General features: G+C 46.0%; 1 protein-coding gene across 1 annotated transcript; it reads right to left on the reverse strand.

The window, feature by feature from the left end:
* Window positions 1-17,135: 17,135 nt before the first annotated feature.
* On the reverse strand, window positions 17,136-60,087 carry LOC135887697 (butyrophilin subfamily 1 member A1-like). The gene is made up of 11 exons (XM_065415426.1): window positions 59,363-60,087; window positions 49,997-50,106; window positions 46,839-47,186; window positions 25,466-25,747; window positions 24,048-24,152; window positions 23,588-23,608; window positions 22,932-22,952; window positions 22,788-22,814; window positions 21,600-21,781; window positions 17,676-18,789; window positions 17,136-17,532 (listed from the first exon to the last, which is right to left on the reverse strand). Exons 2-10 carry the CDS (start codon window positions 50,094-50,096, stop codon window positions 18,691-18,693), a joined length of 1,185 nt encoding a protein of 394 aa, XP_065271498.1. The 5' UTR covers window positions 50,097-50,106; window positions 59,363-60,087; the 3' UTR covers window positions 17,136-17,532; window positions 17,676-18,690.
* Window positions 60,088-71,923: the final 11,836 nt, after the last annotated feature.

Below are 71,923 nucleotides of genomic sequence, written 5' to 3' on the forward strand. Positions count from 1 at the left end.
GATGGTTCGGCAGCGGCAGTTGAGGTGGAGGCCTGAGGGGTCGATGCGGGGACAGGTGGAGTGAGGGCAGCGGGGTCTGTCTGAGGGGTCTCCCCTGCCGTGTCCCCCGCCATAATCAGAGCAGGGGGGAACAAACACCGGAGGGAGGAGGGGAAAGGGGGCAACCACTCCTTCCCACTAGGCTGCAGGCAGGGGAGGAGGGTGCTGGAAGGGGAGGGCTAGACGTGGGGGGGCTATCAAGGACTTGGGGGGGGGCATCAGTCACCGACTCGGAGGGGTTCCGGCTCCTCTAGCTGCACTAGGGGATCGGAGGATATAACAGCATGGGGGGGTGCAGTGAAACAGGGTCAGACTCAAATAGGGGGGGCACAAGCGCATGGAGTGGGCATGGGCGCACGAGGGGAGGGGCTAATCAGGGCAAGGGCGGGCGCAGGGGGAGGGGAACAACCAGGCTAGGAGTGGGGCAGAGGAACCAAAGGGCTAGCTTCAGGGCTGGGGCGGGGCAAATAAACAAAGGCTGCAGAGGGAAACGGGCAGGGCAGACAAACTGAAGTTAGCAAGGGGATTGGGGTAAAGAGGAGGGACAAAAGGCTGCAAGGGGCAAATGGGGCAGGTATCAAGGGGCAAAGCTGGGGACTTGCTGCAGGGGGGAGGGGGGTCAGTCCAAGGGGGGGATATGTGTGCCCACGGGCGCTTGCAAAAAGGCAGTTTGGGGCTGGCTGCTGCTTCAGGCCCAAAGGTGGAAGTAGGGCATGGCAAGCCAGGTGAGGCGTTGAGTCTCAGAGGCAGGAGCTCGAGGCAGATGGTGAGTAGCCAGTGGGGTTACTTATTGGTCAAGGACCAGTGTTCTGGGCCTTAGAAGTCTGACATACTCTGTATTGAAGATAAAGATTCTAAAGAATAGTTAATATATAAAAATGAATCAAATATAGAGTACAGTTACAATACTGGAAAGGTTTTCAAAATCCTTTAATGAAGCAAGGATGGGAGAAGAGAAGTGTCATAGACACAATACTGTGAGGCTCAACCCTTGGCATGTCTGTATGGAATACAGCAGATTTTGAGAACCTTAATCTGAAGATAAATAGCAACATGAATGGGGTAGGGAAAGCAGTAAAAACTGGGAGATGTATTAGTAGACTCTTGCTGAATCAACATGCAGTAGCCATTGATAACATACATTTGATTGCTCAAGGGTTTGAACATCTCAATGCTATTATCCTTTCAATTATCAATAGTTTGGAAATAATGATGGTTCATTGGCAGTGGCCTGTGTAGCCTATGGAAACAGAGTAATTGAAATATTCAAACAAAGTTTATTACAAATGAGGCTTATTAAATTGTACAGCGATTCTAAGACAGGTAGAGGAACAAGGAATAAAAAAATATTACCCTGGATTTTTTACAATTTGCTAGATTTGATACGGTTTCATTCCTGACCAGTGATGAGAGTGAGAGCATTCACATTATGATGGTCATCTCAAGATGGGCCCAAGCTCCAGTAAAGGTATATTACACTAACAGCGTGGGAACCTTGGTAAACAACACTTATGTGCAACATTATCCTAGTGTAAAAACAACGAGGAGTCCTTGTGGCACCTTAGAGACTAACAAATTTATTTGGGCATAAGCTTTCATGGGCTAAAATCCACTTCATCAGATGCATGGAGTGGAAAATATGGTAGGCAGGTATAAATACACAGCACATGCAAAGATGGGAGTTGCCTTACTGAGTGGGGGGTCAGTGCTAACGAGGCCAATTAATTGAATAAACCGGGCCAAGTGCCTTTGTCACAGAACCGTGCCAGTGGCCGTTCTTTATGAATATCATAGATTCATAGATTCTAGGACTGGAAGGGACCTCGAGAGGTCATCAAGTCCAGTCCCTTGCCCTCATGGCAGGACCAAATACTGTCTAGACCATCCCTGATAGACATTTATCTAACCTACTCTTAAATATCTCCAGAGATGGAGATTCCACAACCTCCCTAGGCAATTTATTCCAGTGTTTAACCACCTTGACAGTTAGGAACTTTTTCCTAATGTCCAACCTAAACCTCCCTTGCTGCAATTTAAGCCCATTGCTTCTTGTTCTATCCTTAGAGGCTAAGGTGAACAAGTTTTCTCCCTTCTCCTTATGACACTCTTTTAGATACCTGAAAACTGCTGTCATGTCCCCTCTCAGTCTTCTCTTTTCCAAACTAAACAAACCCAATTCTTTCAGCCTTCCTTCATAGGTCATGTTCTCAAGACCTTTAATCATTCTTGTTGCTCTTCTCTGGACCCTCTCAGTAGTATAAGGGCCCTACCATCAATCAAACCCTAACCCCGCCCCTTGACCCCTTAAACCCCGCCCATTGACCCCTTGGTCCCTCCCACCTGTCACCGGAAGTCCCACCCCATGGGGGTATTACTTCCGGGGTCAAGGTGCCACCTGACCGGAAGCAAGGTGTGTCATGTGACCCCTCTAAGAACTCCCCCCCACCACCCTCTACCAATCAGGAGGGGTTTCGTCCCGATAGGACCGCCCCAAGAGGAGATTTTGACCAATCAGGGTGACTTCCGGGGCGGGGTGACCCATCCGGAAGTGGGTCGTGTGACCCCTCTAAGAACTCCCCCCGCCACCCTCTACCAATCAGGAGGGGTTTTGTGCCGAAAGGACCGCCCCGAGAGGAGATTTTGACCGATCAGGGTGACTTCTGGGGCGGGGGTGACCCGTCCGGAAGTGGGTCGTGTGACCCCTCTAAGAACTCCCCCCACCACCCTCTACCAATCAGGAGGGGTTTCGTCCCGACAGGACCTCCCCGAGAGGAGATTTTGACCAACCAGGGTGACTTCTGGGTTGGGGTGACCCCTCCGGAAGGGAGTCGTGTGACCCCACTAAGAACGCCTCCCAAGGCCCTCCGCCAATCAGAGTGCAGCACCATTACCCCATAAATCCCAGCGCCAGACAGAGGAGGCGGCCATCTCTTACCAAGGACACGTGTTTTCGAAAGCGCGGAAAGGCTGCTGAGAGGAAACATGGACTCCTTCACCACCCCCGTGAGAACTTCGGACTTTGTTTTAGCCCCGAGGGTCTTTGACCGTCCGCGGAGAAAGCGCTACATCAGCGACAGTTCCGAGGAGGAGGAGGGAGCGACCGAGGGGAGCCCTTTGGCCCAGCCGTTGCTGGATACGCCGGAACCTGACCCCGAAACCCTCGTGAGACAGCCCGATGAACGTGACGGCCTCTCTTTGTCCACCCCCTCAGAGGTGGAAGGCGATCGCGGCTCGGGGGAGTCACCGGCGGACAAGGCGAACGGAAAAGACGGCTCTCAGGTAAATGAATGCTTAAGAAGCGGTGGTCGAGGAGGGGTTGGTAACTCTGAGGATGATGGCTATGAGGAGTTTAAGAGGCTTTGCATAGAAAGCGTGGAAAGGCTGCTGAGAGGAAACAGGACAAGGCGAACGGAAAAGACGGCGCTCAGGTAAATGAATGCTTAAGAAGCGGCGGTCGAGGAGGGGTGGGTAATGGGTTAGGAACCGGGGGTTGCGTAAATTAAAAAACAAGCAGTGAGGGGTGCTGACACGTTTTCTTTTCTGAAAATTTTCTCAACAGCTCGACGATGCCTTTCTAGAGGACCCGGACAGCGATGCATCAAGCAGCGAAGATGAACTGGGCCCACCATGTTTTTGCTCAACGCCAATACGAGTTGTTGAAGAGGACTCTGAGGATGATGGCTATGAGGAGTTTAGGAGGCGGCTTGGCATAGAACTAACTGAGCCAGTGCCACATCGTGAGCGTAAAAAAGTTATGCGGACTATTGTACGCGTTGCTGTTTATGCTATCCTTAAACACTGCCTTAGGGAAAAGCTTTTTGAAGATTGTGAGGGCTGTGTCATAGATGCGCCAGGCCAAAGGCACCATGATTGTGTGACTTGGACTTCAGTGGATATAAACTGCAAGCTCCGGGGCCTGTGTGCTGAGCTGTGTTTGGAAAGCTTATTAAACACTGTTGTTGCCATAGGCTATGGTATGCAATGTCTGTGCCTAACCCAAGAACATTTAGCGCAAGGGGTGACCTTGATAAATGCTGTGCAATTCAATGCAGACCCTGACCGTGTTCTAAGGAAAATGACCAAACCGGAAGATGCCTGCTTAGAGCATTATATTGACCGTCTAGTCCGCACAAAGAGTTACAGAACCCTGCTTAAGAAAAAAACTATTTGTAAGAAATCTAAAAGGATTAAGTTAGAGAATGGTGAGGGGACAAACATGCGATATAAAACTTGGTAGCTGTAAATTTTTAAAAGGGGGGAGGGGGTTTGTGACTATTGTGTTTTGTTAGAAGGCCTTTGGCCTTTAAGTGAGCTAAAAAAGTTTTAATGAAGCATCTTGGTTTTGTTTTCAAGAAGCTGTATGTTTTTTAAATAAAATAAATTGTTTGTGAGAATTAGCTCTTGTGTTTTTGTGTGTGTGTGTGTGTGTGTGTGTATAGCAAAAAGCTGAAATGTATGTTGTGGTGGGGAAGGGGAAAAAAAATCCTAAAAATGTGCTTACAATAAAAGAACCAAGGCTAGTTCAGACATGTGTCTGAGTACAATAGAGCTGCCTTTACTAGCAGGGCCAAATATTGATTTTGCCCCAGAGCCCTAAGTGGCCCTCTCAAGGCTTGAACTCACAACCCTGGGCTTAGCAAGCCAATGCTTAAACCACTGAGCTAGCCTTAGTCTGTTGAACTGAATGGGGTTTTAACCACACACACCCAGACAAAATGGTTTCACTATCCCAGCTCACAAAAAGGAATGCTATGGGTGGGGTGATTAAATTAACCTGTTAGCAACTATGTTGAAGTTTTGTTTGAAACAATGGGCTAAGAGGGTATAAAAACCTCAGGTATGCAGCAGTTTGTCCTTTTTCAACAGAAAACTTTCTTGGATAGCTGCTGGACTGCAAAAAGAGGTAAGACTTGCTGTCTTTAACTCTGAAACTATATATTATATAAGGCCACTCTTTGCCCATGCTGTTTTAGTAAATAATGGTGCCTATGTTTATTGCAGTGTGATCTGTTAGCATGGAACCAGTAACTTTAAACTGCATTTCACCACCAGGCCAAGGTAAAAAAAAAAAACCATTTTAACTATAGTTGTGCTTAATACTGTTGAATTAAAAAAAAGTATTACACAGGCTGCATAGGGATTTGGTGGTAATACTAACTAACATTTTTGCTTGTTCTTGAACCTGAAGGCTCAAGCACACATGAGGGGGAACAGAACAACCATGTGCCTGCAACACTTTATCCCATAGTGAAAGGTAACTTTATTTTTATTTTTTTCCCACTGTGTATAATGTGATGGGTTTGAGGCACTGGTGGGGGGGGGGGGGTGGATGCTACTAACTAAACCAAAACCAAAGGCACATGGCTGGAGTCAGAACAAACCATGTGGCTTTTAAATGCATGTGGGGCTTTTGAAAAGTGTATGGCTGCAAACTTGGTTTGGTGTGTTTTATAAAGCTGCTGGTGTGTGTGTGTGTGTGTGTGTGTGTGTGTGAGGGCCTGTGCAAGGCATAGGTTTTTTGTTTGTTTGTTTTTTAAAAGTACTTGGCACAGGGTTTTTTTTTTTTTTTTTTTCTGTGTATAATGTGATGGGTTTGAGGCACTGGTGGGGGTGGATGCTACTAACTAAACCGAAACCAAAGGCACATGGCTGGAGTCAGAACATGCATGTGGGTTTTAAACTAACAAGGGTTTCTCTGCAAAATGGATTTTAAAAGCAGTTTTGGTTTTTTATTCTGCAAAATGAGATGTATTTTAAAAACTTGTTTGTTGTACAGCCTGAAATGGATTATTTTGTTGTAAAGCTGACTTTTTTAAATAGAAAAACACCCTAATGAAGTAAGTGTGATGTATGTTTACAAGACGGTTTCATGAGTTTTATAATAATGTTGTTGTTTGCTCCACAGTACAGTCAAAACATGAGAGATCCTTAGACCAAAGGGAAAACAAGCTGAAAAGAAAAAGGAAAGAGACCGCTGAAAAGGAAAATTCACCAGCATCAGTGACTGATGGATGGATGAAGCCCTGTAAATATATTTTGCTTATTGGTTTGGCTGTTCTATGAGGTTTTGTATTTTAAGTAAATACATAGGTGTGGGTGAGAGAGGTGGTAAAGTTCAGTTTTTGTAAAATGTTGTTTTTCCCCCGTCATAGGCCTGGGCAACTTTTCTGACAATGCTGTAGTCAGAGATACAAGGACATCTCCTCCAGAACTGCCAACGAACCAGGAATCTGCTTTGAGACCTTTAACAACGCAAAACAGCGCAAGAGTGCAGCTGAAACATCCGGGCGGTCCAAACCTCATATACGTCAAACCCAAGGACAAAACAAAAGACTCTGGTAAAAAACAACCATGCCACCACAACTCCAGTTCCTCAGTGGCCACCACCACACCAAGCCCTGAGGAAACTGTGAGCGAAAACACCCACATTCACAAACCCAGAGCACGCACTCTAGGGGTTCTGAATGTGCGCAAACCCGGAGCATGTGCTCTAGGGGTTGCGTTTAAAAAACCAAGGACTAAAAGCTTCTGCGATGCTGAGGTATTGCAATCACACAACCAGCACTCCAGTTCCTCAGCGGCCACCACACCAAGCCCTGAGGAAACTGTGAGCGAAAACACCCACATTCACAAACCCGGAGCATGCGCTCTAGGGGTTGTGAATAAAAAACCAAGAACTGACAAACCATTCTCCCAAAACCATAAGCTTGTCCCAGCTCCCCCATATTCTAGTAGTTGGGAAGGGCTTGAGGCTTCCCTCAGAAAAGTGGTGGAGGATATAGCCTCGGGTAGGCTAAAAGAACGGGATTCTAGAAAGAAATGGGAAAAATATGATGCTTGGTTCAGAGCCATGCTGAAAAACATAAGGGATGGAAAGGGTGGCTCTGAGCAGGCATGACTAGTCGTGAAAAGGGGCCTGGGTAAAAGGGGCACACTCCAGGGTACACATCAGTTCATGTGTAAACAAAAGGGGGGACAGCGCTTGGGGGATAAACAGATGGCTGCCAAAAAGTTCCAGGCCCGGGTTGTTGTAAAAATTTTAAAAAGGGCTAAAGAGGTAATGAGGAAAAAAAACAAAAACAAAAAGAGATGCCCCCTACTGGAGGCTCTCAAACTGGCTTGTCTGAAAGTGGGGAGGCGGAATCAGACTCTGGTTTAGCAAATTCCCCAGAGGGCTCTCTAGACGGGTCCCGTTCTACTCCCAATGACCCTCATGGAGGCGCCTCAGAGTCTGACTCTCAATTAGCATCTGATGTAGAAGATGCCGCTAATGATCCCGTAGAGGAACTCCCAAGTAACCCCGAAAATGCCGAGGTGTATATGGAGAGAGTGAGAAGTTGGCAACGTGAAGTATCCAGATTTGGGGGGTCAGTGTATTGTGAGGAATTTCGTTTTGTTAATCTTGAGCAAATAAATTCAGCTCAGCAGGTTGTTGAAGCCATACACCGGGGAATACAGTCAGTGCTCGATGACATTAGTGGTAGGGTAGGCCCTGATGATTATGTTCAGTTACGTTTAGAGAGCCGTAATTTAACTAACTCTTTGTTTTCGGTCAAAAGAACTAGGGGTGAGCTGTCTGCTGAGGATTTCTTAAATCAGACCTCAAAACTGCTACAGAGCAATAGAGAGTTGCATCTCGATGGGACGTTGCGCCTTGTGGTGACAGTTGTAAAAAACAGGGGTGGGGGCGCTCGTAGAGTTTTAAATACTATCCTTAATAGTCAAATTATTCATAAAAAGAGACAGTGTTTAGTAGACCTGACTTACACCAGTACCAATTTGTGTTTTGCGGGTGGGCTCTTGGCCGTTATGTCCGATCGTAAACCTACGGACGCGGAATTGTTAGCGGAGGCGAGAAAGTTACATGAGAAACTGGGGTGGTCAGATCAAAAAAAGGTTATGCTTAGCGACGTAGCAATGTTTGAACAGCATTTAGGAGTTAACATACAGGTGGTGCTGTATACGGCGAAAGGCGGCTGGGGCTTTTTTAAAACGGGGGGCACAGTGTACCCCAAGACTTATTTTATCCTGTTGCACGATGAGCATTACTATGGGGTTCTGGATGTAAAAAAGTTGTTCGGAGCGAAAAATTATTGTGAGTTTTGCCACATGGTGTACAGCCACGACCACTCTTGCAGGTATCATTGCCGCCTCTGCTTGAGCGTAACGTGCTCAGACAGCGTGGGTGAGCAGCAGCGGTGTCCTAGCTGTAGACTGTATTGTCGGTCCAAAGAGTGTTTAGACAGACATATCGACTGTGCATCAAAAAACCAAGTTGAATGCCTGTCTAAAACTTTGTGTGAGAAGTGTCAGTCTTACGTGGACAAGCGGCATAGGTGTAAAGGGAGACGGTGTAAGCAGTGTCAGGGTTTGATCGTTGGTGATGTAGACGGTCACTTCTGTTTTATGGACAGTCTTAAAAAGCCCGAATCTTCAGAAAAGTATATTTTTTATGATTTTGAATGCACGCAGGAGACCGGGGTGCACACTCCCAATTACATTTTTGCTATGTCCCTAAAGCCAGAAAAATCCTGGGAATTTAAGGGCGATGAGTGTCTTTATGTGTTTGTGAAGACCTTTATTGGCAAAGCGTTTCGGGACTACACGTTCCTAGCACACAATTCTAAAGGTTATGATGCATACTTTATCGTTAGACAGTTACTCAAGGAAAAGATGGGCCTAGAACTGATCACTCAAGGTAGTAAACTAATGTGCGTGGAAGTTAAGGCCCTGGGCATTCGTTTTATAGACTCTTTAAACTTCTTGCCCATGAAGCTTAGCAAGCTACCGCAGGCGATGGGGTTTGAAGGGTGCAAAGGGTATTTTCCACACTTTTTTAACACGTTAGAAAATCAAAATTACGTGGGGCCTATGCCCGGTATGGAGCACTATGGTGTAGAAAGCATGATGCCCAGAGAAAAAGCAGAGTTTCTCGACTGGTATCGGGCCCACAGCTCTGAGGCGTTTGACTTGCAGAAAGAGCTCGCGTATTACTGTCAGCAGGATGTAAAAATTTTGAGACAGGCCTGTATCCTATACAGAAAAGAGATTATGAAAATGACGGAGAAGGGAGATGTAGTAGAGAAAGAACCTGGTAAATTCACCGAGATAAAACTGTGTATAGATCCATTCCGGTACATAACACTGGCATCTGTCTGCATGGCTATGTACAGGTTTATGTTTTTGGAGCCTAACACGGTAGCTCTTCTCCCTCCAGACAACTATCACAGGCAGAAAAAGAGATATTCGACCCCATCTATTCAGTGGCTGTTGTATATCTCTCACAAAGAAAATATACAAATACGGCACGCTTTACAGGGTGGGGAACTACAGGTAGGCCCCTACTTTTTAGACGGTTATGCCAATGTTGATGGGGTACGCACAGCCTTTGAGTTTAACGGGTGTTTTTTCCATGGCTGTGTCACCTGTTATTGTGAGAGAGCACAAAATCCTATGACGGGGACATCTTTTGGGTTTCTTTATTACAAGACGCAGCTCAAGACCGACTATCTGAAACACCTTGGTTTTGTAGTGAGGACTCTTTGGGAGCACGAGTGGGAGGTGATGAAAGAAACAGACAGGGAGCTTGCAGACTTTTTAAACCGAGCCCAGTTACCCCAGCCTCTCGTGCCTAGGGATGCTCTTTTTGGGGGGAGGACAAACGCTATCCGCCTATATTACAAGCCTAACCCCGGGGAAGAAATCCACTATTATGATTTTACCAGCCTGTACCCTTTCGTAAACAAAACCAAAGAATACCCTATCGGACACCCCGATATAGTCTATGACAAATTTGGGCCCCTTGCAAATTATTTTGGAATTGCAAAAGTTAAAGTGTACCCCCCACGAGGCCTCTTTTTTCCATTGTTACCTGTCAGAGTGGGTGGCAAGCTTATGTTCCCGCTATGCCGAACCTGTGCGGAAACCGAGCAGCGGGAGACATGCACCCATACTGACGAGGAGCGGGCCATCCTGGGGACTTGGTGCACGGTGGAATTGAATGCGGCCATAGCGAAGGGGTACGCGGTGGCTAAGATCTACGAAATCTGGCATTTTAATGAAAAATCTGATAAACTCTTTTCAGAGTACATAAAATTACACCTCCGTCAGAAACAAGAGGCTTCAGGGTATCCCAGTTGGTGCACAGACGAGGAAAAACAAAATAAGTACATTAGCGATTTCTACCAGAAAGAAGGCGTGCATTTACGCCAACACGAGATCAGATCAAACCCTGCTAAACGCCAAATCGCTAAACTGTTTTTAAATTCTCTGTGGGGTAAATTTGGCCAAAGATCCAACCTACCCAACACCAGCATCGTGAGAGACCCTGACGAACTCTTGCAGTACCTGTTCTCCCCCAATTATGAGGTTTCATCCTGCGAGTTTATCGATGATGAAACAGCGTGCGTGTCGTGGAAGCACGCAAAAGAGCGGTACTCTGTCTCTGGCAATACCAATGTTTTCATAGCCTGTTTCACCACCGCTTATGCCCGCTTAGAATTATACAGCCTCCTAGACGGTTTGCAAGAGCGGTGCCTGTACCACAACACTGACTCGGTGATCTTTGTGAAAAGGGAGGGTGACTGGAATCCCCCTCTGGGGGATTATTTAGGGGACCTCACGAGCGAGATCCCGCCAGATCAACACATCACCGAGTTTGTGTCGGCAGGCCCGAAAACCTATGGGTATAAGCTGTCGGGTGGAAAGGCCTGTATGAAAGTCAAAGGTATTACCCTAAACGTAGCAAACTGCGAAAAGATCAACTTCGACAGTTTGAAAGATCTAGTCTTGGACTATTGCACGGGTCTGCAAGAAAACACCTCAAAAAAGATAGAGGTGCAGCAGCCCTCTATCGTAAGAAACAAAAACCAGTGGCAAATAGAGACAAAAACCCTTAAAAAGACACAAAAAGTGGTTTACAACAAGAGGGTCCTAGGAGAAGGTTTTAAAACCCTGCCCTACGGCTTTTGAAAAAAAAAAATGGATACGAGGTGGAAACACCCCTTTTCTGCAATTCTCGCGGGGCCTAGCAACTGCGGGAAAAGTTACTTTATAAAAAACGTGTTGGATAATGCCAAACACATACTGTCTGTTATGCCTGAGAATATCGTGTGGTGTTACAGTTGTTGGCAACCTCTGTATAAAGAACTGCTTTGTAAATATCCCTTTATCAATTTTGTGGAGGGTCTGCCTGAGGCTTTTGACGATGACCGTTTGTTTCCTACTAATAAAGTAAATATGCTTATCATAGACGATCTGATGAACTCGGCTTGTGAAAGCGATGAAATCGAGAAAGCCTTTACCAAGTACGTGCATCACAGAAACCTGAGCATTATGTATATAGTTCAAAACGTATTTTGTCAGGGAAAAAAGAGTCGCACGATTAACCTAAACACAAAGTACATGGTTCTGTTCAAAAACCCCAGGGATAAATTACAAATTGCTACGCTCGCTCGGCAAATGTACCCCGGCAAAGCTCAATTCTTTCTAGAAGCTTTTGAGGATGCTACCAAAAGACCTTATGGCTACCTGGTGGTGGATTTAAATGCTTCCACACCAGAAGCTTATAGACTAAGAACTGGTCTTTTCCCTCCAGACTGGCCGGCGGTTTATACTTTGAAAAGAACAGCCGGGTATAAAAAGAGATGACTTATCGTCAGGCCCCTTTTTAACAGCCGGGGCTGCTGACTGAAAACATGTCTAGCTGCGTGAAGAGAAACCTGGGCCTTTTAAAATTACTTAGCAAATCGTCCCCACAGCAAAGGAGGGCTATACTGTGTTCGGCCTCTGACGATCTAGTAGCGGCCATCTCAGAAATAGTGCTCAATACCTTAAAAGGAAACGTCCCTTTAACACAGAATCAAGTGCGTGTGCTGAAAAAGAAACGCACGCTTATAAAAACTTTGTGTAATAAAAGGGTTTCACTTAAAAGAAAAAAGCATCTGGTAAAGCAGTCTGGGGGGTTTATCGGACCTCTGTTAAGTTTTGCTATCCCTCTGATAACGGGGCTTTTAACTAATCGATAATGGAGTATGCAGAAAAAATGTTCCTGGTGCCCAGCCACCAGTTGGAGCAATTAAGGGCTCCCCCTCCGGCAGAGGAAAATATCAGAACAACTGCAACTCGCTTACTGGATGCTGAAATGAAGTCTGTTCTTCAAAGAACTGACTTGGCTGAATATGAAAAGGCTAAACTTTACAGCGCCGTGCTTCAAAGGTACCTAATGTACGTGAAGCAGAGCGATGCGGATAAAGGGAAAATAAGTCTGTTTCTACCGGAACAGGAACAAAGTGTGACTGCCAAACCCCCAGAAACACCAAAGAACTCAGACTCTGTTGCTCAGGAGGTGTTGGATAACGTAAATAAGCGTTATAAGAAAAATGCAATAGTCTTGCTAAATAAGCTGGGCCAGGATAAAAATCTCTCTTCATGGAACGATAAAGGGTCTTTTGTGTACAAAGGCTCTGTGGTTAATGGTTCTAACATGCTCGACTTAGTCAGGGCTGTCACCCAGACTCGCTCTGTTCCTAGCAGACATGTACCTAAAGGTTGGGATGTGTTTATGAATGCCATGGCGGAACTGAACGTACCATCTTCCGTCATGGGCAATGCGGCCAACAGAGATCTTTTGGAACGCCTCAAGGCCTCGGCTGCTGACACCGGGGTGGATCGAGAAACCGTGACCCCTTTTTTGCCATCTAAAAAACGAAAATTGGCTAAAAGAGCCGAATGGCTCAGTGTGTAACATTTTTCACATTCTAAATTTAAAAAACTGGTAATGTTTTGCTTTAAATAAAACATTTCTATAATTTAAAAAAAAAAAATCTGTGTACTTTTTCCTCAATTGGTTTTTTTAAAAAAAAACAAAACAAAACACACACCAAACATCATTTGTCTTTAAACCCCTCACCTGGGGTGCTTTATTGGGTAACATGGCTATGAAAATCATTGCAAGATACACATGTCTGGGCTTGTTGAAACATGTTTTGAGCAAGGCTAGGCATGCCCAAGAATTTAAATTTACTTTTTACAAAATTCATCACCATCCGGTCGTTTTGCACTAAGTCGTTAGAATACAAATTTAAAATCCGATCAAAAGATAAACCCTTGCTACGATGATGTAAGAAAAACACGCAGTGATAGCCGCAGGCGACGGAGCGGGGGTCTTGTAATTGTCTATTGTGAAACACCATGTCTGTGGCATTTTTGTTTAAAAATTTCATAATGCTTTTAGGACACAACACACTGTTCGGGGGGTGCCCATATGAGTCAAAAAACTCTCCACGGTTACGCTCCGCCAGATACAAGGCAAGCCAGTGTTCACCCGGTTGGTTGTGTGGATGCGTGTTCACCACCAAGCCTAGGGGTCTCTGAGACAGCTTGCCTCCTGGGAGCCAATCGCAAGGGAACACATCTAAGAAATTCTTTTTCGTGTAAGGGTCCGTTGATAAGACACGTGAGAGCTGCACGGTGTCCATGTTCACATGTAGTCAAACAGAACGTTTCTCCTCTGATTTATTTCTATGACATTGTCAAAAACCCCATAAACAATCATATTGACGGTAACTGTTAAAGCCTTCCCAAAACGTATTTCTGCTCTCAGGTTCCCGGTTTTAATCAGGGAATAGTGATGAGCGCATTCCTGGTCGGGAGACAGGTCAAAGGCAAACAAGGTGTAACCCTGTGCAAACTCCTCACGGTCGATTAACAGAGAACGATCTTTCATGTGTTTACCAGCTGTCTGTACCAAATTCATGTATTCTCTCACGCAGCGTCCTGCCTCAAAGTCCGGTTGCAGAGGCTTGGTCGGTATCTGTTCACCATCCACATACAAGGCCACAAAATTAATATCGTAATGTTTAAAATGAAAGGGATTTTTAGCGTAACTTCCGCTAAAGGCATCGTTATCCACAAACCCTAGGACAAGCATTTTGGGTAACTGTCCCAAGAACAGGTTCTCCTGGTTACTGACCCTGCTGCCCGCGGGGATGCTAAACACTTTCATTCCCACACGGTCCACGGGGTATTTAGCATTAGCGGTAAGCAGGGCCTCCGCGTGCCCCAGACGGACTCCCGGGGCCACCCGTACTTTCTTCACAAAAAGGGACGCTGATACAATGCGCAGTTTAAAGCCTTCAGCTGCACTGCCCATTAAACAGAAAGCGTCTTTACTGCGCGTCAGTTTAATTTTCACATCCACTCCGTTTAACAAAAGTTTTTCTTGAAAAAACAGGTCGCTATGTAAATGGCCCAGCAGCTCTACCGTTCTGCTCCCGGCCGTCAGCTTTGCACGCCTCGCAAACCCTAGATTCTCTCCATCCAACTCTGTTTCTTCATGTTGTCCAGCAGTGTCTTTGTAAAACAGGCCGGCGGAAAATTGCGTGGCGAGGGTGTCGTCGCTGTAATTGAGCACCGATTCTATAAAGGCCCTGTAAGGGTAGCAGTTGTTGCTTTGGCTTATGAGGCGGTCTCCCAGCGTGACATCCAACTGACTGAAAATAGAGGCCACGGGGTAATTCACCAGACCCACTTCAGCATCCGCGGCGAGTTCAGTTCCGTCTCCTTTTACAATCTTGCAACACAGGTACAGCAGCGTGTTGTTTAAATCCATATAATCTATGCCATTCCCTGCTATAAAAAAGTCAATGGGGGCAGACTCCGTAATGGCCGATAGAGGCGGCACCTCGATGTAGATGCTTTTCTCGATGCTGGTCTGCGTAGGGGCTATTTGAAACAAGTCTAGTTCGGATTTGGTGCACTCTTCAGACCCGCAGTGAACAAAAGCCATGTTGATTAAAATATGTCTCTTTTACCAGGCAGAGCGCGTCTCCTCTTTCGCCCAGGCTTCCTCTTGGACTTTCGCTTATGGCCGGCCCTGCGTGTCAAAGCCCTTCTTTTAAAGGGTTTCGGGGGACCTGTGCGTCGCGGGTATGACGTATTTCTCTTTCTCTTCCTCCTTTTAATGTACATCAGCCCCGATCCTTCCTGTGAAGCTGTATTCCCCACCTTCTCCAGAACAGCCCGGGAGACATGACCTACCACATCTTTAGCTATGTTTTGAGCGGCGGTTTTTACGTGGGGTTTAATAATCTCTAGCCCCCTCCTCAAAAGCGGTACGGCTTTTCGAAAGAGGCTACGAAATATTCCACCCACACCCGCCCCATACATCACGGGGGCCCCATGATATCCAGGAAGGGCGTATCCAGCCTGGGCTTTGTAATAGTTCCTGTAGATGGTGGGGTCGCCATAATTTTTTGGGATCGCCATAATAGGGTTTTGCTTTTTTTTTTTTTTTTAGAAACCTCGCTCTCTCCGCGGCCGCAGATGCAGCTTGACGATCACCTTGCCGAAGCGAAATGAGACATCTCTGTTCTGATCTGTCTTTATTTCAATGGTGATGGTGTCGATGTGGTGTTTACTGACAGGGACGTAATGAGGTTTGTCGTAGGTGAGGGTAACAAACTCGTTGTTCCTTCCTCGGACAGGGACGCAGCGTAACAGGGGAACAGAGAAGTCCCCCACAAACTGGTGTTCTACGATATCCGTGTATACATACAAGGAGTTAAAACCTCCTGTGATGTCTGCCGAGAAGGGGAATTTTTGGACGTTGCGTTTGTGGCCCAAACCCAAAATGTTAGCTAGCTCCCCACCAGTAGAAAACACGTACATAAAATTGGTAGATTTAAGTCTCACTTTTCTACCCACAGGGTCGTAGTTCATGACCACCTCAGGCGGTCCGGGATGACGAGCCACGTTGCTGTTCATATGCTCCAGTAATTCGGGTATGGTCGAGTAATAACCTCGTCGTAGGATGAAATTCCACGTTGTAGCTCCAAAGGTGATTTCGAAAGGGGTGTCTTCGTTGATAGTATTCCAGCTGTGCGGGTATTGTATTTCCACTAACCCCACCTCCCAGGCACCCGGGAGATCCAAGGGCTTAATTAGCCGTATTGTAAAGTTCGAGATGGTGTTTTGGGGAAAAACTGCAGAGCTGGCATTGCTGGGCAAAGTAATGTAAAACCCGCCGTCGCTCATTTTTCTCTCTCTCTCTGTCCTTGCAGAAGGAATCTTTTTTGTTGTTGTTTATTTGTTTGTTTGTTCGTGTCTAGATGTCACAGAGTTGAGAAGCTTCCACCCAGCTGTTAAACTTATCAGGCCACCCCAACCATTTCACCAGTAGCTGCTTTTTTCTCCCTTTTCCTTTCTCTGCTAGAACTTTTTCAATCCTGTAAATCCTGTCTCGTTTGGGGTTTACTTTTTGTAATTCTTCAGGGTAAAAAGATCCAGTAACTGCCTCACCCTCGTAATCTTTTAAGCGGTATACAGGTCTCTGGCCCCTGGTTAAGGCTTCATCCACTATGAATATCTCATCGGTAAACGTCTGTTCATAACCTTTTTCAAAAGCGCCTTTGGTTTTAGATAGTCTCACGTGGTCACCTTTTCTAAAAGGGGCAACAACCGGTTTTATTTTAAAATCATCTCCGTAAACCGTTTTCCATACCTTCAGAGAATTTGAAGGGTTAACATCAATGGGTCTGGTACGTATAGTTCTGTGAACGCTCTGGTTGTAACTCTTTATAAAGTCAGGTAAGACGTCAATGTAGCGAAAGGTGTTATGGGCTGTAAAATATCTCCACATCCTAGTTTTTAAAGTTCTGTTAAATCGCTCCACAACCCCAGCTTTGACTTCATTATTGGTAACAAAATGGTGAACTCCATGCCGCTTTAACAATCCACTTAAAGGTTTGTTTAAAAATTCTTTCCCCCGATCGGTTTGTAATTTTTGAGGCACGCGACCTTCACTGAAAATAGCTTTAAAGGCCTTGGATACCTCACCACTCGTCTTGTCTTTTAGGCCTAAGGCCCAGGCATATTTGGATAGAATGTCTATCACTGTTAAGATGTACTTAAAACCACTGTTGTGTTTGGAGAACCGGTGCATATCCACCAAATCTGCCTGCCACTGCGCATCCACCTCTGAAACAATGGTCTTGTTTCTTTTAAAACGTATTCGAGCCGGTTTGTGTAAAGTGTAAGCATCCTGGTCTGAAAGCCATGCTGTTACCTGTCTTCTGTTTAAAGTTTTACTATGCTTTCTGGCCGCTTGAAAAAGAGGGTTGACCCCGCCGAAGCTCCCAACTTCCCCGGGGGCGTAATATATTTTCTTTAACAGCGCCGTCTGTGTAGACATGACTGTTACTGGTACCGTCTTTTACTACCACAAGTATGAAAGGGGACACATTCATATTGACACATTTAAATAAGTTTTATTAATCGCCTGGTTTAACACGACCTTTTACAGCCACCTGTAAAATGGATGCCATGACTCCCTACCCTAAGGGAGTCTCAGATGGTTCATTCTTCCATTTTGTCCTTTTCGGCTTGAGATCTGTGTCTCAGACATGAGCAAAAACAGCTGACGCAGGATATGTTTACTCCCACAGGGCTTCCAATGTGTAAGTTCTTAAAGGCCTCTAAAAAGGCATCGTCGACCTGTTGAGAAATTTTCAGAAAAGAAACCGTGTAAGCACCCCCACTGCTTGTTTTTTTTTTTTTTTTTTTAATTTATGCAACCCCCCGGTTCCTAACCCATTACCCACCCCTAATCGACCGCCGCTTCTTAAGCATTCATTTACCTGAGCGCCGTCTTTTCCGTTCGCTTTGTCCGCCGGTGCCTCCCCTGAGCCGCAATCGCCTTCCACCTCTGAGGGGGTGGACAAAGAGAGGCCGTCACGCTCATCGGGCTGCCTCACGAGGGTTTCGGGGTCAGGTTCCGGCGTATCCAGCAACGGCTGGGTCAAAGGGTCCTCCTTGGAACTGTCGCTGATGTAGCGCTTTCTCCGCGGACGGTCAAAGACCCTCGGGGCTAAAACAAAGTCCGAAGTTCTCACGGGGGTGGTGAAGGAGTCCATGTTTCCTCTCAGCAGCCTTTCCGTGCTTTCGAAAACACGTGTCCTTGGTAAGAGATGGCCGCCTCCTCTGTCTGGCGCTGGGATTTATGGGGTAATGGTGCTGCACTCTGATTGGCGGAGGGCCTTGGGAGGCGTTCTTAGTGGGGTCACACGACTCCCTTCCGGAGGGGTCACCCCAACCCAGAAGTCACCCTGGTTGGTCAAAATCTCCTCTCGGGGAGGTCCTGTCGGGACGAAACCCCTCCTGATTGGTAGAGGGTGGTGGGGGGAGTTCTTAGAGGGGTCACACGACCCACTTCCGGACGGGTCACCCCCGCCCCAGAAGTCACCCTGATTGGTCAAAATCTCCTCTCGGGGCGGTCCTTTCGGCACAAAACCCCTCCTGATTGGTAGAGGGTGGCGGGGGGAGTTCTTAGAGGGGTCACACGACCCACTTCCGGATGGGTCACCCCGCCCCGGAAGTCACCCTGATTGGTCAAAATCTCCTCTTGGGGCGGTCCTATCGGGACGAAACCCCTCCTGATTGGTAGAGGGTGGTGGGGGGGAGTTCTTAGAGGGGTCACATGACACACCTTGCTTCCGGTCAGGTGGCACCTTGACCCCGGAAGTAATACCCCCATGGGGTGGGACTTCCGGTGACAGGTGGGAGGGACCAAGGGGTCAAGGGGCGAGGTTTAAGGGGTCAAGGGGCGGGGTTAGGGTTTGATTGATGGTAGGGCCCTTATACTACTAAAGACCTTTAATCATTCTTGTTGCTCTTCTCTGGACCCTCTCCAATTTCTCCACATCTTTCTTGAAATGCGGTGCCCAGAACTGGACACAATACTCCAGTTGAGACCTAAACAGCGCAGAGTAGAGCAGAAGAATGACTTCTCATGTCTTGCTCACAACACACCTGTTAATGCATCCCAGAATCACGTTTGCTTTTTTTGCAACAGCATCACACTGTTGACTCATTTAGCTTGTGGTCCACTATAACCCCTAGATCCCTTTCTGCCGTACTCCTTCCTAGACAGTCTCTTCCCATTCTGTATGTGTGAAACTGATTTTTCCTTCCTAAGTGGAGCACTTTGCATTTGTCTTTGTTAAACTTCATCCTGTTTACCTCAGACCATTTCTCCAATTTGTCCAGATCATTTTGAATTATGACCCTATCCGCCAAAGCAGTTGCAATCCCTCCCAGTTTGGTATCATCTGCAAACTTAATAAGCTTACTTTCTATGCCAATATCTAAGTCGTTAATGAAGATATTGAAAAGAGCCGGTCCCAAAACAGACCCCTGCGGAACCCCACTTGTTATACCTTTCCAGCAGGATTGGGAACCATTAATAACAACTCTCTGAGTACGGTTATCCAGCCAGTTATGCACCCACCTTATAGTAGCCCCATCTAAATTGTATTTGCCTAGTTATCACTGAGGTTTTTGAATTAGCAAGCTGCATTCTGTGCTTGTGTTAATAACTGTGATGGGGCAGCTGCCCCTCACTGGCAAAAAAGGGGTTAAAAGCAGTCCTAGGGAGGCAGCCAATCAGAGGGCTGAAGGGAGCAGCCAATTAGGGCCAAGTAGGCCTATATAAAAAGGGAGCTGCAAGGCAGAGGAAGGCAGTTCTCTGCTGGGAGCCCAGGGAGGAAGGATAGTGTCCCTGAAGGGCCAAGAGAACTACTAGCACCCTGGACAGAGCAGTGCTGCAAACAGGGTCTGAGGAAGTCCCTGGCTGGCTGCTGGGTGGTTGCAGCATGAGGCCCTGATACAAGGGTAAAGAGGGTGCCGGAGCCACGTGGGAAGTGTATAGACCGTGGACTGCAGTTTGCCACTGGTGGGAAGTGGCTGAATTGCAGACTGCAGCTCCCCCGCAAGGGGGGAGCACAGTGTGTGGCATGGCCGGAAGGCTATGTTGCTGAAGAAGACACCACGGTCCTTGGAGAGATGCGGGTCCAAGAGCAGGAGTCATGGCGGCAATGCACCACCCGAAGGGGAAGCACTCAACTGCAGAGCTAATTCCCAAGACAGGCTGAGGAGGCACCGGAGTGGTGAGCAAACCCTGTTACAATAACATTGGCATCCAGAGACAAACACTGAGCAGCTTTGGCTACAACATTGTATTATAGATCTGTGTCAGAGTTCCTGCATTAACTGCATCTCCAACCTCCTTGTGGACTCAAGACACCCCACTTAGATCACAGGCCTCCAGCACTCATCTTTCTGTAGGTGTAATCCCACAATTCTCTTCCTCCAGATTGGGGCCTTAGGCTGCAGACTTCTGCTATTTTCTGTGATCACTTCATTAGGTCTGACTTCAATTTGGCACCTCCAGTTCTTTTCTCTCAGGCCAATGACAGGGTTATCCAATGAACAGCCAGCTTTCATAAAGCAAAGTACTATTTATTCAGAACAAAAGCTTTTCACAGAAAACATATCTTAAAGCAATAAAAAGCTTGTATGAACTCCTGACTTACTAGGTGGTCCTTCATCTTCCACATGGAGACTTAAGGTCCTCCCACAGGGCCTGTTTCTGTTGGTCACAGTCTCATGCCTGTGTCAGTTCTTGGATGGTGTCCCTGTCTTTTCTCAGTCAGGTCAAAGGCTTCCTGATAAGGTCTTTGAACCAGATCAAACCAGTTTGTGCTTTTTCCTTAGGAGGGTGAAACTTGAACTCAAAATTGCCCCTGGACAGCGTTACCATGGCAATGACATTCTGGTCTTCAGCACTTAACAGGGTGCAGGCTAGATCGTGATGTATCACAACAAAGAAAAGAGAGCCACAGATTTTGGCCCCCACTGCAGGAATTGTCGCGTGGAGACCCCAGTGAGATCTAATGACACAGATCCGAAGAAGTGGGTTGTAGCCCACGAAAGCTTATGCTCTAATAAATTTGTTAGTCTCTAAGGTGCCACAAGTACTCCTGTTCTTTTTGCGGATACAGACTAACACGGCTGCTACTCTGAAACAGATTTGTATAAAATCCTCCCATCTGCTGCCGAGCTTCCAGCTTCTCCCCAAGCCCCCAAACCCTAATTAATTCTGTGTCCCTGCCACCCCCACATCTGCCTATCCCCAGCCTGGCTGTTAATTCTACCCCCTGCCCAGCCCCCACATCTGTCCCTCATGGCCTCTCTGCTCCTCCTGCAGCTCTAGGGGTTCTTCACCCCCATCCCATCGCTGATGTTGCAGGGAGGGAGGGAAAGAAGCTTCCAGGGGTCAGAGAGATGAGGAGCTGGGGACTGGCTAAATGGGAGTCCTCTGGGAGTCACAGAGACTAGGGTGTCTGTAGGGAGGCTGATTTCAGGGCCCCCAGTGGGATATTCCCCCCCATGTCTCAGGAACACACTCTGAATGGGGATCCCACCACCTGGAACCAGGGGCGCATTCTCTCCCCAGTGAAAGAGGATGGAGGGAAATTGAAAATTGGGGCCTCATTACCAGCATCAAAAAATTTCACCTGTCCCTGTTCACAGTCCAAATAAACCCTGATCCTGCTGGGGACCTGGCTCAGGGTCAGGGGGGTCTCAGGGGAGGTGAGCGCTTGGTACTGATCCACCCAGCGCTCCAAAGCCCAGATCCCCCCCTCAGGGTTACGGCTGATCCCTCCCTTCCTGCTCACAGACTCTCTGGCCACCCCCACAGCCCAGAATTCCCCATTCCCCACCTCCACCTCCCAGTAATGTCTCCCAGTGGTGAATCCCTCACAGCCCAGAACACAGCGATAAGTGTCAAATCTCTCAGGGTTGTCGGGCAGATCCAGCTTTGTGTCTTCCCATCTCACACTTTTCTGATCCTCAGACAGGATGAGATGGGGATGAGCCGAGTCTGGATCCAGAGTCACTTTCACTGTGGACAGAGAGAATCAGCGTTAGAAGCAGAGCTCAGCCCTGGGGGAGGGTTTGATTGTGTCAGTGACAGAATCTTCCCCAGCTGGAGAGTTAAGCAGGGAATCTCCTTCCTCCAGGATTTACCCGGCTTTGAATGGGTGATCTCAGCAAAGTGCAAGATAGAGTCAATCTCCAGGCAAGAGACCGAGCCAGATTTGCTGAGCCAAGCCTGAGACTCAGAATGTTTCCCATCCAGCTCTCCCCATGAAGGGGACTAGAGACCCTGGAATCACAGGGAAGCCCCAGGAGATTTCCACTCACATCATTCACATGGTCACAACTAACTTTCCTTGAGATGCCCTCCTTCCCTCTCTTAATTTTAAAATCTTGGTGCTTGGATGTCTCTTGTTGATGACAGCATGTTGCCTGCCCCATCTGGCCACATATCTAAGATCTGTAAATAATGACAAGATTCTATATATCCCTAATTAAAATTCTATAGCTAGTCATCAGGGCCAGATAAAGAAAATTACCAGTCCAGATTTCATTTTTAAAATTGGGATTTTGATTTACAAGCAGGAGCTTCTACAAGATAAGGGAGGTAGTGTTGGAGAGAGGAGAAAGGGGGTTTGGTATAAATGAATGAATGGAGGAGAAAGTGGATACAATAGTTAAAAACAGCAGAAAGCTGGGATTTGATGGAGAGAAGAGAAAGGGGAGAAGAGGAAAAAAAGCAGAAGTTGAACTTTGAGTGACTCCTTGGAGGCCTGGTCACCACCTGACACTAGGGCTGGATCCTAAGAAACAAGAACTGCTCAGTCACTCAGAGCAGGGATTGTTTCCAGAATTATGAGATCAATGTGTAAGGAGAATGTATTGCAATAGTCCATTTCTCTCCTTCCTTTGACCCTCAGGATCCTCTTGTCTCTGACCAGGGAAATTATATTATATTATAATTTCTCCTTATTTGTTATACAGTAGAAGGGAGCAGGATCTCTCATTCATTAAATATGAGTTGTAATTACCTGAGTCACTAAGGGATCTTCTCCACTCTGAAAGCAAACATATAGATGAGGATGAGAACTAAACCAGACAAATTCAATATCAATAGGATTCATTATCACAGAAAAGGCTGCATTAGAGAGAAACAAAACAAAAAATACCCTTACCTAGCTCTGTGTGAAGTTTACCTAAATAATAAAAAGAAAGAAAAGGACATTCTGTAAAAGCTTCTTTTGAGTGAAATTAACTGCTGTCCCCCCCATTATTGATCATTTAGATCTGTCTACTGTGCATTGTTTTGCATCAATACAATCCTCGGGATTGAACTCAGGATAAGCGACTTGCACTGGTGTGACACTGCTGCACTACATTATGGGTCTGACCTGGTGCAGCTCTGTAAGGAAAGACAGAAGGCAGCCCAGAAGTCTCTCATTGACCATTATTCCAGCCTTGAGCTGGATGAAAGATCACAATTATAACTCATATGCAGTGCCTACATGCCAAGGCTGTGGGCTCTCAGTGCACATAATCCTAGCCCCAGTGGCCACATCCTCATTTCAATCCTGGGCTGCCACCAGCCCGTCTCAGAAGTTGTTTATATGGAGCTGGCATGGAGCCATTTCTGCCATGGGCATCAAGTGCACAATCTCCATGGGCACCCACTCTATGCTGCCTCACTGAAGACACATGTACATTACCCATTACCGACATAAGAAGTTATGCAATTAGTATTGCTTATGATTTTCAAGTTGACATTGTCACATTCATTCAAAAATCTTTCATACCATAACATTGGTTCTACCAGGAGAAAAATGGAACTTACTGATAGTGTCAAGATGTTTCCCTAAAAAAGAAAACATAAATAAAATTTAAACCATTCATTAATATTGTAATAATCTTTTGAATATACTAGAATTAAATGTGTCAAACTCCATAAGGCAAGGATTTTCATAGGACCCAAGGATACTTAACAGCCCAAAGCACATTGAATTTCAATGAGAGTTGGGAACCTAACTCCCTCAGGCTCCATTGTAAATCTAATTAAACTGGTGCAAACTTAGTGTTAGGCTTATTTTAAGATGAATAGGAACAGGTTTAAGCTAACCTGAAATAAACTCCTCTTATACTGATATGTCCACATGGGTTTGCATTGGTTTAAAAAACTCAATTTAAATTCACACCTTAATCTCGTGTAAATTTCTCATATAGACAGACTTTAACTATCTTTTTTAAGGAGAAAATCTCATTCTGATTACACTGCATTTTTCCCATTAGAGCTTTACCTCTTAATTTGAACAGAAAAAGAGTAAGGCTGATGAATACCAACAAAATCATCAGGATCACACTCAAAGCCACCATCCACAGAGAGACTCTTGGAAAAAAGGAATCTGAAACACAAAGCCCATATTAGTTTGGAAACGTTAAACCAACAGTATACTTTTATTCTACAAATTGCATCACATCAGGATTTGTATGAGATGTGCAGAAAAAATTGCTCCCTGGAATATAAAAACAGGCAGAAACCAATTTTAAAAACAAGTTCTGCTCACACCCTTTTGATAGTATTGGATGGTGTATTAAATACTATCTAAAGTGCTACCAGCCTCTCCCCATCTCCCTCTTCCCCCCCCCCCCACATATATATATATATGTGGGGCTGGTCACATCAGCTGTTATTAAGGTTGTTTGATCCTTCCCATTATAGGGCCTTATTTTCAGTTGCTTATTACTTTGCCAAACTTTAGCTGTATGGGCAGAAAATTTCCATGCTGGGTGTCTGCCTCAGGCTGAACTTTTTTAAACGTTTAAGCCAAAATGGTTCAACTGTTTCTGAGAATGGGGTTAGGGAATAATACATTGTTCTGACATTAAAAAATCAAAAAGTCTGATGACCATTTTTATGAGAAGCTTTACTGCCCCGGGCTTTTGAGCAGAGACTTGATATTTACAGGGGTGACCTCTGTATCAGCAATGTGCCTTTTTCCTGTGAAAACCCACCCAAAAATTGGTTGTTATAAGCCTTTGAAAAAGTCCAGCTTGTAAATAGGATTTTGTTATTATGGCAACCCCTTTCCCTGTGTGAAGTTTGCTAAAGGGTGAGAAATCAAACTTCATATTAAATCTTGGACCTTGTAGTGAGTGACACACTCAAATGACTGTTCACAGGACTCCAGACTTTCTTGGACCTGCCTTGCTTCTGACCCTCCATGAGGAGAGACTCAACAGTCACAAATTTCCTCTATGTTCAAATATCACAGCATATCACATCTCCCTCTCCATATTCAGTGGGGCAAGAAGCCTAGTCCTTGATCCATCAGTCCACTAGGAGGAAGAAAGTCCAACCAATCAGTAGGGCTCTCGATATACCTTAACACTGCCCAGTGGTGACTGTCTGAGAAAAAAAAATCTAATGTGACTTTAAATATAAACGTTAGTGTCACTACAGGGCACTTCCATGCATTAACATGTTTGAATTTCTTTTAAAGTTAACCTTAAGCCTAAATTTCCTGGGTTTAAAATGTTTTTTTTCTGGGGTAACTACAATATCCCCGGAATGTACTTTACCATAAATTGTGCTCTCAACCTTAACTTTATCTTAAATGTAGATTTTTGTGAGGGAATATTTTAACTTTTAAATTATTTAGCAATCTGATTTTTTTCCTGTTGGGTATGAAAGTGTGTGGTTTTGGTGGTAACTGACCTGATATATAAAAAGTTATTAATTCCTTTTCTTCAGTCAGGTTGGTGTTCCTTATAGAACAAGATAAATTCTGGTTTGAAATTTCTGTTATAATGATAGAATTTTTTATTTCAAAGAGCCCACGTTCATCTTTGGATTTTGTTTCAGTTGAAGATAAATGCTGCCCACTGAGATCTCTCCACACCACATCGGGCTCTGGATACCATCCTGCTGACTGACACACCACTCGGATCCCTCCATCTTGGTGACCCTCAACAGAGATGTGAGGTACAGAGCCTGAAGCTTGAGTAAAATGAATCAGTGTTAAATGAGATAAGTATACAGCGTAGAGCATAAAAGTTTATATTTTCAATAAAATGATTGAATACATCTTTATTGCTGATATTCATGGAAACTGGAAACTTGACTCCAATGGGACTTAAGCACTTATTAAGCATTTGCTTAAATGTGTTGCAGTCCTGGGGCCTCAGAGATGGAAGTGAAAGCCTTACAGAATGCTGGAGTGTGTGATCTGGTGATGTGAAAGGGGCAAAAAATGCAAGAGATTTTATCCTTGATTTCTAATTTTACAATGTTGTAGGTATTTTTGTTATACTTATTATCTCCTGGTGGTCAATGTGAGAATAACTATTTACCGTTAGATGCCCCAAGGCTGTACTGAATATGCTCCATGGAGTTGTGGGGGGTGTGTGAAGTTTTTCAAGATGGAGGCTGCTTAGTTGTCAACACGAACGTGTGCCAGAATAAAAAATCCCAATTTTCAGTTCTAATCTGTTTTGGGTCTCCATGTCCCCTGAAAGTAGGACAAGAAGTAATAGGCTTAATCTGCAGCAAGGGAGAGTTAGGTTAGATATTAGGAAAATGTTTGTATCTGTAAGGGTAGTTAAACTCTAGAAGAGACTTTCAAGGGAACTTGTAGAATCGCCATCATTGAAGATGTTTAAGACCAGGCTGGACAAACACTGTCAGGGATGGTCTAGGTTTACTTGGTCCTGTGTCAGCCTAGAGGGCTGGACTTGATGACTTCTCGAGAACCCTTCCAGACCTATATACTATGATTCTGTATACTACATTGGCAATGAGGATATACTGAAAACAGCACCCAGAAATTTCTACACATTGAAAAGAGAAGGTTACTCTCAATGTGCAGTAACTGAAGTTCTTCGAGATGTGTATCCCTGTGGGTGCTCCACTTGTACTTGCGGCAACACCCCCTGGGCCTGGGATCAGAGATCTTCAACAGCAGTGCGTCGGACAGCACATGTGCACCACCACTCGCACTGTGAGCAGGAAGTATATATAGCACTGTGCAGTCTGACCGCCTCCGGTTCCCTCTCTGACACAGAGCTTATGTTTGTTTGGCTCCAAAGCAGAGGGGAGGAGGGGGAGTAATGGAAAACCCATAAGGACACACATCTTGAAGAACTTCAGTTACTGCACAGAGGGAGTAACCTTCTCTTCTTCTTCGAGCGATGTCTCTATTGGTGGTCCACTTGTAGGTGAATAGAAAGCAGTGCCCCTAATTGGAAGGCTAGGGCTTCGGAGCAACATTTACTATCGATGATAGGACAGCATGTTCTAGGAGAGTGTTCCCTGAAGCATCATTCATAATAGCGTAGTGACAGGCAAAAGTGTCTGTTGATGCCCATGTAGCCACTTTGCAAATTTCAATAATGGGGACATTATTGAGAGAGGCTATCAAGATGGATAATGAGCATGTGGAATTTGCTCTGATTGAGGTAGGAGGTTGTCTGTCATTGAGCTCATAAGATAAATGTATATACTGCAAGATCCATTTTGAAAGGCTTTGTTTAGAAATGGCAGTGCCTTTGGATCTTTCAGTAGTGGAGAGGAATAACCATGGTGATTTCTGGAAAGATTTAGTCCTGTCCAAGTAAAAGGCTAATGCTTGTCTCACATCTAGGGTGTGTAGAGCTGCCTCCAGCTGGTTACTGTGAGGCTTTGGGAAGAAGCAAGGAAGGTGTATTGGTTGGTGAAGATGGAAAGATATTGGGGCCTTAGGTAGAAATCTTGGATGTGGACATAGTGTAACTTTGTCCTTATAAAACAATGTGTATGGTGGATATTCCATAAGGGCCGCGATTTCACCAACTCGTCAGGCAGAACTGATGGAGACAAGGAAGGCCATTTTCATTGACAGATGCACATAAGAACAGTTTGCCATCGGTTCAAATGGGGGTTTAGTCAGAGAATGTAGGATGAGGCCAAGATCCCAGGCAGGGGTTGGGTGTCGTATAGGAGGATAAAGATTTTGGATACCCTTCAGAAAACGTTTCATGAGCAGATGCACAGAGACGGAATGACCATCTATGGGGTAGTGAAAAGTAGTGATTGCTGTCATATAGAGCTAGTGAATAACCCTGACTGTTTAAGGTGTAGCATATAGTCAGGATAAGTGGTAGCGGAGCACACGCTGTGTCAACTTAGTGGGAGGTGCACCAGCAGTGAAATCTAGTCCATTTGTGAACGTGAGTACATCTGGTCGTGTCACGCCTGCTATTCAAAAGTATCTGTTTGATTGCGTCCAAACAGGTTATTTCCAAATCCCGGAACCACGGAGGAGCTAGTCTTTGAGGTGGAGCAGCTGTGGATTGGGATGGAGGATGCGTCCTGTGAAAGGAGCCGCGGTGTTAGATGGAGAGAGATCGGTCGGCATACCATCATGTGGAGGATGTAAGTATACCAGACCTAACATGGCCAATTTGGAGCTACTAGTATGACATGGCTTGGTCGTCCTGTATCTTGCGAAGTACTCAGAAGAGGAGGGGAAATGGAGGGAAGGCATAAAAGAGTGGTGCATCCCATGTTATGAACAATGTATCTCCCGGTGATCTGTGTCCCAGTTCCACTCTGGAACAGAATTGAGGGCAGCAGGCGTTGCAGTGAGTGGCAAAGAGATCTATGGTGGGGCGGCCCCAGTGGTTGAAGATGGGCTGAAGTGCTTGCATATCAAGTTCCCACTCTTGATTGTGAGATGACCTCCTGATCAGTGCATCTGCAGTGGTGTTTTGCTGTCCAGGTAGGTATACTGCTGAAATGGAGATGTTGTTCTGGATACACCAGTTCCATAGTTTGAGTGCCTCCGAGCGTAAAGAGTGGGACCTCGCTCCACCCTCCCTGTTGATGTAATACATGCTAACGAGATTCTGTCATCATTCTGATGGTGTGATGTTTGAGTAGAGGTAGGAAATGTCGACAGGCATTGCAGACTGCCCGTAGTTCTAGGAGATTGATGTGTAGGGTGGATTCTCTTAACGACCATCTGTCCTGCACTGTGTGATCATGGAGATGCACTCCCCAAATTATTAGGGAAGCCATGCCTGAAGACATTGCATGTGGAGTCTTGCACGCCTGACCACAAACGTGGCCATTGCCATGTGGCCTAGAAATTGGAGACATGTTCTGGCAGAGATCTGGGGGCAAATCCATGCATTGGATACCAGATCTGCTATAGCCGAGAATCTGTGAGGTGGTAGGAAGTCTCTGGCTTGTATGGCATCCTACTGTGTGCCAATGAATTCCAGCTGTTGTACTGGTGTTTAAGTGGACTTTTCTAGGTTCATGAGGCGGCCTAGCTTCATGAACAGGTCCATTGTCACGTGGATGGCTCGGAGAGTGTCGGTTTTGGATGGGGCCTTGAGGAGACAGCTGTCCAAGTATGGAAAGATGATGACTCCTTGTTTCCTTAGGTAGGCAGCGACTACTGCGAGGACCTTGGAGAACTCCCACGGTGTCGTGGACAGTCCGAAAGGCAGTGCTTTGTACTGGTAGTGGCTGTCTCCCATAACGAATTAGAGAAATCGTCTGTGGGCAGGGTGTATTGCAATGTGAAAGTATGCGTCTCGGAGGTCAAGGGCTGAGAACCAGTCCCTCTGTTCCAGTGCTGGGATAACAGTGGAGAGGGTAACCATCTTGAAATGTTGCAGTTTGACAAATTTGTTTTGACTGTGAAGGTCCAGGATGGGTCGCCAGCTGCCAGATTTCTTCTGGATCAGGAAATAGTGGGAGTAGAAACCTGTCCCATGTGCTTGAAAGGGACTGGTTTTATGGCTCCCAGTTGCAGAAGATTTATTTCTCCCCATAGAATGGAATTGTGAGAGCGGTCCCTGAAGAGGGACGGGGCAGGGGGTGGCAGGGCAGGATAGATAGGAAGGGGGTGTGTAACAGGGTGCTGGTCAGAAGGTGCTGAGCCAGGCACCTGTTAGCCCAGCTCCAATTAAGCAGCATTAATTGGGGCTGGCTGAGTATGCCATGCCTAATTGCTAGAAGGGAAGCACCTGCAGGCCTCATTAGCCAGTGGGCTATATAGGGCTGGCAGGAAGGAAGTGAAGGGGGGAAGAGAAAGGAAGGGGAGGAGCCAAAGGCTGTGCATCCCTGCTGGCTGGAGAAGCTAGCTGTCCCCCAGGTTGCTGGTTTGGAGCAGACTGTAAATAGAAGGTGGTGGGAGCTGACACTGTAAATAAAAGGCACTGGTGACTGCACTCAGAAGAGGTCTCTGGCTGATTTGTTGCGAGGGTGAGTGAACGCCTTGTTACACGGTGGAATACCCTTCCTTGATTATTTCTAGGGCCCACTTGTCTGAGGTGATGAGTCTCCAAGATGGGAAAACCAGAGCTAATTGTTTGCCAAACTGTTGGAACATTGAAGATGGTAGGAATGACTAGAAAAGGGGAAGGCTTCTCAGGGCCTTGACCACACCTTCAAAATTTCTTCTTTGGTGGGGGTGTGAGAGAGGTAGCCCCTTGAGGAGTGGGCTGTCCACATTTAGTAGGAGGCCTTTGTCTTCAGCGCTGGGTGTCATAGTGCCATTGAGGAGTGTCCTGCTGTGTTCAGGATCATGGGGGGAGTTGGTACTTCCCTGAGCGTCTCTTTGGCACTGGCGTGTAAATTCCGAGAGATCAGAATGTAGCTCAGAAGTCTTTAAGGGAGTGCAGAGAATTGTCTGTGCACTCCGAGAATCGTTTCTGGCCCTCAAAAGGTATGTCATCTACTGTGGTTTGTACCTCCCTAGGAAAACCCTAGAGGCGGAGCCATAATGCACACCTCATGACCACAGCAATCACGATGGACTGGTCAGTGGTATCTGCAGAGTCCAATGAGGCTTGTAGGGCCGTATAAGCTAGGAGGTGCCCTTCTGATATCAGGGACTGGAACTGCTCTTTCTTGGCTTCCAGTAGGTCCTGGCAGAGTTCCTCCAATTTGGAGTAGTTTAAGAAGCTATACTTAGCCATAAGGGCTCTGTAGTTTAAGATTCTAAATTGGAGCATGGCTGATGAATATGCTTTACATCCAAATAAGTCTAGGCATTTCCAATCTCTGTCTGGATGGCTAGAATGAGATCGGTATTGACAGCCTCTCTCTTGCACCACATTGACTACCAAAGAATTTGGGGTGGAGTGCGAGAATAGAATTTCCGTATCCTTCACTGGAACATAATATTTCTTGTTGGTGCATTTGCAGGTCAGAGGGATAGACGCCAGGGTCTGCCACAGCATCTTCATGAGCCAAGAAGAGCCTCATTGATTGATAGAGTGATCTTGGAGGAAGTTAATGTGTGGAGGATATCCAGTAGTTTATGTTGCTGGTCCTTGACTTCCTGCAACGAGATCTGTAGGGAGTCCGCCATCCTGTGGAATAAATCTTGAAAATTCCTGAAGTCGTCAACAGGTATAGGGGGTGGAGGCATGATAGCTTCATCAGGTGAGGAGGAGGAAAATGTAGTGTTGGTGGAGCTGCCTCCTCCTGTTCCTCGTCTTGTTCTTCCTATTCAGTTGGTACTGGCAGGGGTTAGACTTCTGGAGGGCGAGAGACCGATGGAGAAGGGACAGCTGTAGGTCTTTGGCTTTGCTGTCTGAGAGGATTCCTGAACTCTGCCCTGTACATGGCTCAAGGGTCCGAATATGGCCAGTTTGGAGGGAGTGGCACATGTGGCTGCATCCACGGTGGTCCCTGCCAAAACTCAGGACCAGAGATAGACTGGATAGTGAGGATGAGCAGGTGTAATTTGTCTGGTAGATGAGAGAGTGATGGAGCCCTCGTCTTCTTCCTCCTCATCACTGGGGAAGGGAGGTGGCATCGTCAGCAGAGAGAGGGAGGAGTGTCATGAGTCTGGAGAGGAGGGTAGAAGTGGGGGGAGATCATGTTGAAGGGGCGGAGACTCAAGGAGTGTCAGACATCAGCAGGTCTTTAGAGTATCTAAAGTCTTATAGAGAAGGAAAAAGCATCATCTGTAAGACACAATGCCGAAGAAAGGGTGTATGCTCCTGAGGTGTCAATAGATGGCACCAGAGACTTGACCAGTGCCAATGATTTTGATGGTGCTGCAGGCTTACTGGGTGTCTATGACTTCGGGTGCCAGTGTTGTAGCTCTTGACATTGGCCTGTCTCATTCCCCAGAGCTGGGAAATGGTGCCAAGGGCTGTAGGTCTGCCCACTTAGAGTCTTTAGACTATTTCTTTGTGTTGGTACTGGAGGTACGTGGACAGACCCTGGAGCTGTGTCCCCTGTCAGATGAGGTTGCGGCAACAGACCTCAGAGGGGATGGTGTTCTGGTGTGCAGTGCCTCAGAATGTGCAGAGGGAGCCTGTTTTTTTTTTTTTCTTCTGAGCAAGAAAGGGATGACTTTCTCTTCACAGGACACGGGGAGTGAGGATCGGCAGATGACCTGGCAGAGCATGGGGGAAGAGCTCCAGGGAAGAGTTCGGGCCCGGATCCGACGCCAGTCGCAGCGATTTCTCCATGAGAAGTTTTAATCTAATGTCCCAATTCTTTCTGGCTCTGGCTGAGGCAGTGGGAATGCTTTTGAGGGATGTGTCCCTCTCCCAGACAGTGGATGCATTGCAGGTAGCTGTCTGTTACTGGGAAGGCAGCCCTGCAAGAAACCCATCTCTTAAACCTGGGGAATCTGGGCATAAGGGTGATGGAAAAAGGTCAGGAAGGGCAGGAAGCGGGGAAAACAGAAACCTAAGCTATGAGAGAACTGTAGAGGTAAAGCTAAACAAAACTAAAAGAAAAAACTTTAATTTTTTTTAAAGAGAAGAAATGAGAAGAAGAAATTACTAACTACACTACACTTACAGGTAAGGCACTATCCAGTGGAGGAATAGGAGAAGCAGGAGAATATCTGCTGCGGATTCTGTCCCATACCAAAGGCGGTAGAGAAGGAACTGAATGCAGTCGGACTGCACAGCGCTATATATATATGTCCCACTCACAGTGCGAGAGGAGGGAGGTGTGCATGTGCAGTCCGACGGGCACTGCTGATAAAGATCTCAGATCCTACATGTGGGGGGGAGGGGGACTGCAACACCCACAAGTGGAGCACCCATAGGGACATCACTTGAAGAACTTTTTTTTTTTATTGGAAAAAAAATAGCTGCATTCGGAAAAGTGAAAGTATAACATATAGCAGGAGGACTGGATTCAGTACTCAGAATCAGACACTCTCAGTACTTCATCATAAATTATATAGAGGATGATAAGAAGCACCATTTATTGAACATTTGTGGCGCAAAAACCTGCAGTTTGGTGGCACCAGAAAAGCCCAGTGCTAAATCCTCTGATGAGCTGGTTAAAGTTGTCATGCACCATTATAACCACACACCATCAGAGATTGTGCAGCATTTTAATTTTAATAATTTTTCCTGACAACCTGGAACATCTGAGACAGTTTTTGTTGCAGATCTGTGTGGCTTATCCGAGAACTGTGGTTTTGGAGATACATTAACCATGCTGCAGAATAGACTTTTCTCTGGTTTCAATGATGAAAGAATTCAGAGAGGTCTGTTGGCAGAGTCCGCCTTAGATTTTAAGAAAGTTTTGGAAATAGCACAAGGCGTGGAAGTAGCTGCACAGCATGCTTTGGATTTACAGGGAAGCACTAAGAAGCACTTAGACTGTCAAAGAGTTGCAGGCACCATGCACAAATTGTCCAGCATTCCATATAAAGCAAATTAATCTTTAAGTAAACAGGTACCTTCTTAAGAACACACAAAGTTGCTTTAGATGTGGGGAAAAACATGACCATATCTCCTGCCCATACAAGAATAGGGAGTGTTGGGTTTGCCAGAAGCGAGGTCATCTTGCAAAAGTGTACCATAAAAAATGGACATGTGGAAGGGAAAATGTGAGTCAAAAGAAAGAGGTTCACCCTATTCTAGAGGAGGAGGAAGAGTCAGAAGCTGAGGACTTGATGTAGACCATGTTTAAGGTTAACAGCAAACCCCCAAAGGAAGAAGCCACTGTGAGTGGATGTTACAATTAATGGACAAAGAATAACCACAGAGATTGATACAGGAACTTCTGTCTATAATCAGCGAGGTTACTTTTCACCAGTTGTGGCTAAAGGACTATATACCACAGTTGGGAGCAGCAAAGGTGGTATGTCCATATAGAGGAGAACAAGTTCCAGTGAGATGTACAGTCAATATGGAGGTGGGATATCCGAAGCTATACTTACCATTAGTGGTAGTGAAAGGGAAAGTCACCAGCCTCATGAAAGAAGACTTGTTAAACCTATTAAAACTTAACTGGGCAGACATCAGCTATGTCCATACACTAAGCATAGAAGCACTTCTTGAAAAATACTTTCAGCTGTTCAGTGAGGGTATTGGTACTCTGAAAGGGGTCAGTTGCAAAATTTATGTGGATCCAGATGCTAAACCATGTTTCCTTAAGCCAAGTCCAGTACCCAATGCCATGCACCATAAGGCAGACCAAGAACTCGACCGACTACAAGCAGCTGGTAGTACTGAGCTTATTCAGTTCTCAGACTCTGCTTCTCCTGTTGTTCCATTGTTGAAAACAGATGATGGAGTGAGGAAATGTGGGGACTACAAGGTCATGGTCAACCATGTGGCCAAATTAGATATGTATCAGCTCCCCAGAACAGAGAACCTGTACACTATCTTATTTGGAGGAAAAGTTTTCACAACAATCGATTTAAATAATGTCTCCAAATCCCTCTGGACAATAAGTCTAAATCCTATGTAATGATCAATACTTCCAACGGGTTGTTTTGTTACAACCACATCCCACTTGGAGTGACAGCAGCCTTGGATATTTTTCAAAGGGGTGATGGACAATTTATTCCAAGGCATGCCACATGTCTGTGTATACCTTGATGACATACTCATTACAAGAGACTCTTGAGTCAGAACACTTACAAAACTTGAACCAGATATTACAAAATTGACTGACACAGGTATGCATCTTAAGAGGAAGAAGTGTATTTTTCAGGCTGCTGAAATCATTTATCTGGGAGCACCAAATTGAAGCAACTGGCTTACATTCAGTAGAGGAGAAAGTACAGGCCATTTCCAAGGCATCACCACCAGAGTCAGTGTCTGAACTTAAATCCTTTCTAGGCCTTATAAATTATTATGGTAAATTTTTATCCAACTTGACATCTGTATTGGCTCCATTACACAAACTGGTACAGAATGGGAAGAAATTCCAGTGGTGTCAAAAACAAAATAAAAGCAGAAGCAAGGAAATTACTAAAGTATCAAACCTTTTAGTTCATTATTTTAGTCAGAAAGAACTAGTATTGGCGGTGACACATCACCATATGGGGTGGGTGCAGTACTAGCCCACCAAATGCCAGACAGATCTGAGCATCCCATCAGTTAGGCACCAAGGTCAGTAGCTCCAGCAGAAAAAGTTACTCCCAACTAGAATGAGAAGGGATAGCCATGGTTTTTGGGGTAAAGAAGTTCCCCTCTTACCTATATGGCAGGCATTTTGTTATACACTCAGGCCATTAACCTTTGCAAGGTCTGTATGGTGAGAGCAAACTGTACCCCGATGGCATCTGCCAGAATTCAGAGATGGACTCGCTTATCAGCTTATGACTATGAGTTTGATTACCCAATGTTTTCCGAGGTTTATAATGCGGATGCTCTGAGTAGACGTCCTTTACCAAATAGCCCACCCAAAGTACCTCAGCCTACAGAAACCATCCAGCTGATTGCACCACTATCCACTTCTCTAACTGACGCAGCACAGATAAGAGAAAGAGGGAGGGACCCACTATTGTCTCGAGTCCAGAGAATGGTTACAAATGGCTGGCCAGAGTGGGTAGGCACAGAGCTCCAACCTTATCATGCCCAAAATGAGTTTTTAAGTGTCTAGGATGGGTGCTTGTTACACTGGTCTACAATTTTTGAGAAGTCGTCTGCTTCAGAGATAAAATGTACTATTTATTATGTATTTTGATGTGCTGAATTCAAATATGACAATTAAAACAACTGATTGGCTACTGTTTCTAAGGCCAGGTCTACACTACCGCGGTAGTTCGACAGCTGGCAATCGAACTTCCGGGTTCGATTTATCGCGTCTGGTCTGGACGCGATAAATCGATCCCGGAAGCGCTCGCCGTCGACTGCGGTACTCCAGCTCGGCGAGAGGAGTACCGCAGAGTCGACGGGGAGCCTGCCTGCCGCGTGTGGACCGCGTCTGAACCGCGGTAAGTTCGAACTAAGGTATGTCGACTTCAGCTACGTTATTCACGTAGCTGAAGTTGCGTACCTTAGTTCGAATTTGGGGATTAGTGTAGACCAGGCCTAAGATATTTAAGTTTTTACATTTTATGTCTATGTATATTGTGTAGATAGTAGAGTTTTAATCATAAATTGTAAACCTAGGTCTTTTCATGTGTTTATGGTTGCTTTACATGATAATATTTCACCTGTCCTGTTTATGTAACACTTTAAATAAATAAAATTTATTATGAAACAAAAGGCAAAAAACTATTATGTACATAGTTTAGTCCTATTCAGTGTCTACTCGGCGCTTCTCGGCTTGTCTCTTGTATTCATTAAATGGAGCATCTCTTGTCACTGTCCAGCAATAGTCTGCAAGCATTGATGGGCTCCATTTGCCCTGATAGCGTTTCTCCATTGTTGCAATGTCCTGGTGAAATCGCTCGCCGTGCTCGTCGCTCACTGCTCCGCAGTTCGGTGGGAAAAAATCTAGATGAGAGTGCAAAAAATGTATCTTTAGTGACATGTTGCAACCAAGGCTTTTGTATGCCTTGAGGAGGTTTTCCACCAACAACCTGTAGTTGTCTGCCTTGTTGTTTCCGAGAAAATTGATTGCCACTAACTGGAAGGCTTTCCAGGCCGTCTTTTCCTTGCCACGCAGTGCATGGTCAAATGCATCATCTCGAAGAAGTTCACGAATCTGAGGACCAACAAAGACACCTTCCTTTATCTTAGCTTCACTTAATCTTGGAAATTTTCCACGGAGGTACTTGAAAGCTGCTTCTGTTTTGTCAATGGCCTTGACAAAGTTCTTCATCAGATCCAGCTTGATGTGTAAGGGTGGTAACAAAATCTTCCTTGATTCAACAAGTGGTGGATGCTGAACACTTTTCCTCCCAGGCTCCAATGACTGTCGGAGTGGCCAATCTTTCTTGATGTAGTGGGAATCTCTTGCACGACTATCCCATTCGCAGAGAAAACAGCAGTACTTTGTGATCCAGTCTACAGACCAAGCAAGAGAGCAACAACCTTAAAATCGCCACAAAACTGCCACTGATGTTGGTCATAGTTTATGCACCTCAAAAGTTGTTTCATGTTGTCATAGGTTTCCTTCATATGGACTGCATGACCAACTGGAATTGATGGCAAAACATTGCCATTATGCAGTAAAACAGCTTTAAGACTCGTCTTCGATGAATCAATGAACAGTCTCCACTGATCTGGATCATGAACGATGTTGAGGGATGCCATCACACCATCAGTGTTGTTGCAGGCTACAAGATCACCTTCCATGAAGAAGAATGGGACAAGATCCTTTTGACGGTCACGGAACATGGAAACCCTAACATCACCTGCCAGGAGATTCCACTGCTGTAGTCTGGAGCCCAACAGCTCTGCCTTACTCTTGGGTAGTTCCAAATCCCTGACAAGGTCATTCAGTTCACCTTGTGTTATGAGGTGTGGTTCAGAGGAGGAGGATGGGAGAAAATGTGGGTCCTGTGACATTGATGGTTCAGGACCAGAAGTTTCATCCTCTTCCTCTTCCTCATATGACTCAAGTGAGAATGATTCTGGTGCATCAGGAACCGGCAGTCCTTCTCTGTGGGGTACTGGGCGTATAGCTGATGGAATGTTTGGATAATGCACAGTCCACTTTTTCTTCTTTGACACACCTTTCCCAACTGGAGGCACCATGCAGAAGTAACAATTGCTGGTATGATCTGTTGGCTCTCTCCAAATCATTGGCACTGCAAAAGGCATAGATTTCCTTTTCCTGTTCAACCACTGGCGAAGATTTGTTGCACAAGTGTTGCAGCATATGTGTGGGGCCCACCTCTTGTCCTGATCTCCAGTTTTGCAGCCAAAATAAAGGGGATAGGCTTTCTTAACCATAGTGGTTATACTGTGCTTTTGTGATGCAAAAGTCACTTCACCACAAACATAGCAGAAGTTATCTGCACTGTTCACACAAGTACGAGGCATCTCTGCTCACTTTGGCTAAACAGAAATGTGTCCCTTTGCAAAATCAAACACTGACAAATAAGAGAGCACGACACTGTATGATTTCTAGAGCTGATATAGGGCAATTTGTTCAGCAGAGTGATGTAAGCTTCGTTATGATTGCATTATCCATGACTTCTAGGAATAACATGATGCAATTCATATCATGTATGACGCAATACCAGCTTCAGATTGCATCATTCATTGTTTTGCCTAAAAAGCAAGTACTGTCCAAACCCAGTCATAGATTTATTCATAGATCCAGTCAAAGATGTATTTTAGTCATTTCTGGTTTAAATTGAGATTCCTTCCCTTTATAACTCACTTATCCTCCGCCATTCCAAAGTCAAGGGTCGTATATACTGACCCAATAGCATATCTTGAAAACTAGAGCCAATCAACTATTTTAAGCATCATTTTCATTCTCAGTGACCCAGAATTAGTAAAGTTTGACTACATTTATTTCAGAAGCATTTTGGCTGTAGAGCAGTGTTATTAGGGCCCTGAATAATCATACCTCCAGTAAGTAGACCAGAGATGCTAACATTGTTACATGAAGCACATCCTGGCACGGCATGCATGAAGGGGCTCGCATGCAGTCATGTATGGTGGCTAGGAATGGATCAGGAGAGTGAGACTCTTGTGCAATATTGTGGGGTTTGTCAATCCAGCCTCCATGGTCCACCAAAAGTAACTTTGCACCCAAGGAAGTAGCCTCAGCAACCCTGGGCAAGGTTTCTTGTAGATTGTGCTGGTCCATGTATGGGAAAATACTATTTAATAATAATTGATGCCCATTCCAAATGGATTGAGGATCACATAATGCTCTCCTCTACAGCCAAGGCTGTAGCTGATAAACTTTGATTTACATTTTCCATCTCTGGATTGTCTGAGGTAGTGGGGACTGACAATGGTACCCAGTTCACTAATGCTGTATTTCTATAATTTTTTTTTTTTTAAAACAGCATCAAACACATTAGAACTGCACTATGTCACTCTTCTTCAAATGGCCTAGCAAAGCAGGCTGTGCACAATCATAAGAGAGGGAGTGAAGAAGATGGCATATGGTAGCATAGAAGTCAGACTGGTCAGGCGCCTTTTCCAGGATGGCACGACACCACAAGCCACAAATGGAAAGTCACCTGCAGAACTCTTCATGGGAAGGAAACTGAGAACTCATCTCGACTCTCTACACCCTGATGAAGCTGCTAAGGTGAGGGAAAAGCAGGCAGCACAAAATTTATATTATGATGTACAAGCATCACCAAGAACATTAGGTATAGGTAATGCAGCATATGCTCTTAATTTTCGCAATGGCCCTCACTGGTTATCAGGTCGCATCGTAGCGCAGGTGGGATCATTTTCTTGAGTGACTGAGTTACCAAATGGGAAGCCCAGTTGTAGCCACCACAATCAGGTTTGTCTGCAGTACCATGAGGAGTTTCCTGCAGAGAATTCTCATTCAGATGTTGAGGTAGCAGGTGTTACTAAATCATTAGACTGTCCAATTGCTACATCCAGAGACAGTGAGATTGCTGAGAACCCAGTACCAACCACTATAGAAAACTTGAAAGTTATGCCCGCAGAAACAACTGTATTATCAGAAAGCCCTTCTGCACCTGCTATTAATCAAGGAGCACAGGTGTTTCCACTGCACCATTCCAGAAGATCTCCCAAACCTAGAGACAGACTAGACTTTGGCCTGGTCTACACTATGAGTTTAATTCGAATTTAGCAGCATTAAATCGAATTAACCCTGCACCCGTCCACACAACTAAGCCATTTATTTCGAAATAAAGGGCTCTTAAAATCGATTTCTGCACTCCTCCCCGACGAGCGGAGTAGCGCCGAAATCGATATTGCCAATTCGAATTAGGGTTAGTGTGGCCGCAATTGACCTCCGGGAGCTATCCCACAGTGCATCATTGTGACCACTCTGGACAGCAATCTGAACTCAGATGCACTGGCCAGGTAGACAGGAAAAGCCCCACGAACATTTGAATTTTATTTCCTGTTTGCCCAGCACAGGAGAGCACAGGTGACCACAGAGAGCTCATCAGCACAGGTAACCATGCAGGCCGATAATCAAAAAAGAGCACCAGCATGGACCGTACGGGAGGTACTGGATCTGATCGCTATATGGGGAGAGGATTCAGTGCTAGCAGAACTTCGTTCAAAAAGACGAAATGCCAAAACTTTTGAAAAAATCTCCAAGGGCATGATGGAGAGAGGCCACAATAGGGACTCAGAGCAGTGCCGCCTGAAAGTCAAGGAGCTCAGACAAGCCTATCAGAAAACAAAGGAGGCAAACGGTCGCTCCGGGTCAGAGCCGCAGACATGCCGCTTCTACGCTGAGCTGCATGCAATTCTAGGGGGGGCCGCCACCACTACCCCACCTCTGACCGTGGATTCCGAGGCGGGGGTAATCTCATCAGCCACACCTGAGGATTCTGCGGACGGTGAAGAGGAGGAGGAGGACGAGCTTGCGGAGAGCACCCAGCACTCCGTTCTCCCCAACAGCCAGGATCTTTTTCTCAGCCTGACTGAAGTACCCTCCCAAGCCAGTATCCAAGACCATGACCCCATGGAAGGGACCTCAGGTGAGTTTACCTTTTAAAATATAAAACTTGTTTTAAAAGCAAGCGTTTTTTAATGATTACTTTGCCCTGAGGACTTGGGATGCATTCACAGCCAGTACAGCTACTGGAAAAGTCTGTTAACGTGTCTGGGGATGGAGCGGAAATCCTCCAGGGACATCTCCATGAAGCTCTCCTGGAGGTACTCCAAAAGCCTTTGCAGAAAGTTTCAGGGCAGTGCAGCCTTATTCCGTCCTCCATGGTAGGACACTTGACCACGCCATGCTAGTAGCAAGTAATCTGGTATCATTGCATGACAAAGCCTGGCAGCGTATGGTCCCGGTGTTTGCTGGCATTCAAGCAACATCCGTTCTTTATCTCTCTGTGTAATCCTCAGGAGAGTGATATCGCTCATGGTAACCTGGTTGAAATACGGGAATTTAATTAAGGGGACAGAGGTGGCCGTTCCTACTGGGCTGATTGCCTGTGGCTGAAAAGAAATCCCTGTAGTTAGCCAAGTGCGGGGGGAGGGGGGAGGAATTGGCGCTGAGCTTTTTGCATTTGGCTAGCAGGGATCTTCCCTGATAACAGCCACGCGGTGGGGGGAGGGGTAAAGCGATCATCCCAGATAATACATGGCGGGGGGCGGGGGTTAGTTTGGTTTCTGCAGGGATCTTCCCTGATACCAGCCATGCGGTGGGGGGAGGGATAAAGCGATCATCCCAGAGAATTGGATGGGCGGGAGGGGGTTAGTTTGTTTTCTGCTGCTGAAGGTTAACAGGAAAACCGCAGCACTCAACGGGCTTTGTTTGGTATGTGGGAAAGGAGGGCGCAGAAGCCGAAAGACAATGGCTTACCATGGCCGCATGCAAGCCGAATTCTGTTCCCCGGACCTGCGTCTGTGATCTCTAACACCAAAGCCACAGGCACTCAATATTAAGATGCAAAATGCGACCTTGCACTGAAATCACATGTGCTATGTAATGTGAATAGTGTTGTTCACCATGAAAGAGTATAAGCATTGTTCTGTAAAATGTATCTTTTAAAAAAATTCTCTCCTTTTTTCCCTCCCTCCAGCAGCTGCAAATTTTTCAAGCCTCCCTCCTCCATCCCGAAGGCTATCTCAGATAAGGCGGCGGAAAAAGAGGACGTGAGACGAGATGTTCTCGGAAATCAGGGAATCCACCCGCAATGAAAGAGCTCATTTGAATGAGTGGAAGGACACGGTATCAAAGTACAGGAAAGATGCCAGTGAACGTGAGGTCATGAGGGATGCTCGAGATGAGAGGTGGCAGGCTGCAACTCTGGGGCTGCTGCGTGATCAAACGGACATGCTCCGGCGTCTGGTGGAGCTTCAGGAACGGGAGCAGGATAACAGAGTGCCGCTGCAGCCGCTGTATAACCTCCCTCCCCCCTCACCATGTTCCATAGCCTCCTCACCCAGACGTGTAAGAACGCGGGGGGGAGGCTCCGTGCACCCTCCCAGTCCACCCCAGTGGACAGCCCAACCAAAAGGCTGTCATTATATTGAATTTTTTTAGTGGCCTTTTCCTTCCCTCCTATCCTTCTCCCAAACCCCACCCGGGCTACCTTGTCAGTTCTCTCCCTATGTTTCAATTAATAAAGAATACATTATTTTTAAAGGGTAGTGACTTTATTTCCTTTGAAAGCAAGCTGTGATCGAAGGGGAGAGGGTGGTTTGCTTACAGAGAATGAGTCAATCAAGGGGGTGGGTTTTCAACAAACGGAACTTTTACACCGTAGCCTGGCCAGTCATGAAACTGGTTTTCAAAGCTTCTCTGATGCACAGCGCTTCCTGGTGTGATCTTCTAATCGCCCTGGTGTCTGGCTGCGCATAATCAGCAGCCAGGCGATTTGCTTCAGCCTCCCACCCCACCATAAAGGTCTCCCCCTTACTCTCACAGAGATTGTGGAGCACACAGCAAGCAGCAATAACAATGGGGATATTGGTTTGGCTGAGGTCAGTAACGAGCGCCAGCGACCTTTTAAACGGCCAAATGCACATTCTACCACCATTCTGCACTTGCTCAGCCTGTAGTTGAACAGCTCCTGACTACTGTCCAGGCTGCCTGTGTATGGCTTCATGAGCCATGGCATTAAGGAGTAGGCTGGGTCCCCAAGGATAACTATAGGCATTTCAACATCCCCAACGGTTATTTTCTGGTCCGGGAAGTAAGTCCCTTGCTGCAGCCATTTAAACAGAGTAGTGTTCCTGAAGATGCGAGCATCATGAACCCTTCCGGGCCAGCCCACGTTGATGCTGGTGAAACGTCCCTTGTGATCCACCAGTGCTTGCAGCACCATTGAAAAGTACCCCTTGTGGTTTATGTACTGGCTGCCCTAGTACTCCGGTGCCAAGATAGGGATATGGGTTCCATCTATCGCCCCACCACAGTTAGGGAATCCCATTGCAGCAAAGCCATCCACTATGACCTGCACATTTCCCAGAGTCACTACCTTTCGTAGCAGCACCTCAGTGATTGCTTTGGCTACTTGCATCACAGCAGCCCCCACAGTAGATTTGCCCACTCCAAATTGATTCCCGACTGACCGGTAGCTGTCTGGCGTTGCAAGCTTCCACAGGGCTATCGCCACTCGCTTCTCAACTGTGATGGCTGCTCTCATCTTGGTATTCTGGCGCTTCAGGGCAGGGGAAAGCAAGTCACAAAGTTCCATGAAAGTGCCCTTACGCATGTGAAAGTTTCGCAGCCACTGGGAATCGTCCCACACCTGCAACACTATGCGGTCCCACCAGTCTGTGCTTGTTTCCCGGGCCCAGAATTGGTGTTCCACGGCTATAACCTGCCCCATTAACAGCATGATCTCCAAAGCGCCGGGGCCCGCGGTTTGAGAGAATTCCATGTCCATGTCCTCATCACTCTCACCGCCGTGCTGCCGTAGGCTACTCCTCGCCGCCTGGTTTTGCAGGTTCTGGTTTAGCATAAACTGCATGATAACGCGCGAGGTGTTTACAATGTTCATGACTGCTGTCTTGAGCTGAGCGGGCTCCATGCTTGCCGTGGTATGGCGTCTGCACTGTTCACCCAGGAAAAAGGCACGAAACGGTTGTCTGCCATTACTTTCCTGGAGAGAGGGGGAGGATGTACCCAGAATCACCTGCGACAATGTTTTTGTCCCCATCAGGCATTGGGATCTCAACCCAGAATTCCAATGGGCGGAGGAGACTGCGGGAACTATGGGATAGCTACCCACAGTGCAACGCTCCGGAAATCGACGCCAGCCCCGGTACATGGACGCACACTGCCGAATTAATGTGCTTAGTGTGTCCGCATACATTCAACTTTATACAATCTGTTTCGAAAATTCAAATTCTGTAAATTCGGATTAATCCCGTAGTGTAGACATACCCTTATAGTAGTAAGGCAACTGTGCTAGAGAGGGCAGAATAATCCCTTGTAATTGTGTGACAGTGAGGATAGTCTATCCCAACCTCTTAGTTAGGATGTTTTGTTTTGTTGTTATAATGTTAATGTTTTAAGTTTATTATTAATAATTACAAGTGGGAGAAGTGTGACGTAGGTATTTTTTATGCTTATTGCCATCTGGTGGCAAATGTGAGACTATCTCTTTACTGTTAGAAGCCCTAAGGCTGTACTGAGCATGCTCCAAAGGTGTGAAGAAGTTTTTCAGGATGGAGGCTGCTTGGTTGTCTATATGAACTGTAGCAGAATAAAAAGATCTTTCAGTTCTAATCTGATTTGGGTCTCCATATACTACAGACTTTTGTGCTTTAAAGATTTAGTATTCAGAGAGTCATAGACTTTAAGGCCAGAATGGACCACTGTGATCATCTAGTCTGGTCTCTGTATCATTCAGGTCATAGGACTTCCATGAATTAATTGCTTTTTCAAGTCCAAAAGCTATGATTCAGCTGGAGCATTTTTTTAAATCATAGCTATTAGAGTTGGTGCAGGGTAACTTGATGCAAGTGTAACAGTCACTAAACAAAGTTTTTGTTTATTTTAAATGCAATTGAGGAGAGGAAATGTGCTCTTTTCACTACTATCCAAGCCAAGATCAATTGCAGATCAACTGATACCTACAGCAGAGTGGCATGTGTTGGGAGCAAAGTCATATTTAGGCCTGTCAGAAGCCTGCTGTGGATTTTAAGAGTTTGTTCTGATAACGTTTAACAACATAAGCAGAACTGAATATGTGTAGAAATTGCAGAGTACTCATGTTTGTGTGGGGAAAAAAATTAACTAAAAAGCAAAAAAAGACTAGTTTGAACTAACACTAAACCTGTACTGACAGGGGAGGAGAGTTAACGTGGAAATGGGAGGAGTAGCTATGATGTCAGGGCAGAGCTGATTGAGTGAACAGTTGCCACCCAGGCAAGGAGCACACAACTTGAAAGGTCAACCAATCAGAGGAGGCCAGAAACTGAATATAAGGCTGGTCAGAACTAGGCTTGATGTGGGGTGTGTGAGAGTTAAGAAGACCAAATAAGAAGCAGCAGGAGAAGAAGATCAGAGGTAGGACAACAGCAGAAAGAGAACAGAGATAACAGCACAAGAGAATGGACAGAACAGAAGGACCGAGATGATTGGAGGGAGTAGTGAAGGAGTGTGTGACAGGGCACACTCACCCTGCACTGGATGGGAAGGGGTTATCCCTACATTGTGGGCTGAGGAAGCCACACCCCCTTCACCCTATGGGGCATGCTCCAGGTGTACCAGTATAAAAGAGAGCAGCTCGGCTCAGTTGGGGCTGACTGCCATGGAGGAAGGATGTGCGCTGCCTGCTCCAGCCAAGGTTCAGTGGAAGCCTGGGACCGTAGGAGCCAGAGACGCTGCAGCCCAGGTAGAAGCCAAGGCAACCCCGAAGGCCTCGCAGGGTTCGGAGGTGCTGGAGGAAGGGCAGACCAGAGAACCTAGAGGTAACAGACGCCCAGACCGCAGCAGCAGGGACGATGGCAGGAAGCAGCTCAGGGGAATTTGACAGCGGACCAGTGAGTGAGCCGAAGCCTTGAGTCAGCGTGTTTTGGTCGGAGCCTTTCCCTGCTGACTCAGTGGCCCACGCTATGGCCACTAACAGGGCCCTGGGATGGGGTCTGGTGGAGAGGGAGGGCGTGGACCGACACCCCCCCACCCACCCCCCGCCCTGCCGGGGATGCAACTCCCCCCCTATGCCTGACTGTGGCCCCTAGCCTTACTGCCCAGTTGACAGTGAATTTATAGACTTTGGCCACTAGGCCGTATCACCCTGCTCATAAGGGTGAGCATATGGACTCTGGCTGGGAGGAACATAGACGTAAGATACGTACACCCCACCCCTATTCCCTAAGAGAGACGAGTACATTCATCCCGCACAGAACGGGGTTTCCCTCAACCCTGTCACAGAGTGTAAGTCTGATCTCTTGTCTATTTTAAAAGACTGCTTTTGCGTGTCTGTCAATAAAGCTGGATGCCTGCTTCTGAGTGTGAGCTACCCCACCCCATTTCATGGCCATCTGATCACTGCTCACAAAATGGTAATCTTAACTCAATGTTTCTTTAATGTTATATTGTAATGTTCTCTCATACATAAGTATAAAAGTTCTGCCTGTTACAGTATAACATTGAATTCACAATGATGTAACAATGTACTAAAAGCTCCATACATATATATGAAAGGTCTGTATGTGTTAAGTGGTATATTGTAACTGCACATAGTCTCTCTTATTTACTCCATTGTACTATGCCGCTAATGCTTTTTAGTGTTATACTGTTTTATACATATGCATAGAGTATCTTTGTATTAGAGGCCATATGCATATGTATGAAAAGTTCAGTGTGTACCAATATCGCAACATTGTGTTTGTCTTACAGTTCCTGTAGTCTCTTGTACCATTTAAATGTATGCTCTTTAAGAGAATATTATCCATCATATATTGTACTTTTTTTTCTTTTCCTTTCTTCCTTTACTGAACATACTATAGTCACCTAATTTTCTCTCAATAAATAAGACTTTGTTTTCAAAGATTTACTGCTTGCTTGTCTATTCTTGATTTGGAGGGCTATATCTCTGTCCTTTCAAGGGTCAGCAAGGTTAGCTTGCTTCCCTGGCAATTCTTTTAGGGTGGACCACAACCTTGGTTACCGGTTTAGATACACTGGAAGTTAACGTTTTAAATCAGAAGCATTATTTTCAGGCAGTGCAATTGGCTTAATATAATTGAATTAAAATCTTCCAATAACATAGGTGCCTAAGTACTTTTGTGGGTCTGGGTCTAAGCCCCATCTAAAAAGAGATTACAGACACGTTACTAACCTGCTACCTTCAGTTCCAATACAGCTTCTTCATAAAAGACACCATCTTGAACCAAACAGTGGTATTGTCCTTCATCAGAGGGCCTGATATTAGCAATCCTTAAGGCAACTTTCCCATCCGTGATGCCAGCTTGCAAAAGCTCTGTCCTTCCATGATATTCTGGCATCTGCTGCTCATACTGATCCTTTCCATGCTGATACAGGTGCACAAATGAAGAGAACTCTGATTGGAACCATCTCACCTCCATGTTCTTAGCACTCATCCTGGGGGACAGGTGACAGGGTAACACAATGTCCTCACCCACAATGGCAGTGACAGGGTGATCAGGTCCAGTCACTGTGAAGGGGGCTGTGAAATGCATCAGGGGACAGAAAAGATGAAATAAATGAGGGAATTTAATCAATCACACACACAAGATTCTAATGTATGTATGTCATATTCTGTCCATCTATTGTACTGCTCTGTGATTGAATAGGATGTCCTAAATTTATACAAGATTTTTACAACAAGCAATGCATTTGGATAATCATAATTTGTACATCCATAATTGATATTAGTTTTAATTGAAGCCGAAATATATTTTGCCATTACCCTTACAAGCAGCTCCAGACAGAATTAACTTGCATAGCATTAGCAAACATTTCAAATAGTTGCTTTCTGTTTTGATTTTTTTTTAATGTAATAAAAATATATAAAATAAGTTAAAGAACATTATTAAGGTACCATTCAGGAAAGACTCTTTCTTCAAGAAGGAAGCTTAAACACATGTTTACCTTTAAGAACATCATTAAATGCTTTATTCAATCAGGGCCTTAGTTTGCCAAATAAAGCACTCAAACATTAAGAACCGGCAGATTTAAGGTTGCTGGTGCTGCTTTATTTCGGCCCACTTGTGTGTATGATACAGTCTTCAGTTACATGACCTCATTGCTAGTCTGCTTCATTCATAGACTGCTCAACTGGCCTCAATGGAGAGGAAGAAAGAGGAGAAGGTTTCCTAGAAACAACCATTTGCCGTTCACAGGGAATACTTTGCACTTGAGCTCTGTGAAGTCAGCTGGGGTGTTTGAGCTAATACTTCCACCCTCTCCCTCAGTTTTTAATGGGAGACAGGTAGGTGGCAGGAGACTTTCAGTGAAGTCTTCAGTACTAGAACTCCTTTGCCCCCTGGGTCCTATGGAATCTGGACCTCCAGTCCAGACTGCCTAGGTTTTTGAGACGAAAATGAGTGTGTTAAATAGGACACAGAAGGAGGGCCATATTAAGCACCAGGATGGATGGGGTGTGGTGGGTGTGACTCTGGCAGACCAGGTGTCAGCTTTTGTCAAGACTGCAGGAATTAGCTCAGAACTGACAAACTCGTAGTTGGAGACCTGACCAGTTCACCTGTATGTTAGTTTTTAATCAAAATAGTTATTAGTGTTATAAGAATCTATTTAGCGTTTAGACTCTATGAAATGTTTGTACAAAGCCGTAACTAGGCATTTTAGCACCCAGGGCAAGCAAGCATTTTTTTGTTTGTTTTCTTCCACCATTTTCCCACTCCTGTAGCTTTGCACCCTGGGCAGCTGCCCCGCTTATCCCACCCTGGTTACAGCCCTGTGTTTGTAAGTTGCTGAAAGCATTAATCTTCCTTGTAATGTCTGTATTCCATGCTATAAGAAAATATGTAAGTTTTGTGTTATAACTTTGGAAAAGTTTGCTCTGAACTTGTGAACCCAGGCATGGGAATCATTCCCCCCCAACCCATCCATGAGGACTATCACAATTTAAGTGGGCCATTATAAGACAAAAGCTGGAGAGTTGAAGGAGACTGTCTGACTCCATGGTAAGACTGTTATAGTGACACAGGAGTTCACATTTGTTACTGCCTCGGTGAAATCTAATTATAGAACACACCACCAATTTGGGGTGTCTGCCCTGTCTGACAGTCTGCCCTGAGATAGTCACTCTGGGCGTGAGCCACTCCAGACAGCATAACAGCGAGTGAAGAGTTATTAATCCTGAAGACCTGGGGAGATATTTTAATGTATTGTTACTCCTTTTCAACCTCGGCAGCTAGTCAAATTTTGGGGCCCTGGGGATGTTCTTGTTGGACGTAGGCCTGGTCTATACTAGAGTTAGATTGATGCAAGGCATCTTACCTCAACCTAACTCTGGAAGTGTCTACATTTAAATTTCACTCCTGCTGACTTAACAGCCCTGCTACACCGACTTAATAACTGCACCTCCATGACCAGTGTAGAGTCAAGGTCACTACAGTTAGATCAACACGGTATCAGTGTAGACACTGCATTGCTTACATTGACTGTTACTGGCTTTCAAAAGCCATCCCACAATGCCCCACACTGACAGTACAATCGATACAAGTGTTCCTGGTGAGCATGCACACCACCGACACAAGGAGCAAAGTATAGACACACACAAGCAACGTAATTACCGTGGCAGCTGTATGCTGCAGTAAGTTAGGTTGACTTAATTTTGTAGTGTAGACATGGTCCTAGAAATTGACAGAGCCTGGTATTCTCTGATGCAATCTTGTTTATTTTCAAGGAACGTATAAAGTCCTGCTTCTCAAAATGTAGGGGGAACCATGAATAAAATGAGCCGTTTCGTAGCTTCGAGCCCTAAACCTCTCTAGCCAACAGACCCAAAGTTCTCTTTCAAGCTTTTCCCAGGGTCACACTGTTCTCATAGGCTTCTGCTTGGCTTTCTTGCTTTTATGCCTCCACCTCTCTCTGTTCTTGTCAGTTCTCAGTTCTGTGAGTTCTCTCTCACACCCCCACGCCCCTCCTGGTCACAATACTAAGAGGAACCCTCCCTGCCTGTGTCCTTGCACTCCCTCCCCTCCACATACAGATAGTGCTAGTCTCTGGGCAGACTCTATTAAGCCTTGTTTTAGGTGTGGCCCTTTTATTGTCTCTAACAACTATCTTAAGTGAAGAGTGCATTTACAAATCAGTTTGAATGAGATTTTTAACTCAACCCATAACAAAGTTTCACTCATCTGATAACAATATTTATTTATTTTTCCTAGTGTTGATACACTTGGGAATTTGTGCTAATTTTTGTTCAGTTTTGTATAAAATAATGAAACAGGTAAATTTTAAAAATCAAAACAAATAAATAAATCCAGCAGAAGTCATGGACATTCCTACCTGATTCCAGCTTGTGAACATAAAACGTAATGAAGAAAATGATAAAATCATGTAGAAAGAAGCTGGCTCTGGCACTGTGGAAGACTGAGAGAACTTTCATCTCACTGTAACTTGATCCAGATGACAGGAGAGAGGGGAGAAAAGAAAAATAAATATTGAATCACAGGTGCCGGCTTCCTCATTTGCCCGGGGCTGCTCAACCCCTGCTCCACCCCAGGCCCCACCCCCACTCCATCCCTTCCCCCAAGGCACCACCCTCACTCCACCTCTTCCTGTCCCATTCCGCCCCCTCCCCCGAGTGCACCCCACCCTCACTCCACCCTCTCCCCCCCAGTGAATCTTGCACGCCACTGAACAAGTGATCTGCGGAGGTTGGGAGGCACTGGGGGAAGAGGGGAGGAGCTGATCAAAGGGGCTGCTGGTGGGTGCTGAGCATCCACTCTTTTTCCCCGTGGGTGTTCCAGCACTGGAGCACCCATGGAGTCGGAGCCTATGTATTGAATGTAACACAGTCGCAATGATTTTAGACAACCTGATAAAGAGAAAATGGAAAATTATGAACAGGATACATTATTGGTCAAGCAAAACAAGGCCCTTCGAACAATTAGATTGCATGTCTGTTTTGTTACCTATCAGCTCTGTGTTCTTGGGGAATCAGGGCACAGTACCCAGCCTGTCTGACTCACGAAAGACCTTCTTTCTTCTGATGCAGATTTGGTTCAAGCAGAGGCTGGGGGGGCAGGGGGAGATCTTTCATGAGTCAGACAGGCTGGGTACTAGGCCCTGGTTCCCCAAGAACACAGAGCTAATAGGTAACACTCTATGGTGTTTAAAATGTTGACACCTTGAATGACTATTATCCCAGAGAAAAAGAAAAATAATAATTCGCTGACAAAAAACTTCAGTAACACAGAGTTAAAGTTGATGTAGCATTTCAAGTGTAGACAACCCCATAGTCATGTTGCTTAATGCATTACTGGAAGGTGCTCAGATACTACAGTGGTGAACACAGTATAAGTACCTAATTTGAATAGACTAGCATGCAAATCAACCAGCATCCTCGTATGGGATTAACTATTTGTTTAGCCTTGTGACGGGGTGGACTAGGCCCAGACAGATTCAGTGACATGATTGATGTGACCATTGGAACACTTTGTATATCTTTTTTTGTAGATAAAGAAAATGACACCAAAAATCTATCTGATCTATATCACCAGTTTCTCAACCTAATGGAAATGACCATGGAAGACCCAAAATATGGCTAACCACTCAGGCCAAAATTGATGTCAGAAGCAAGAATGAAATGGCGAGGGGGTATTGCTGTTGAACAGAGATGGAATAAATAACGCAAGTGTTTGCAGAAGTTAAAGCTGCCCAGGAGATACTATATGCTGCCCAAAATAAATTTAAACAAGTCCTAAAAGAAGAGTGAGAAACTTCTGAAAAGGGAGTAAGGTGACATCTGGAGTTTCCCAGAAAGACTTGGAGATGACCTGGAATTGGAAGTAAAAAATTGTTCTCCCTCTCTCCGGCCCAGTGAGTGTTGCACTATGGATAAATACTTAAATGGTCATTGGGCCAGAGAGAGAGGGACAGCAAGCTCTGTAGTCCAGTGGTTAAACTACCCACCTAGGAGGTAGGAGACCCCAAGTGCAGTCCCCTGGTCCAGTCACTCTTTCATTATTTATCCACAGTGGAACAGCTTCAACAGAAGAGATTGAGGGAGCCCCACATCAGAATATCCCATAGCTCAGTGATTAGAACACCCTCCTGAGAGGGGGAAGAACCCTGTTCAAATTCTTTCTCCCCTATGCCAGAGACAGGGAATTAAACCTGGGTCTCCCACATCCTTGGCATTTACCAATGAGCTAGAAATTATAAGGCGGGCACCTTCTCCTCCACCTGCATTTTGAATGGGACCTGATCCAACAGGTGATATCTGAGCATGCCTATTAGATCAGGCCTCAAACCTCAGTTAGGTGATCATCTGCCTATCTTCCCCCAGTTTGTAAACTGCTCTAGAGCTCAGGCACCCAGATACCTAGAGGGAGGCAGCAGCGCATATGCCTAGAGGCAGAAACATAGGATCTAAAGAAACTTTTATCCTGAAAAATGTAGGCTCTGAGTGAATTTAGGCACCTACAGGTTTCAGCGGGAGTTTGGCGGATCACAGTGGAGCAAATACACTTAGGTGTCTAAGTCTGGGGTTTAGACCTCTAAGTACCTTTGTGGATCTGGGCCCATGTGACTACATTTTTTCTAGTGTCTCAGGGTAGGGTGATTTAAATCATAAGCAGGAAACTTTGATTTAAATAATTCATTTAACATTTTTATTTTTAGTTATTTCCCTAAAGAAAGGTAGTTTCTCATTGGTCAGTAACCATTAAAATATGTTGATTTGCAACTAAATATAGCCTTTACACTCAATATGGTACTTCTCTGTTCTAAGCAGAAGGATGCACTATATCTATGTTCATTTATTCAGATTTATTCATGTATTCAGATTCTTAATTTTTTACATTTTAATTATGTTCAACATTGTGAATGACATTTCTTATTTTCTAGATTATTATTTTTTTTACTTGTGATCTTTGTCAAGCTACATTTTGATGGAAATTGGAATTCAATTAAAAATGCAAACTAACAACAACAAAACAAAACAAAACCTTAAAGCACCCCAAACAACTAGCATTTTAAAACTGTATTTTTTTTTATTTGTTAAATAAAACTTCCTTAAATGTGCTGGATATGGAAGAAAAAAGGTAAAGTTTATCAAAAACAAGTTTTGCATTTAAAATTGATTTGTTTAACAAAGGAATTATATCTGCAGTTAGTGAATTGAACTAATTCCTTATGGTCACCATGTCCTTCAAGATTTTAGAACTGGTAGATCTCATCCTCCTACACCTCTTTTTTTTTTATTCATAGATTGTAAGAGGGGGGAAAAAAGCTTTCCTGCTTTTTCAACTCTCAATCAGTTTCTCAGCTTTGAATGAACTAATCACCGCACTGAACTAGTTGAATAAACTGAAATGAAGAAAATATTTTCTCTGCACTTGCATAACAGGCTACTGCTGTCAAAAGCTAGTTTAGCACTTCAACAAACTCTGGTTCCAGATGCTAAGCCAGTGACTTCTACCAGGTCAGTGGTTTGACTTGCTTTAAAACTTCTGCAGCAAACATGTACTTACTGAATATTATTTTATGTTTAGGCCTTAACATAGGTTGTTACCATTTTAAATTTAATTTTAAATGATTTATTTTTAAAAATAAAACACTATTTTAAATTAAAAATCCAAGTTTAAAAAAAAATCCTTTTTTATTTAAAAATGAAATCAATTTTCTTCCATCCTGAGTGTCCGACACTTCCTTCAGACCCCTATTGCCAAAGAACTACAGCACTTTGAGGGATAAAATTAATAGGTGTGATTCCTTGGTTTGTGTAGATTGCATGAATTATTGTAGAAAACTCAAATTTGTTTGTTTGTTTGTCCATTTTGAAAACAGAGCAGCAGCACTGCCAACCCCAATATTCAAAAGTCAATGTAATGCCCTCCCTAATACGTTATGCCTGTGTAGTTTCGTCTTATTTTGTATTGTCTGGCCTTGCAGCTTACTTGTCTCTTACTTTTTTCTATTTTGCAATGTCTGGGGTTTTTATGAAAAATCAATAAAAAAAAGTACAAAATCACAAGTCAGGTCCAAAAAAGACATGAGATGGACTTAAAAATCATGAGTTTTAAAATTGTAATACTAATAATACATTTTAAGTTCTCATTTTTTGCCTTTGGTTTCTGATCCCTTAGGGTGCACTCAGGCATATTCCTAAACTTTTCTCTGCAACCATGAGGGCTAGAATTTCACTTTTACTTAAATGAAATCGGAGATTCTCACATAATTGTAAAATTAGAGAGCTGGGCCTTTAGGAAAATTACCAGATAGTGTGAGATTTACAATAAAAGGCAAAAACTCACAATAAAGTGTGTGACTTGACAACACTGTAGCTGGTCAAAATGTTTAAACAGAAATGATTTTTCAATAGAAAATGACGTTTAGAAAAAATATTAAAACAAAATTTCCTATTATTTGTTTCTAATTTTTCAGTGAAATGATACTAAATGAAATATATAAATATATATAGTTCAAATTGATTCAAAATGAGAATTCTAATCAAATGGAATCAAAACATTTTATTGACCCTGCTCCTATCCTTGCTAAAAGGCTGCTAACTGGGAGTTTCGCAAGAGAGTTTGGGAAGGGAGCAGGAAGGGGGCGAGGGTCCCTTGCCGTTTCTAGCTGTTTTCCCTTTATTCCCCTTAAAACCTATAAACCAAACTGAATTGTGAATTGGGAGTGCTTTGTTCCAGGTGGGCCTTGAGTGGGCCTGACTGTTATAAAAAGGCAGTCAGCAGCGAACCAGCTGAGCGGCGAACAGCAGAGGCTAACAGAGGGAGGTTGCCTGGGAGTTCACCTGCGGAGAGCCCACTGAGGCTTACATCTCACAGGCTTCTGTGAGTTGCTGCAACAGCTGAGGAAGCTCTTAGAAGGAAGGTAATATGGAAGGTGAGCGTTCAGTTGTTGTAACCTGCACAGGTTGCGCCATGTTTGTCTTTCTTCCACAGGACAGAAGCAACTTTGTCTGTACAAAGTGCAAGCTGGTCTCCATATTGGAAGCGAAGGTTCGAGGTTTGGAGAAACAAGTATCGACCCTGCGTTGCATACGAGAAAATGAAGATTTCCTGGACAGACGTCAGGATATGCTTCTACAAGCACAATGTTCTGAAGAATCGGAGCAGGTTGCGCAGAGGGGACTGAGGGACGGTGAAGAAAATTGGCAGCATGTGACCTCCAGAAGACGGAAGAGGAGCGTCCATGTACCAGCAATGGAGATACAGGTGAGCAACCATTTTCATGTTCTCTCCACAGGTACTAATGCGGAGAGTGGAGTAGATGATACATCTGAGGGAAGGGAGCAGAAGGAGACTCCACCGATTGGAAGGCATGAGATGCACAGTCCTAGGGATGGGGGTTCCATGACCACCACTCCCAAGAGAAGGAGGAGGGTGGTGGTGGTCGGGGATTCCTTCCTCAGGGGGACTGAGTCATCTATCTGCCGCCCCAACCGAGAAAACCGAGAGGTCTGCTGCTTGCCAGGAGCTAGGATTCACGATGTGACGGAGAGACTGCCGAGACTCATCAAGCCCTCGGATCGCTACCCCTTCCTGCTTCTCCACGTGGGCACCAATGATACTGCCAAGAATGACCTTGAGCGGATCACTGCAGACTACGTGGCTCTGGGAAGAAGGATAAAGGAGTTTGAGGCGCAAGTGGTATTCTCGTCCATCCTCCCTGTGCAGGGAAAAGGCCTGGGTAGAGACCGTCGAATTGTGGAAGTCAACGAATGGCTACGCAGGTGGTGTCGGAGAGAAGGCTTTGGATTCTTCGACCATGGGATGGTGTTCCAAGAAGGAGGAGTGCTAGGCAGAGACGGGCTCCACCTAACGAAGAGAGGGAAGAACATCTTCGCAAGCAGGCTGGCTAACCTAGTGAGGAGGGCTTTAAACTAGGTTCACCGGGGGAAGGAGACCAAAGCCCTGAGGTAAGTGGGGAAATGGGATACCGGGAGGAAGCACGAGCAGGAGAGTGCAAGAGGGGAGGACTCCTGTCTCAGACTGAGAAAGCGGGACAATCAGCGAGTTATCTTAAGTGCCTATACACAAATGCAAGAAGCCTGGGAAACAAGCAGGGAGAACTGGAAGTCCTGGCACAATCAAGGAACTATGATGTGATTGGAATAACAGAGACTTGGTAGGATAACTCACATGACTGGAGTACTGTCATGGATGGATATAAACTGTTCAGGAAGGACAGGCAGGGCAGAAAAGGTAGGGGAGTTGCATTGTATGTAAGAGAGGAGTATGACTGCTCAGAGCTCCGGTATGAAACTGCAGAAAAACCTGAGAGTCTCTGGATTAAGTTTAGAAGTGTGCACAACAAGGGTGATGTCGTGGTGGGAGTCTGCTATAGACCACCAGACCAGGAGGATGAGGTGGACGAGGCTTTCTTCCGGCAACTAGCAGAACTTACTAGATCGCAGGCCCTGGTTCTCATGGGAGACTTTAATCACCCTGATATCTGCTGGGAGAGCAATACAGCGGTGCACAGACAATCCAGGAAGTTTTTGGAAAGTGTAGGGGACAATTTCCTGGTGCAAGTGCTGGAGAAACCAACTAGGGGCAGAGCTTTTCAAGACCTGCTGCTCACAAACGAAGGAAGAATTAGTAGGGGAAGCAAAAGTGGATGGGAACCTGGGAGCCAGTGACCATGAGATGGTCGAGTTCAGGATCCTGACACAAGGAAGAAAGGAGAGCAGCAGAATACGGACCCTGGACTTCAGAAAAGCAGACTTTGACTCCCTCAGGGAACTGATGGGCAGGATCCCCTGGGAGAATAACATGAGGGGGAAAGGAGTCCAGGAGAGCTGGCTGTATTTTAAAGAATCCTTATTGAGGTTGCAGGAAAAAACCATCCCGATGTGTAGAAAGAATAGTAAATATGGCAGGCGACCAGCTTGGCTAAACAGTGAAATCCTTGCTGATCTTAAACGCAAAAAAAGAAGCTTACAAGAAGTGGAAGATTGGACAAATGACCAGAGAGGAGTATAAAAATATTGCTCAGGCATGCAGAAGTGAAATCAGGAAGGCCAAATCACACTTGGAGTTGCAGCTAGCAAGAGATGTTAAGAGTAACAAGAAGGGTTTCTTCAGGTATGTTAGCAACAAGAAGAAAGTCAAGGAAAGTGTGGGCCCCTTACTGAATGAGGGAGGCAACCTAGTGACCGAGGTTGTGGAAAAAGCTAATGTACTCAATGATTTTTTTGTCTCTGTCTTCACGAACAAGGTCAGCTCCCATCACTGGGCAGCACAGTATGGGGAGAAGGTGACCAGCCCTCTGTGGAGAAAGAAGTGGTTCGGGACTATTTAGAAAAACTGGACGTGCACAAGTCCATGGGGCAGGATGCGCTGCATCCGAGGGTGCTAAAGGAGTTGGCGGATGTGATTGCAGAGCCATTGGCCATTATCTTTGGAGGTCCTGGATGACTGGAAAAAGGCTAATGTAGTGCCCATCTTTAAAAAAGGGAAGAAGGAGGATCCGGGGAACTACTGGCCAGTCAGCCTCACCTCAGTCCCTGGAAAAATCATGGAGCAGGTCCTTAAGGAATCAATTCTGAAGCACTTAGAGGAGAGGAAAGTGATCAGGAACAGTCAGCATGGATTCACCAAGGGCAAGTCATGCCTGACTAACCTAATTGCCTTCTATGAGGAGATAACTGGGTCTGTGGATGAGGGGAAAGCAGTGGATGTGTTATTCCTTGACTTTAGCAAAGCTTTTGATATGGTCTCCCACAGTATTCTTGCCAGCATGTTAAAGAAGTATGGGCTGGATGAGTGGACTATAAGGTGGATAAAAAGCTGGCTAGATTGTCAGGCTCAACAGGTAGTGATCAACGGCTCCATGTCTAGTTGGCAGCCGGTTTCAAGCAGAGTGCCCCAAGGGTCGGTCCTGGGGCCGGTTTTGTTCAATATCTTCATTAATGATCTGGAGGATGGCGTGGACTGCACTCTCAGCAAGTTTGCAGATGACACTAAACTGGGAGGAGTGGTAGATACACTGGAGGGTAGGGATAGGATACAGAGGGACCTAGACAAATTAGAGGATTGGGCCAAAAGAAACCTGATGAGGTTCAACAAGGACAAGTGCAGAGTCCTGCACTTAGGACGGAAGAATCCCATTCACTGTTACAGACTAGGGACCGAGTGGCTAGGCAGCAGTTCTGCAGAAAAGGACCTAGGGTTACGGTGGATGAGAAGCTGGATATGAGTCAACAGTGTGCCCTTGTTGCCAAGAAGGCTAACGGCATTTTGGGCTGTATAAGTAGGGGCATTGCCAGCAGATTGAGGGACGTGATCATTCCCCTCTATTTGACATTGGTGAGGCCTCACCTGGAGTACTGTGTCCAGTTTTGGGCCCCACACTACAAGAAGGATGTGGAAAAATTGGAAAGAGTCCAGCGAAGGACAACAAAAATGATTAGGGGCCTGGAGCACATGACTTATGAGGAGAGGCTGAGGAAACTGGGATTGTTTAGTCTGCAGAAGAGAAGAATGAGGGGGGATTTGATAGCTGCTTTCAACTACCTGAAAGGGGGTTCCAAAGAGGATGGATCTAGACTGTTCTCAGTGGTACCAGATGACAGAACAAGGAGTAATGGTCTCAAGTTGCAGTGGGGGAGGTTTAGATTGGATATTAGGAAAAACTTTTTCACTAGGAGGATGGTGAAGCACTAGAATGGGTTACCTAGAGAGGTGGTGGAATCTCCTTCCTTAGAGGTTTTTAAGGTCAGGCTTGACAAAACCCTGGCTGGGATGATTTAGTTGGGATTAGGTCCTTCTTTGAGCAGGGGGTTGGACTAGATGACCTCCTGAGGTCCCTTCCAACCCTGATATTCTATGATTCTATGAATATAAACAATTAAAATTGTATAAAAAAACCCAAACAAAAAAAACAGAAAACAATTTTGTTTGTTTAAATTTGTTTAAAAATGGAAAAGTCCATAAAATAGTTCAAACAAAACACAAAATACTATTTAACAACAATAATTCCAGTTTTGACTAACTTTGGTCCTATAGATTTCCTCAGGAAATCTTCTCCTGCTGTGTGAACAGCCATTGGAGGGAAGATCTGTCAACCAATGTATAAATATGCCTCTTTTTATTATGTGGTAAAATCCCTATTCAGCAGTACACTTGAGCTCATGATCTGCTTTAGGCACATGCTTAATTCCCCCTCATTTCTGAAGGAGAATATGATGCAATTTTCTGGATTGACTGATTGTGGAAATAAATTCCCTTTTTTCCCTTTAAAGTATCAGAAACAAAAAGATTCGGCCCCACTGTCAGAGGTAGAAAACTGTAACGTTAACAGGCAGACTGATGACAGCTAGGTGTGGCACAGTAAGTATTCTTCTGGTATTCTAAATACAGGAAGTCATTTGTTACAAATCTCCCTCGTACATCTCTGAGAACGGGATCGGGCCCAGTGTTCTTGAATAAAACATAACCGCAAAAGAAACAAATTACTAATTCAACATGCTGTACAAATCTCAAATTATATTGCTAGGAAAATTATCTGAAAAGTATTGGAATGTAAATAATTTTGAATGTACATGTAAAGTAGTGCTTACATAAAGAGTAAAACAAATTGTCACAGGATTATTTAATCTTTGCATTATTAACAATCTGATCAAGTAATAAACAGTATATATTAGGGAATATATGGAGTCATTTTGAAGAAAAGTTAACCTACCTGATTGTAAAACTTCTCAGAAGGGCCAATCTTATTAAGAGTGTGATAAAACCTCATTCGTTTTGTTGAGATAGTCACTTAAAATGTAAATTATTTCAGTTTATCAAATTGCACAACTAATTCTGGCTATGAAATAGCTGCAGAGTTCTCTCATAGCTTTTCCCTGTGCTTTTTTAAAGAAATCTCTTTATATTCCAGAGATCAATGTGCTTTCTTCTTGCCGCATTTGCCGAGATGAAAACGAAAGTAAAGTAACAGGCTACGGAAAGATATTTCAAATTCTGTCATGTGGGGAGATTGGAGTCTTCTCTTAAAGAAACAGCCACAGTCCTGCTCAGCTTGAAGTGTCTGTACCAGCAGATTCAAGCTTCAGGTGTGCCAAAATACCCCAATCCTGTAACGATTTTGAAGAGACTCTTCTGCCTGCTTTTTTGTGGACTAGGGTTACCATACGTCCGTATTTCCCCGGACATGTCCAGCTTGTTAGTTGTTACTTGCCGTCCGGGAGGATTTTCTAAATATATAAAAACGTCCGGAAAATAGGGACATATGATAACCCTACCCACTGCCCCCCTCCTCTTGGGGTGTCAGTTCGCTCAGCCTGCAGATTGCAACTCCCCCGTGCTGCTCCAACCCTGCGCCCCACGGCTAGGAGCGGTGGCGTCTCTGCAGCCAGCTGCTGGTGCGGGGGACCCGCGGCTGCTTCTCCCTCCTCCGAGCATCCCCCGCGGCTCTGGCAGAGCCTCAGTCTCCCCCCTCCGTCCCGGCCGTGCAAGGAGCCCCGCCAGCGGTCCGTGCAGCCGGGGCTGCCTCCGTCTCGGCAGAGCCGCTGCCCGGGGGCGGGTCCCGGTGCAGAGAAAGTTTCTTGGTGCACGGCGGCGGCGGCGGCTCCCGGGAGCCCGAGCTCCCCCACCCGGGAAGGGCCCGCGCTGCAGCGCCTCCCGCAGCCTGAGCTGCCGCAGCCTTGTCGGGTCCGGCTGGGAGCGGGGTGGAGGCTCCCCTGAGGGAGGTGAAGGGTGGGGGACTCTGAGTTGGGGGGGATTCTGAGGGTAGGGGACTATGGGAGGGGGTGGGGGGCTCTGAGGCAGGGGCTGTGGAGAGTGAGGGGCTGTGGAGGGGGTGGGCTATGGGAGGAGGTGGGGAAATGAAGGGTAGGGGTTATGGAGGGAGGTGGGGGTGCTGTGGAAGGCGCTATGGAAGGTGGGGGCTATGGGAGGGGGTGGGGGGCTCTGAGGCAGGAGCTGTGGAGAGTGGGGGTGCTGCGGAGGGCAGGCTGTCAGGAGAGGGGGCACTGAGGCAGGAGAAGGCTGAGGATGGGCCCTGTGGAGAGCGGGTGGCTCTGGGGTGAGGCCTGGGGGGTCCGGTGGGTGGGTGGAAGGCGGATCTGGGGTGAGGCCTGGGGGGTCCGGCAGGCGGGCAGGAGGCGGCTCTGGGGTGAGGCCTGGGGCTTCCAGCGGGCGGGCAGGAGGCAGCTCTGGGGTAGGGTTACCATACGTCCGGATTTTCCCGGACATGTCCGGCTTTTTGGTCCTCAAATCCCTGTCCGGGAGGAATTTCCAAAAAGCCGGACATGTCCGGGAAAATAGGGAGGCATGGTAAGGGGACCGCCTCCGCCCTGGGTTCCAACTTTCCCAGCTCCCGCCGCTCTCCACCGCAGCGGGGGCCGAAGCAACTTCCCCAGCACAGCAGCAGCCGGGGGGCAGGAGGGAGGAGGGGGAATGCGGGGTGCTCAGGGGAGGGGGTGGAGTTGGGGCGGGGACTTTGGGGAAGGGGCGGAGTTGAGGCGGGGAAGGGGTGGAGTTGGGGCGGGGCCAGGATCCCGTGGAGTGTCCTCTTTTTGCAGTATTGAAATATGGTAACCCTATTGTGGACTATAGTAAATTGATTGCCCCCCCCCCAAATGTTAACATAGAGTAAAGGTTTCCCAGTGCAGCTCCCGCCTCTCCCCCTCCAGAAAGTCAAATTAATCAAACTCAGACTTCTGAAAACCAGGAAATACAGAGTTAAGGTACATGCCAATGCAACTTTCGCTCTGACTCTCTGGAGCTGTCAATATTAACTGGGAATTATCTGTATACACCCCAGCTGCATTCACTGTGTTAGGTGTAGCTGTACTGAATGGTGGGGAAATCAGTTGGAGCAGCTTGGGAGAGCTGTGACTGTGATCTGAGTGAGGAGATCTGGGATTAGTTTGAATGTCTCAGAGCTGTGATTGTGATATGTGATCTGAGCTGGCGACCCTCATGTATGTTATCAAAGGAAAGAGCTGCAAGTGCACTTTGAGGGATTCAGTATGCATCATTCCAGCACTGAGTTGGGTAGGTTGAGACAGCCGCAGGGCACTGGGGTTCTTCCTGCCATGGGGTTTGTCAGCAGGGTGGTGGGGTATGAGAGCCATCTGTGTGTTTAAGGATAAGTAAGTGAAAGTACAGTGCTGAATGCAATCTTTTGAGTAAGGGTGAAAGGACTGTAAAAGCTGGCAGCGGGGAGGGAGAATTATAAAATGTGACACATTTCGGCTTGTTTCTGGAGAACAGGCTCCGTGTTTGAGTGTAGAAGAGGTGTAGGTAGCTCCTGGCCAGTACAGCTACAAAGGGCTTGTCTACATTGGCAAGTTTTGTCACCAAAAACTGGCTTTTGGCAACAAAATAGCGATAGCGTACACACTGCAATGTGACTTTTTTCTAAAAAAATGCCCAGTTTTGGTGACAAAAAACTTACACCCCTGTGAGAGACTTTTGTCTTTTCCCTTCCCTTTATTGTCAACAAACATGCAGTGTAGACACCACAGTTTTTTTATTTTATTTTATTGGCCTCCAGAAAGCACCCCACAATTCCCATGCTGCCACTCTAGTCAGCGGTTTGAACTCCGCTGCCCTGCAGCCAACCCATCCCTCTCCCTTGCAAGCGCCAGGAATTTTAAATCTCATTTCCTGCTTGCTGGCTTCCCAGAGGAGCTTCCCAGGTGAGCAGGGCTGGCTATTGCACCAAACGCGCTCCTGCTTGGACCACCGCTGAGTTGTTGGATCTGATCAGTGTATTGGGAGAGGAGTCTGTTCAGTCGCAGCTGAGATTGACCCATAGGAATTGGGACACATATGGACAAATTTCTTGAAGCTTGTGTGAAAGGGGCTATGATCGGGACACGCAGAGGTGCAGAGTGAAGATAAAGGAGTTGAAGCAGGCGTACCATAAGGCGCAGGAAGCAAACCATCGCTCCGATGGTGCACCTAAGACCTGCTGCTTTTATAAGGAGCTGAATGCTATCCTCGGTGGTGACCCCACCTCCATCACCGATAGCCCCGTGGATACTTTGCAGGCAGCAGAAAGAGGGGGTAACCTGCAGGCTGAAATTCTGGATGAAGAAGTCGAGCTAGAAGAGGATGTGGTGCTCCCAGTAGGGTCGCCCAGAGGGACAGGCAGCCAGGAACTTTTCTCCACTTCAGAAGTGCTCAATGGGGAGCAGGAAACAGATACGTTGCTGTGGCTTGTGTAGGGAATCGAAAAGTGGGAGGCAGGTAGTGTTTTTTGTGAGCTGGACATTGCCCTGTGTAGCTAATCTGCATGGCCAAGCAAGGTGTCGATGGACATCGAGACCTGCAGGGAATCCTCCAGAGAGAGGCTCTGGAAAGTTTCAAAGAGGTACTTGTTAATTCTCTGCTGCAGATTCCAAGGGATTGCAGCCTTGTTAGTTCCCCCATTGTAGGAAACGTATGTGACCTGGAGTCCACCTTGTGCCAGTAACTTTCCACAAACTGGGCTGTGAGCTTTATTTGAAACAGAATTTCCAGGCACATGGCAAAGGGTATAAAAGACCCCTGAGATGTCTCCATTTGCCTCTTTCCTGCTCTGATTCTCTGGACTGTGGATTTAAAACTAAAAGGAGCATATTGACTATGGACGGAAGACCTTGTAGTCTTTTTGAAGTTACCAGAGACTTTACAAGCCAGCAGTCTGTAACATCACTGCTACAAACATGATATGAGAATATTGCCATTATTGTATGTATATGACCTATTAGCAATTTTTAACACTCTTCTACTTTTCTTTTATTAATAACCCTTTTAGATTTACTTATTAAAGAATTAGCAGCAGCATGATTGTTGGGTAAGATCTGAGTTATATATTGACCTAGGCATGTGGCTGAAGAACTTTGTTTGATGAAATTGGTTTTCAGTAACCACTCATCATAATGCCTAGTATCTGAGTGGTGAAATAAGGGCTGAAATGCCTAAAGAGGCTTCATTTTTGACTTCTCGTTAACCAGTGTGGTGACACACAAGTTTACTTTTGTTACTGTCTTGGTACAATCTAATGATAGAATAACCACCAGTATGGGGTGAATCTGCCCTATTTCTCAGCAGTTTGTCCTCCTGAGTGTGGCATCCTCAGTTGTGACCCACTGAGGCACGGTGACAGCACCCTATCACACTAGGGAATAACAAAAAGATATATAGAGAATTGGGGGTTGACAGCACCCCACACACTTCTGAACCCCCAACATCTCCTGCCACCCATCCCCATGTCACGCCTCACATATCCTCATAATAATAAAACTTGACAGAGGTGGATGTTACCCACATGTTTATAGTTCATTCTCAGATTTGTGCCCTGGGTGGGTTTCAAACTTCGCAGTTGCTAGAATCTGAGTTTTGTGGAATGTTTTTTTTTCCCCTGGGGGGACTGTATCTTCGGAAACCCGTGATCAGACAACCCTAAATTTGAATCACTAAGCCAGGGTAATCAATTATTTTTGTCAAGGTCCAAATTTCTTAGTCAAGGTATAGTCAAGGTGCAGACTCCAAAAAAAATATACAAAAATAATATTAATAAGTGTGACACTACACCCCATATTCTTCATAGAAATATTGTTATGATATGAATATGGCATAAGATATGTTATATGCAAGATGGGTCATGTGAGGTATCATTAGAAAGGTTATCTTTTAGTGAATATGGTTATCCTATTTGTATACATGTATCATTTCTGTATCTGAAGTTAGGAATATTGACTATGTAACAATTACAACTGCGGTTACACCTGGGAAATGCCCACCAGACAGTATGGAACACTGCTCTACAGCCAAAATGCTTCTGAAATAAATGTAGTCAAACTTTACTAATTCTGGGTCACTGAGAACGAAAATGATGCTTAAAATTGTTGATTGGCTCTAGTTTTCAAGTTTTGTGAGCAAGACACGAGAAGTCATTCTTCCGCTCTACTCTGCTCTGGTTAGGCCTCAGCTGGAGTATTGTGTCCAGTTCTGGGCACCGCATTTCAAGAAAGATGTGGAGAAATTGGAAAGGGTCCAGAGAAGAGCAACAAGAATGATTAAAGGTCTTGAGAACATGACCTATGAAGGAAGGCTGAAAGAATTGGGTTTGTTTAGTTTGGAAAAGAGAAGACTGAGAGGGGACATGATAGCAGTTTTCAGGTATCTAAAAGGGTGTCATAAGGAGGAGGGAGAAAACTTGTTCACCTTAGCCTCTGAGGATAGAACAAGAAGCAATGGGCTTAAACTGCAGCAAGGGAGGTCTAGGTTGGACATTAGGAAAAAGTTCCTAACTGTCAGGGTGGTTAAACACTGGAATAAATTCCCTAGGGAGGTTGTGGAATCTCCATCTCTGGAGATATTTAAGAGTAGGTTAGATAAATGTCTATCAGGGATGGTCTAGACAGTATTTGGTCCTGCCATGCGGGCAGGGGACTGGACTCGATGACCTCTCGAGGTCCCTTCCAGTCCTAGAATCTATGAATCTATATGCTATTGGGTCAGTATATACGACCCTTGACTTGGGAATGGCGGAGGATAAGTGAGTTATAAAGGGAAGGGATCTCAATTTAAACCAGAAATGACTAAAATACATTTTTGACTGGATCTATGAATAAATCTATGACTGGGTTTGGACAGTACTTGCTTTTTAGGCAAAACAATGAATGATGCAATCTGAAGTTGGTATTGCGTCATACATGATATGAATTGCATCATGTTATTCCTAGAAGTCATGGATGATGCAATCATAACGAAGCTTACATCACTCTGCTGAACAAATTGCCCTATATCAGCTCTAGAAATCATACAGTGTCGTGCTCTCTTATTTGTCAGTGTTTGATTTTGCAAAGGGACACATTTCTGTTTAGCCAAAGTGAGCAGAGATGCCTCGTACTTGTGTGAACAGTGCAGATAACTTCTGCTATGTTTGTGGTGAAGTGACTTTTGCATCACAAAAGCGCAGTATAACCACTATGGTTAAGAAAGCCTATCACCTTTATTTTGGCTGCAAAATTGGAGATCAGGACAAGAGGTGGGCCCCACACATATGCTGCAACACTTGTGCAACAAATCTTTGCCAGTGGTTTAACAGGAAAAGGAAATCTATGCCTTTTGCAGTGCCAATGATTTGGAGAGAGCCAACAGATCATACCAGCAATTGTTACTTCTGCATGGTGCCTCCAGTTGGGAAAGGTGTGTCAAAGAAGAAAAAGTGGACTGTGCATTATCCAAACATTCCATCAGCTATACGCCCAGTACCCCACGGAGAAGGACTGCCGGTTCCTGATGCACCAGAATCATTCTCACTTGAGTCAGACGAGGACGAGGAAGAGGATGAAACTTCTGGTCCTGAACCATCAATGTCACAGGACCCACATTTTCTCCCATCCTCCTCCTCTGAACCACACCTCATAACACATGGTGAACTGAATGACCTTGTCAGGGATTTGGAACTACCCAAGAGGAAGGCAGAGCTGTTGGGCTCCAGACTACAGCAGTGGAATCTCCTGGCAGGTGATGTTTTGGTTTCCATGTCGCGACGAGCGATTTCACCAGGACATTGCAACAATGGAGAAATGCTATCAGGGCAAATGGAGCCCATCAATGCTTGCAGACTATTGCTGGACAGTGACAAGAGATGCTCCATTTAATGAATACAAGAGAGAAGCCAAGAAGCGCCGAGTAGACACTGAATAGGACTAAACTATGTACAGAATAGTTTTTTGCCTTTTGTTTCATAATAAATTTTATTTATATAACCCTTTTGCTGATTTTTAAAGTGGTACATAAATAGGACAGGTGAAATATTATCATGTAAAGCAACCATAAACACATGAAAAGACCTAGCTTTACAATTTATGATTAAAACTTTACTATCTACACAATATACATAGACATAAAATGTAAAAACTTAGATATCTTAGAAACAGTAGCCAATCAGTTGTTTTAATTGTCATATTTGAATTCAGCACATCAAAATACATAATAAATAGCACATTTTATCTCTGAAGCAAACGACTTCTCAAAAATTGTAGACCAGTGTAATCAGCCTGGATGGGCCATTAGGAAAGACAATGGGTCTTTGAAGATACTGATCTTTCATCTTCCTGAAGTTCCTTCCCATGGACATTGCAGATAAACCTTGTCTCATGGTTGCTTTGACACTGCAAGGTCATGTGATGATGTCACCTGTTACAGAGTACCATCTTGGACACTGCTGGTATTTTTCCACTGGAAACAAAGGATTCCCGCCTTATGTAAATCCTATTTAAGGCTGGGAAGTGAGTCAATCAGGGCTCCTCTCAACTGCCTCCCCGCCCAAGAAGGAAGACTGCTGAAATCACCTGAAGAAACAAAGGGCTTGGCTACAGTTGCAGATGTACAGCACTGTGAGTTAAACCTGACTTCGTGCAGCTGAGTAGAGAAAGCGCTGCAGTCTGTCCACACTGACAGCTGCCCAGCGCACTGTCGTGGCCACATTGGCGGCAATTGCAGCGCTATTGGGAGCGGTGCATTATGGGCAGCTATCCCACAGAGCACCTTTTCCCATTCTGGCGCTGTGGGTTGTGGGAAGGGGGCGTGGATGCGGGGGATACTGGGTCCTGTCCCAATGCCCCGTGATGCATCGCTTCGCATCCCAGAAATCCCTTTGTTTCCATCCACCTTTGGCGCCATCTTTCAACGGTTTCTGTGCAGCGCAATCTGTCTGCGGGAAATGGAGTCCGATCTGCTGAGGCGTATGCTGACGAGTCTCGCCAGCACGTCACGTTTGGCTGTCAAACTATTACTTAAGATCCAAAGTGACAGTGAGAGTGAGGGTGAGGAGTCCAACGATGCTATCAAGCCGCGTAACGCGTACGACACGAAATTGCTTGTGGCATTCACGGACATGCTCAGCACCGTGGAATGCCGCTTTTGGGCTCGGGAAACAAGCACCGAGTGGTGGGATCACATCGTCATGGAAGTCTGGGATGACGAGCAGTGGCTGCAGAACTTTCGGATGAGAAAAGCCACTTTCATGGGACTGTGTGAGGAGCTTGCCCCCACCCTGCGGTGCAAGGACACGAGATTGAGAGCTGCCCTGCCAGTGGAGAAGTGGGTGGCTATTGCAATCTGGAAGCTGGCAACTCCAGACAGCTACCGGTTGGTCGCAAACCAGTTTGGAGTGGGAAAGTCGACCGTTGGAATCGTGTTGATGCAAGTTTGCAAGGCCATTAATCGCATCCTACTCAGAAGAACCGTGACTCTGGGTAACGTGCAGGAAATAGTGGATGGCTTTGCACAAATGGGGTTCCCTAACTGTGGAGGGGCGATAGATGGGATGCACATTCCTATTCTGGCACCACCCCACCTAGGATCCGAGTACGTTAATTGGAAGGGGTATTTCTCTATGGTTCTCCAGGCGCTTGTGGATCACCGTGGGCGTTTCATTGACATTAACACAGGCTGGCCCGGAAAGGTGCATGACGCACGCATCTTTCGGAACACTTGGCTGTTCAGGAAGATGCAGGCCGGGACTTTTTTCCCAGAGCGGAAGATCACGGTAGGGGAAGTTGAAATGCCCATTGTGATCCTTGGAGATCCCGCTTACCCGTTAATGCCGTGGCTCATGAAACCCTACACAGGGAGCCTTGACAGCAGCAAGGAACGGTTCAACTACAGGCTGAGCCGGTGCCGAATGACTGTGGAGTGTGCCTTTGGCCGTTTAAAGGCCCGCTGGCGATCTCTGTATGGGAAGCTGGACTTGGCCGAAAACAGCATCCCCACGGTTATATCCGCGTGCTGTGCCCTCCATAATATTTGTGAAGGGAAGGGTGAAAGCTTCACTCAGGCATGGACCTCTGAGGTTCAACACCTGGAGGCTGAATTTGCACAGCCAGAGAGCAGGGCTATTACAGGGGCCCAGCGCAGGGCTTCAAGGATTAGGGATGCCTTGAGGGAGCAATTTGAGGCTGAAAACCAGCAGTGATATCTGGTGCCCTGCACGGGAGTGAAGAGCAGTAGTTCCAATCTTTAGGAATCAGTGTTTGCTAAGCAGACAAGCAGACTTGCAGTGCCTGTTTATTTCCTGGGCTAAGGAGTCTTTTACTTTATGCAATAATAAAGAATGTTTTCAAAGCCAAAAAAATCCATTTATTGAAAAGAAAAAAAAAATTATTTATTGAAAAGAAACAAGGGGCTGGAGTGGGGAACGGTACAATCACAGATTCGCGTATGTCCTGTCTGGTGTGCTGTGCAGTGAGTGCTGCACTTCAGGACAGCTATACTGCATGGTGATGGGGGTTGAGTGCAGAGGGTAAGGGTCGTGGTTTTCAGGGCTGGGTGGTGAAGATACTGGTGTTGGAGGCAGCGGGTGGCGTGAAGAACACGGAAGTTGGGGAAAGTGGGTTGGAGGTGACAGTGGGGCACAACGGAAAGAGTTTTGGGACAAGGGCTGTAGGAGGGGGTGGCGTTTGCGTTTCTGCTCCTCTTTCTGCATGGCTACCAGCTCCTGGATAGCGTCTGCTTGGCGCTCCAGAATGCTTATGAGCCTATCAGTGCTTTGCTGCTGGTGCGCGGTGCTTTGCCGCCGGTACGCAGCATTTTCCTGGCGGATCCTGCTTTCTCTCTCCCTCCAGTTCTGTGCTTTCTCATTCTCTTTAATAGATTGCCGCATCACTTCTTGCAGCATGTCTTCTTTGCTTTTTTGCCATCTCTTCCTGAGTCTTTGCAGTCTCTGAGCAGACGATAAGAGGGACGGCTGAGGTCTCAAGGTTGATGCAGCTGTATAGGCAAAATGCAACATTTAACAGAGGCAGCACTGTTTATACCAGACAGAGTAATGATTCCCCCTGCACTTAAGGAGTAGAAAACACACAGGGTCTACACAATAGCATAATTTTACCGTCCGAAACACAGCACACATATCCCACAGGAGCCTCAAAATGGTGAGTAAGGGGGACTGATTGTTTCAGGGCTGCACTGTCCTCTGGGTTTCTGTGCCTTGGGGAGAGCCAACAGCTTCAGGGGGCACCTACACTGAACACTGTCCCAACATTTTCCACAGGAGTTTGTCCTGGATGATATCTCGCTGCTGAGGGTGACCTGGGAAGCAAGGGAGGGTCTTCTACTGCAATGCGGCTTCCGCCCTGGCCCATATGCAGCTTGCCTGTGTGCAGCAATGGTCCCCCGCCCCTTGCAGCACAGTGGCGCGGACACGTTAGCCTGGCTGGGACAAGGACCACGGTGGCTCTCCCGATAAACCTGCGCAAGCGCATTGCACATGTTCTGAATGAGACATTCGAGGAGATTACCGAGGCCGATTACCGCGATGTGATAAAACACATCAATGCACTATTCCGCATCTAGGCATGCATGCCTAACCCTCCTCTCCCAAAGACCCCGCACCGAAAAAATTCCTTCCCGAAAAAAAAAACCCGCTTACCGGGAACCTGCTCTTCTGTTTGTCCTCAACCAAGTACCGGCCGCTGCGACTGGCTACCTTCCTCCTGGCTCGAGAATAGCTCCTGGCTGCATGGCTCCAGGGATTCCGGGGTGTCTCCATCCGGCCCACCACCATCACTCCCGTTTTCCTCCTCCTCCTCCTCCTCTTCCTCCTCCCCCCCCCGGCTCTGAAGTGTCCATGGTGGTGCTCGGAGTGGAGGTGAGGTTAACCCCAAGTATCGCATCCAGCTCTTTGTAGAATCGGCAGGTCGCGGGGGGAGCACCCGAGCGGCCGTTTGCGTCGCGGGCTTTGCGGTAGGCACTCCGCAGCTCCTTCACTTTAATCCTGCACTGCAGGGCGTCCCGGTCATGGCCCCTTTCCATCATGTCCTTTGATACCTTCCCGAAGGTATCGTAATTCCTACGGCTGGAGCGCAGCTGGGACTGTACAGCTTCCTCCCCCCAAACACTGATGAGGTCCAGCAACTAGCCATTGCTCCATGCTGGGGCTCGCTTGGTGCGTGGAGGCATGGTCACCTGGAAAGATTCGCTGATAGCACTCCACACCACACCGGGCTGAGCAAACAGGAAGGGGATTTTTAAAATTCCCGGGGAATGTAAAGGGTCGGTCACATCGTTGGTTACCTGAGGCCAGGGCAGTAGAGTTTGAACTGATGACCAGAGTGGCTAGAACAAGCATTGTGGGATACTGCCGAATAATTCTGGAGGCCATTCACAGCGCATTGGGTGGCCACACTGGCGCCGCAGCGCTGCAGCGGCAGCGTAATACTTGCTATTCCTCTCGGAGAGGTGGAGTACATGCAGCGCTGCAACCACGGAGATACAGCGCTGCAAATGCCTTGCCAGTGTGGACGGGGAGTGAGTTACAGTGCTGGGGGAGCCTTTACAGCGCTGTAACTTGCAAGTGTAGCCAAGGCCAAAGAGACTAAGCTGGGGAAAGGCAAGGGTCCAGACTGAGACAGGGGTCTAGCCTTTACAGAGAAATAACTGGAACTCTGAGCTGCAGAAACTCTGCAACCTGCCTAAAACAACATTTAGGGTGAGAAATTACTATCTGTAACCTGTTTCTTTAGTGTATTAAACTTAGTTTGTGTGCTTTGTTTTATTTGCTTAGTAATCCCTTATAATAGACATCCCTTATAATAGGCATTCATGGAGGTGTAACAGACCTCTGTGACTGCCACAAGCAATCTCATGTCGTAGCTACTACACGTGGCGAGATCAATGTTGGACACCTCTTGCCTTTGTCTTTAAGGAAAAACTCCACTGCCACTCGTGACACGTTCATGAGAGCAAGCGGCATATTGGTCAATAGTGCAGGATCTATTCTGGCAGAGCGCACAGTACACAAACCATTGAAAGATGGCACCAAATGTGGAAGTAAAGCACAGGGATTGCTGGGATGTGAAGCAATGCATCACAGGGCATTGGAACAGGACCCAGGATGCCCTGCGACCCCCTCCGCCTTCCCAGAACACTTAGCAGCAGAACGGGAAGAGATGATCTGTGGGATAGCTGCCCAGAGTGCACCGCTCCGAATGACAATGCAAGTGCCGCAAGTGTGAACATGCTATTGTGCAGGCAGCTGACAGTCTGAACACACAACAGCAGTTTCCCTTCAGTGCTCTCTGAGCGGTGATGTAACTGCCAGCGAAGAAACTCTGCCAGTGTAGACATACCCTGTGTGATTCTACAGCTGGGCATGTCCCTACCTTTGTGTGTGTGCTGGAAAGCGGGGGCTTCAGAGCCTGACACAGCAGCACCATGGGGGGAACCCAGGCTGGTGGGACTGGCAGGCAGGCTCAGTGGGACCCCAGCACATCAGGTGGCACCCTGGAAGGGG

The sequence above is a fragment of the Emys orbicularis genome, chromosome 13, assembly GCF_028017835.1.
Source record: "Emys orbicularis isolate rEmyOrb1 chromosome 13, rEmyOrb1.hap1, whole genome shotgun sequence".
Lineage (NCBI taxonomy): Eukaryota > Metazoa > Chordata > Testudines > Emydidae > Emys > Emys orbicularis.

Excerpts from the sequence above, each read along its gene's own strand:
- LOC135887697 (XM_065415426.1), bottom strand. The coding sequence starts at position 50,096 with ATGAAAGTTCTCTCAGTCTTCCACAGTGCCAGAGCCAGCTTCTTTCTA. Across the intron at positions 25,748-46,838 it reads ATTGGAACTGAAGGTAGCAG|CTTCAGGCTCTGTACCTCAC; the intron begins GTTAGTAACGTG and ends ATTTTACTCAAG. Across the intron at positions 24,153-25,465 it reads AATAACTTTTTATATATCAG|ATTCCTTTTTTCCAAGAGTC; the intron begins GTCAGTTACCAC and ends TTTGTGTTTCAG.